The 72089-nt window shown below is 44.4% G+C and overlaps 2 protein-coding genes across 2 annotated transcripts; both read right to left on the bottom strand.

Annotated features, from left to right (window-relative positions):
- Positions 1-39397: 39397 nt before the first annotated feature.
- LOC121544951 (cytochrome P450 1B1-like) lies at positions 39398-41837 on the bottom strand. Its single transcript, XM_041855218.1, has one exon. It carries the CDS (start codon positions 41503-41505, stop codon positions 39937-39939), a length of 1569 nt encoding a protein of 522 aa, XP_041711152.1. The 5' UTR covers positions 41506-41837; the 3' UTR covers positions 39398-39936.
- A 2251-nt stretch (positions 41838-44088) lies between these two features.
- On the bottom strand, positions 44089-46806 carry LOC121544950 (cytochrome P450 1B1-like). The gene has a single exon (XM_041855217.1). It carries the CDS (start codon positions 46514-46516, stop codon positions 44936-44938), a length of 1581 nt encoding a protein of 526 aa, XP_041711151.1. The 5' UTR covers positions 46517-46806; the 3' UTR covers positions 44089-44935.
- Positions 46807-72089: the final 25283 nt, after the last annotated feature.

The following is a 72089-nucleotide window of genomic DNA, read 5'->3' as shown; positions in this document are numbered from 1 at the left end:
GTTTACTCCAATTAGGGAAAGGGTGGTGGGGTTGGAAAGTAATAAAGGGGAATATATATATTTTTTTAAAGGATATGTATGTGTATGTATGTATGTAAGTGTATGTATGTATATGTGTATGTATATACAGTGAGGGAAAAAAGTATTTGATCCCCTGCTGATTTTGTACGTTTGCCCACTGACAAAGAAATGATCAGTCTATAATTGTAATGGTAGGTTTATTTGAACAGTGAGAGACAGAATAACAACAGCAAAAATCCAGAAAAGCACGTCAAAAATTTTATAAATTGATTTGCATTTTAATGAGGGAAATAAGTAATTGACCCCCTCTCAATCAGAAAGATTTCTGGCTCCCAAGTGTCTTTTATACAGATAACGAGCTGAGATTAGGAGCACACTCTTAAAGGGAGTGCTCCTAATCTCAGTTTGTTACCTGTATAAAAGACACCTGTCCACAGAAGCAATCAATCAATCAGATTCCAAACTCTCCACCATGGCCTTGACCAAAGAGCTCTCCAAGGATGTCAGGGACAAGATTGTAGACCTGCACAAGGCTGGAATGGGCTACAAGACCATCACCAAGCAGCTTGGTGATAAGGTGACAACAGTTGGTGTGATTATTCGCAAATGGAAGAAACACAAAAGAACTGTCAATCTCCCTCGGCCTGGGGCTCCATGCAAGATCTCACCTCGTGGAGTTGCAATGATCATGAGAACAGTGAGGAATCAGCCCAGATCTACACGGGAGGATCTTGTCAATGATCTCAAGGCAGTTGGGACCATAGTCACCAAGAAAACAATTGGTAACACACTACGCCGTGAAGGACTGAAATTCTACATCGCCCACAAGGTCCCCCTGCCTTTAAGAGTGTGCTCCTAATCTCAGCTCGTTACCTGTATAAAAGACACTTGGGAGCCAGAAATCTTTCTGATTGAGAGGGGGTCAAATACTTATTTCCATCATTAAAATGCAAATCAATTTATACAATTTTTGACATGTGCTTTTCTGGATTTTTGCTGTTGCTATTCTGTCTCTCACTGTTCAAATAAACCTACCATTACAATTATAGACTGATCATTTCTTTGTCAGTGGGCAAACGTACAAAATCAGCAGGGGATCAAATACTTTTTTCCCTCACTGTATATACATACACATATACATACAGTTACATACATACATACACATACATATCCTTTAAAAAATATATATATTCCCCTTTATTACTTTCCAACCCCACCACCCTTTCCCTAATTGGAGTAAACTAGTGAACAGCAATGCTTAGGCCTCTACTTCCAGCTTATACTTACTATATACAGTGGGGGAAAAAAGTATTTAGTCAGCCACCAATTGTGCAAGTTCTCCCACTTAAAAAGATGAGAGAGGCCTGTAATTTTCATCATAGGTACACGTCAACTATGACAGACAAAATGAGAAAAAAAAAATCCAGAAAATCACATTGTAGGATTTTTAATGAATTTATTTGCAGATTATGGTGGAAAATAAGTATTTGGTCAATAACAAAAGTTTCTCAATACTTTGTTATATACCCTTTGTTGGCAATGACACAGGTCAAACGTTTTCTGTAAGTCTTCACAAGGTTTTCACACACTGTTGCTGGTATTTTCGCCCATTCCTCCATGCAGATCTCCTCTAGAGCAGTGATGTTTTGGGGCTGTCGCTGGGCAACACGGACTTTCAACTCCCTCCAAAGATTTTCTATGGGGTTGAGATCTGGAGATTGGCTAGGCCACTCCAGGACCTTGAAATGCTTCTTACGAAGCCACTCCTTCGTTGTCCGGGCGGTATGTTTGGGATCATTGTCATGCTGAAAGACCCAGCCACGTTTCATCTTCAATGCCCTTGCTGATGGAAGGAGGTTTTCACTCAAAATCTCACGATACATGACCCCATTCATTATTTCCTTTACACGGATCAGTCGTCCTGGTCCCTTTGCAGAAAAACAGCCCCAAAGCATGATGTTTCCACCCCCATGCTTCACAGTAGGTATCGTGTTCTTTGGATGCAACTCAGCATTCTTTGTCCTCCAAACACGACGAGTTGAGTTTTTATCAAAAAGTTCTATTTTGGTTTCATCTGACCATATGACATTCTCCCAATCCTCTTCTGGATCATCCAAATGCACTCTAGCACACTTCAGACGGGCCTGGACATGTACTGGCTTAAGCAGGGGGACACGTCTGGCACTGCAGGATTTGAGTCCCTGGCGGCGTAGTGTGTTACTGATGGTAGGCTTTGTTACTTTTGTCCCAGCTCTCTGCAGGTCATTCACTAGGTCCCCCCGTGTGGTTCTGGGATTTTTGCTCACCGTTCTTGTGATCATTTTGACCCCACGGGGTGAGATCTTGCGTGGAGCCCCAGATCGAGGGAGATTATCAGTGGTCTTGTATGTCTTCCATTTCCTAATAATTGCTCCCACAGTTGATTTCTTCAAACCAAGCTGCTTACCTATTGCAGATTCAGTCTTCCCAGCCTGGTACAGGTCTACAATTTCGTTTCTGGTGTCCTTTGACAGCTCTTTGGTCTTGGCCATAGTGGAGTTTGGAGTGTGACTGTTTGAGGTTGTGGACAGGTGTCTTTTATACTGATAACAAGTTCAAACAGGTGCCATTAATACAGGTAACAAGTGGAGGACAGAGGAGCCTCTTAAAGAAGAAGTTATAGGTCTGTGAGAGCCAGAAATCTTGCTTGTAGGTGACCAAATACTTATTTTCCACCATAATTTGCAAATAAATTCATTAAAAATCCTACAATGTGATTTTCTGGATATTCTTTTCTCAATTTGTCTGTCATAGTTGACGTGTACCTATGATGAAAATGACAGGCCTCTCTCATCTTTTTAAGTGGGAGAACTTGCACAATTGGTGGCTGACTAAATACTTTTTTTCCCCACTATATGTGTTATTTCATCGTTTTGAGGTTCTTCACTATTATTCTACAATAGAGAAAATAGTAAAAATAAAGAAAAACCCTGGAATGAGTAGGTGTGTCCAAACTTTTGACTGGTACTGTATGTCTCATCACAATTCTATCTTGGAGATCTAGGGACAGTTCCTTGGACTTCCTGGTATAGTTTATGCTCTGTCATGCACTGTCAGCTGTGGGACCTTATATAGACAGGTGTGTTTCTTTCTAAATTATGTCCTATTGTGTGTAGATGGGTGAGAAAAAAAATCAATTTAATCAATTTTGAATTCAGGCTGTAACACAAAATGTGGAATAAGTCAAGGGGTATGAATACCGATGGCACTGTGTCATCCAATGTTATATTACATACTTAAACACACCCTTAGAGTGTTGCAGAAGGAAGGTGTGATGTCAACTTAAGGCCATGCCAAACCAAAAAGTGCTGTGGGATATGAGCTATAGGGCTCCATCCATGTTTGGGAATGCTGCTCTTCTGCGTCGGAGAGCGTCGGGATGCGGAGCGGAGAGCCGGCAGTGTTTTCTGAGCTGGTTCAGTCAGGAGGGGGATGCAGCTAGAGCTCTCTGCACTCTGCGATCGGCATGTTCTCCTTTAATGGGTCAGGTTTTGCATGAAAGCCACCAAGCCTCTCTAAACTGACATTACTGCTGGCATGCACTTACACACACACACACACACACACACACACACACACACACACACACACACACACACACACACACACACACACACACACACACACACACACACACACACACACACATCCTTGAACATCCACACATTCACTAGCTTACATGCAAGCAAATCCTCTAAACCAGATCGTAGCATGCACACAATGTACAGTATGCTTTGTGTGCAAATACCCTATTCCAAGCATCCTCCTCATTTGCAGTGACCTGCAGGCACATAGAGACAGTGAAGTGGTGAACCATGGTTTTGAGAGACTAGGAGGTGAACTGTCTGTATACAACCAAACATCATGTCCAGAAGCTGTCAACTGCTCTAAGGTGGGGCCTTTTCCAAGGATACAACTTCAATTGCCAGATTTGTAAGTGGATTTTGCCCTTTTTAATAGGAAAGTTACTCAGTCGATATAAAAGTCTATAAAGTTTACAGCCTTTAAAAAGCCAAACATGATGTTGAAGTAATGATACAGCAGGATTTGTGGTTGAGCTCATGGTTAGAGTCTTGGTAGCCTGGTCGAGAACCAGGCTTCCCTAATCGGAAAGGAGGCATGGCAACAATGTGATTTCGAGGTATGGATGCGCGAGACTAGAGTCTTGGTAATGCTGATAAACTGCTCTGGTAGCAGGATGTCAGATACCAAACAGTGGCAGTCATTCCTTTGAAACCGCCATATGTTATTATGAAAGCATGCCACAAGGGTGTGTTGGTCTGTGTGTGTTTTTCAAGTTTTTATTGTCACATGCACAAGTACAGAGCTCCGGGCAGCTGAGCGGAAATGGAAGAAAACTAAACTCCCTGCCGACCTGGCATCTTTTCACTCCCTCCTCTCTACATTTTCTTCATCTGTTTCTGCTGCTAAGGCCACTTTCTACCACTCTAAATTCCAAGCATCTGCCTCTAACCCTAGGAAGCTCTTTGCCACATTCTCCTCACTGCTGAATCCCCCCCCCCCCTCCTCCCTCTCTGTGGATGACTTTGTCAACCACTTTGAAAAGAAGGTTGACGACATCCGATCCTCGTTTGTTAAGTCTAATGACACTGCTGGTCCTGCTCACACTGCCCTACCCTATGCTTTGACTTCTTTCTCCCCTCTCTCTCCAGATAAAATCTTGCGACTAGTGACTGCAGGCCGCCCAACAACCTGCCCGCTTGACCCCATCCCCTCCTCTCTTCTCCAGACCATCTCCGGTGACCTTCTCCCCTACCTCACCTCGCTGATCAACTCATCCTTGACCGCTGGCCATGTCCCTTCCGTCTTCAAGAGAGCGAGAGTTGCACCCCTTCTCAAAAAACCAACACTCGATCCCACTGATGTCAACAACTACAGACCAGTATCCCTTCTTTCTTTTCTTTCCAAAACTATTGAGCGTGCCGTCTTTAGCCAACTCTCTTGCTATCTCTCTCAGAATGACCTTCTTGATCCAAACCAGTCAGGTTTCAGGACTGGTCATTCAACTGAGACTGCTCTTCTCTGTGTCACGGAGGCTCTCCGCACTGCTAAAGCTAACTCTCTCTCCTCTGCTCTTGTCCTTCTAGACCTGTCTGCTGCCTTTGATACAGTGAACCATCAGATCCTCCTCTCCACCCTCTCCGAGCTGGGCATCTCCGGCGCGGCTCACTCCTGGATTGCGTCCTACCTGACCGGTCGCTCCTACCAAGTGGCGTGGCGAGAAGCTGTCTCCGCACCACGTGCTCTCACCACTGGTGTTCCCCAGGGCTCAGTTCTAGGCCCTCTCCTTTTCTCCCTATACACCAAGTCACTTGGCTCTGTCATATCCTCACATGGCCTCTCCTATCATTGCTACGCTGACGATACACAACTAATCTTCTCCTTTCCCCCTTCTGATAACCAGGTGGCGAATCGCATCTCTGCATGTCTGGCCGACATATCAGTATGGATGACGGATCACCACCTCAAGCTGAACCCTGGCAAGACGGAGCTGCTCTTCCTCCCGGGGAAGGACTGCCCGTTCCATGATCTCGCCATCACGGTTGACAACTCCGTTGTGTCCTCCTCCCAGAGTGCGAAGAGCCTTGGCGTGACCCTGGACAACACCCTGTCGTTCTCCGCTAACATCAAGGCGGTGACCCGATCCTGCAGGTTCATGCTCTACAACATTCGGAGAGTACGACCCTGCCTTACACAGGAAGCGGCACAGGTCCTAATCCAGGCACTTGTCATCTCCCGTCTGGATTACTGCAACTCGCTGTTGGCTGGGCTCCCTGCCTGTGCCATTAAACCCCTACAACTCATCCAGAATGCCGCAGCCCGTCTGGTGTTCAACCTTCCCAAGTTCTCTCACGTCACCCCCCTCCTCCGCACACTCCAATGGCTTCCAGTTGAAGCTCGCATCCGTTACAAGACCATGGTGCTTGCCTATGGAGCAGTGAGGGGAACGGCACCTCCGTACCTTCAGGCTCTGATCAGTCCCTACACCCAGGCGAGGGCATTGCGTTCATCCACCTCTGGCCTGCTGGCTCCCTTCCTCTGCGGAAGCATAGTTCCCGCTCAGCCCAGTCAAAGCTGTTCGCTGCTCTGGCACCCCAATGGTGGAACAAGCTCCCTCACGACGCCAGGACAGCGGAGTCACTCACCACCTTCCGGAGACATTTGAAACCCCACCTCTTTAAGGAACACCTGGGATAGGATAAAGTAATCCTTCTACCCCCCCCCAAAAAAAAAGAAGTATAATTGTAAAGTGGTTATCCCACTGGCTATAGGGTGAATGCACCAATTTGTAGTCGCTCTGGATAAGAGCGTCTGCTAAATGACGTAAATGTGCCCTTGAGCAAGGCACTTAACCCTAATTGCTCCTGTAAGTCGCTCTGGATAAGAGCGTCTGCTAAATGACTAAAATGTAAATGTAAAATGTACAGTGAAATGTGTGTGTGCGTGTGTGTGTGTGTGTGTTATGCTGGTAGATTTCAAGAGCTCTCGAACTGGTCCTCACTATTTTCAAACCTGTGGCTGAGCAAGGATACTCCAGAGCCCATGTAATTCCCAATTTCCAACAAAAGAACAGTAAATGCAACAAGTGGATTGCTCCAGTGTGTACATAGTAACCTATCTCGGTGTGTACACATTTCCTCTAAAACTGGCAGCCCACTATCCACATTTCCTTGGGTAAAGTAAATCTCTGCCTGAGAGAAAAAAAGGACAAAACAGAGTGTAGCTGTTGGCAGCAGCCCCTGGCAGCTCTCAGACCACTGTGATTCAGGCTGGCTTCAGTAGTGGAGGAGAGAGCGAGAGGGAGGGGGGCTGGCTGGGTTTATTTATACTGGCGTAGGGGAGAAGCGCTACCTTGGAGGTGGTGGGCTACGGAGGCCTATACATCTTACCTCCTGGCAGCCAGTTTAGCGGGGGATGGGGGGTGCAGCGCTGTGTAGGGGGAGACCGTGGAGGGGGGTGTGGTGGGGTGGCTGTGGGGTATGACGAGGGGAAAGGCGCCTACTCTGCTGGGGAGTCAGCCAAAGTGCAGGCCTCCCTTAATGGGTTCTCCACTGCTATGTGATCCCAGCTCGGAGAATTGGAGCAGACACCCTGACTCCTGTCTTCCCTGCTCTCTCTCTGTAGCAATGGGCTGGACTGTGTGTGTGAGAGGGGTGGTAGTCATCCTTGGCTTCTGGTGCCTCTGACGTGAGGAAAGGTGCTGGTGAAGAAAACAAAGCAACCTGTGGTTCTACAGTGTGATTGGAGTCACACACTTAGTGTAACATACACACAGTACAGTACAGGGAGGGACGGCTTCTTGATAACTGGAGCAGCATCTTCTCAGTGAGATTACAGGCCTGTGAGTCACTTTAGGCTGGATTTGCACCTGAGCCAGCAACATCCTGATAAAGGGCCAGCACAGTCAGTATTTGGTTAATGCTCAGTATCTCTCTCTTTAACTCGGTCAGAGGAAAGTACTGTAGTCTTTGTGCCATTGTGCTTGTCAGAGAAAGAACAGCGGCACAGACCCACATTGTTCATGCTATTTCTGGAAGCGGAAACATGGTAAAATAGTTTTGTCATAAATTCCCCTTAAATATGGTTTCCACTCCAGGCTGATAAGGTTCTGGACCCCTCCTCTGAATGGGCTGCTGGGTATTGGGTTTCCCGCTGTCATCAGATCCCTTAATTTGTTTTCCTAAACTATCCATTTTTTATTTTTTATTGAGCATCCAGTGGAGTAATGAAGGGAAAATCATAATTAATCCTCCATCACGTTATTGGGAGTCTAAATCAAGTCATTTTAGTGTAAAATGGTCAGGATCAAATATAGTTTTTTATGATTTGTATGGGGTTTCGTGGGGGAACTGGGTGTAATTTGCACGCACCAGTAATTGTATTTGAAGGATGTGCTGCAGCACCACATGAGAGGGGCCACAGTCAGTCAGGTTCAGACAGAGGTAGTTGTCACGGTTTCGGCCGAGGCGGCTCCTCCTCCTTGTTTGGGCAGGTTTCGCCGGTCGTCGTCTCCGGAGTACTAGCTGCCACCGCTCTATGTTTCTTGTTTGATTGGTTTTGTCTGTTAGTCACACCTGTTTTGTGTTATGTCTCATTTAGCACCCTATTTAGTTTCCTTGTTGTTAGTTTAGTGTTGTGTGTAATTGTTCGTGTCGTGTTGTTGCGCTACCCGTGTCGGTACGCTATTTTCATTGCTTCCTCCTTGTGTTTAGGAGAGTATTTTCGCACCTGTGTGTGCGCTCGCTTATTTACGCCTGTGTGCGTCCTTTTGCCTCCGGGCTGTTTGGATTATTTTTGTGTGCTCTAGTAAAGTCTTGAAGGACTTATCCTCTGCTTCCTGTGCCTGATTCTACACCACACCAATCCACAGCAACGTGACAGAATTACACACCCTTCATGGAATCAGCAGGAGCACCCGTCGACATCATGGAGGAGCGTCTCCTTGGTCAAGAGCACCGAATCAACCAGATCGGGCACGCCTTGGAGGGCGTCATGGACACCCTTCGTCGATGGGAAACCAGCGGGGTTCCCACAGCCCCACCTATCGCACCATCACCACCGGACAGCCAGCCCGTCCATCGACCGGAACCCAGTGGGATTCGGCTCTCGCTCCCGAGGGCGTACGACGGCACCGCTGCCGGGTGTCAGGGGTTCCTCTTACAAGTGGAGCTCTACCTTGCCACCATACACCCGGCGCCCTCGGGATACGAGAGCGTTTCCGCCCTCATCTCCTGTCTCACCGGCAAGGCGTTGGAGTGGGCCAACGCCGAATGGAGGGGAATAGACGCCGCCACAGTCACCTATGCGGAGTTCTCCCGCCGCTTCCGTGCAGTCTTCGACCATCCACCAGAGGGGAAGGCGGCGGGGGAGCGTCTATTCCACCTCCGACAGGGGATGAGGAGCGCTCAAGAGTTTGCGCTGGAGTTCCGGACTCTAGCGGCTGATGCTGGGTGGAATGAGAGGGCCCTCATAGACCACTTTAGATGTAGCCTTCGGGAGGACGTCCGCAGGGAGTTAGCATGCAGGGACACTACACTAACATTTGACCAGCTGGTGGACATGGCCATTCGACTGGACACCCTGCTTGCGACCCGCGGACGTCCCAGGTGGGGGCCTCCCATTCCACCCTCCAGCGCCTCCGAGCAGAGTCCGATGGAGCTTGGAGGTGCTGGCGCTAGAGGGAGAAGAGGTAGGAGCCCGAGGGGGGCAGTCTCCTGCACCAAGTGTGGCCGCGGAGGGCACACCGCGGCTAGGTGCTGGGGAGGGTCCCCTGGTGAGGGAGATGGCAGGTCATACAGTGGGGAGTCCTCCCAGGTGAGTAGGCGCCCTACTTACCCAGAGCTTTCTGTCGTACACATTACATTACCTGTTTGTTTCCCACAGGTTGCACCTCGTTCCCAGCATAAGGCGCTAGTCGATTCAGGCGCAGCTGGGAATTTTGTAGATCGGAAATTCTGTGTTAAGTTAGGGATTCCCCTCCTTCCAGTCGAAAAGCCCTTTCCTGTACATGCCTTAGATAGTCGTCCGTTAGGATCTGGGTTGATTGGGGAGGTCACAGCGCCACTTAGGATGATGACGCAGGGGGGTCATGAGGAGACGATTCAACTCTATCTGATCGACTCTCCTGCGTATCCGGTGGTACTGGGGCTTCCCTGGTTGATTACCCATGATCCTACTATTTCGTGGTGAGAGAAGGCTCTTAAAGGGTGGTCTGCTCAGTGTGAGGGGTTATGTCTGGGTGTTTCCGTAGGGGCGACCTCGGTGGAGAGTCCGAACCAGATGCCAGCACTGCACATTCCTCCTGAGTATGAGGATTTGGCGCTCGTGTTTAGTAAGACCAGAGCGGCACGGTTGCCACCTCATAGACAGGGGGATTGTGCGATAGACCTCCAGACAGGAGCCGCGCTTCCGCGGAGCCATGTGTATCCTTTGTCACAGGAGGAGAAAAGGGCAATGGAAACTTACATTGCAGAGTCTCTGAGACAGGGATACATACGGTCCTCCACTTCTCCCGCGTCCTCGAGCTTCTTTTTTGTGAAGAAAAAGGATGGAGGTTTGCGTCCGTGTATTGATTACCGCGGTCTCAATCAGGTAACTGTGAAATATAGTTATCCACTCCCGCTGATTGGGACCATGACGGAGTCATTACACGGGGCACGGTTCTTCACAAAATTGGACCTCAGGAGCGCATATAACTTGGTGCGCATTAGGGAGGGCGATGAGTGGAAGACAGCATTTAGTACTACCTCCGGCCATTACGAGTATCTCGTCATGCCATATGGGTTAATGAATGCTCCATCAGTCTTCCAATCGTTTGTAGATGAAATTTTCCGGGACATGCAGGCGCAGGGAGTAGTGGTGTACATAGATGATATTCTTGTGTACAGTTCTACTCGGGCCGAGCATGTAGCCCTGGTGCGCAGGGTATTGAGGAGACTGTTGGAGCATGACCTGTATGTCAAAGCTGAGAAATGTCTGTTCTTTCAGGAGTCAGTTTCCTTTTTGGGTTACCAGTTGTCTGCGTCAGGGGTGAGAATGGAGGTGGACCGAGTGGCAGCCGTGCGTAATTGGCAAACCCCAACTACGGTTAAAGAGGTGCAGCGGTTCTTGGGTTTTGCGAATTACTACCGGAGGTTTATCCGGGGTTTTGGACAGGTGGCAGCTCCCATAACGTCTCTTCTGAAGGGGGGTCCGGTGCGCTTGCAGTGGTCGGCTGAGGCGGACAGGGCCTTTGGGAGACTGAAGGACCTGTTTACCTCGGCTCCGGTGTTGGCGCACCCGGATCCCACTTTACCCTTCCAAGTTGAGGTGGACGCGTCTGAGGCCGGTATCGGGGCAGTTCTTTCTCAACGATCCGGTACACCACCTAAGCTCCGCCCCTGTGCTTTTTATTCTAAGAAGCTCAGTCCGGCGGAGCGGAATTATGACGTAGGGGACAGGGAGCTGTTAGCCGTAGTACAGGCCCTAAAGGTGTGGAGGCATTGGCTTGAGGGGGCTCAGCACCCTTTCCTCATTCTGACCGACCATCGTAACCTGGAATACATTCGGGCAGCTAGGAGACTGAATCCTCGCCAGGCTCGATGGACTATGTTTCTCGCCCGGTTTGTGTTCAAGATCACTTACATCCCTGGGTCCCAGAACGGGAAGGCAGATGCTCTGTCCCGTCGGTATGACACGGAGGAGAGGTGCGTGGAGTCCATTCCCATACTACCGGAGTCTTGTCTGGTGGCACCGGTGGTGTGGGAGGTTGATGCCGAGATCGAGCGGGCGTTACGCACCGACCCTAGTCCTCCACAGTGTCCGGTGGGTCGGGCGTACGTCCCGCTCGAGGTCCGGGATCGGCTGATTTATTGGGCTCACACGTCCCCCTCCTCTGGACATCCAGGTATTGGCCGGACAGTGCACTGCCTTAGTACGAAGTACTGGTGGCCAACGTTAGCCAGGGATGTGAGGGTTTATGTCTCCTCCTGCTCAGTGTGTGCCCAGTGTAAGGCGCCCAGACACTTGCCCAGGGGTAAATTACAGCCCCTGCCCGTTCCACAACGACCCTGGTCTCACCTCTCGGTGGATTTTGTTACCGATCTTCCCTCCTCACAGGGGAATACCACCATCCTGGTCGTTGTGGATCGGTTCTCGAAGGCCTGTCGTCTCCTTCCCATGCCGGGTCTTCCTACTGCCCTACAGACCGCTGAGGCTCTATTTACTCACGTCTTCCGGCATTACGGGGTGCCCGAGGATATAGTGTCCGATCGAGGCCCCCAGTTTACCTCCAGAGTCTGGAGAGCATTTATGGAACGTTTGGGGGTCTCGGTGAGCCTTACCTCGGGTTACCACCCGGAGAGTAATGGGCAGGTCGAACGAGTCAACCAGGATGTGGGTAGGTTTCTGAGGTCATATTGTCAGGGCCGGCCGGAGGAGTGGGCGAGATATGTGCCCTGGGCCGAGATGGCACAGAACTCTCTCCGCCACTCCTCCACGAGACTAACCCCTTTCCAGTGTGTGTTAGGGTACCAGCCGGTTCTGGCACCGTGGCATGAGAGCCAGATCGAGGCCCCCGCTGTGGATGAGTGGGTGCGGCGCTCGGAGGAGACGTGGAACGCTGCACACGTCCATCTGCAGCGTGCCATACGTCGACAGAAGACGAGCGCCGACCTACACCGCAGTGAGGGGCCAGTGTACGCACCTGGAGATCGAGTCTGGCTCTCAACCAGAAACCTGCCCCTCCGCCTGCCCTGCCGGAAGCTGGGTCGGCGGTTTGTGGGGCCTTTTAAAGTCCTGAGGAGATTGAACGAGGTGTGTTACAGGTTAGAACTACCTATTGATTACAAGAATATTAACCCCTGCGTTCCATGTGTCTCTCCTCAGGCCGGTGGTAGCTGGTCCACTCCAGGACTTTGAGATTGAGGAGACTCCTCCGCCCCCGTTGGACATCGAGGGGGCTCCGGCGTACACTGTTCGGACCATCCTGGATTCGAGACGCCGGATGGGGGGTCTCCAATATCTCGTGGAGTGGGAGGGGTACGGTCCGGAGGAGCGGTGCTGGGTGCCGAGGAGGGACATTCTGGATCCGTCCCTGATGACCGAATTCCATCGTGGTCATCCTACGCGCCCTGCTCCGCGTCCTCCTGGTCGTCCCCGAGGCCGGAGGCGGCGCGCGGCTGGGGCCTGTCACGGCGCGCGGCTGGGTACTGTCACGGTTTCGGCCGAGGCGGCTCCTCCTCCTTGTTCGGGCAGGTTTCGCCGGTCGTCGTCTCCGGAGTACTAGCTGCCACCGCTCTATGTTTCTTGTTTGATTGGTTTTGTCTGTTAGTCACACCTGTTTTGTGTTATGTCTCATTTAGCACCCTATTTAGTTTCCTTGTTGTTAGTTTAGTGTTGTGTGTAATTGTTCGTGTCGTGTTGTTGCGCTACCCGTGTCGGTACGCTATTTTCATAGCTTCCTCCTTGTGTTTAGGAGAGTATTTTCGCACCTGTGTGTGCGCTCGCTTATTTACGCCTGTGTGCGTCCTTTTGCCTCCGGGCTGTTTGGATTATTTTTGTGTGCTCTAGTAAAGTCTTGAAGGACTTATCCTCTGCTTCCTGCGCCTGATTCTACACCACACCAATCCACAGCAACGTGACAGTAGTAGACTGAACTGCAGAGATGTTGTTAACCCGTTCTCTGCCTGTCTGTCCTGAGTGATTATGTAATATAGTAAAAGTGCTGAAGATGAGTAATGTTGTTTCCATTAGATTTTCATGTTGTGATTTGAGATGTTGCTGCTCTTCAGCCATCAAAATGTTGATTTGATTTTGCGTCACACACACATGCACGCGCTCAAGTGCACAGGCATGCAAGCACGCACCTTATAGCAGGGAGGGCTGCGTGATCAGTTGCATCCACCTGTTTGTTGTCATCAGATGCATTGCATAGCTTTGCAGAATTGTTTTTGCTTTGAGTGTGCTTACAGTAACAAGGCTCACATGAGGGCCCTGCCAAAATATCCTGACATTTCCCCATCAGCAAACCTGAGTGCATGGCTTTATGTGAGTCTACCGTACACACTATGTTATGCAATAGATTCAATTATTCCCTGTAAAAAAGGCATTTTGCCAATGTATCACAGTATGACCAGTTACTGAGTCAGATCAGCGTTCACTTCCCACTCCTTCTCTGTATTACACAGTAACTCCTACAGTATTATCAGGGAGAGGAACTTCAGTCCAAGTCCCCTAATGCTGACAATCTGAGTAAACGGTGTCTCCGGAACCCTGTGTTGTTAGCCGGGGCCATTCCCGTAAGCACCCTTCATCCCCGGCTGTTATTCTTTACAATCTGCAACTCCGCAACGGCTCAGCCTACCTTCCAGTGCCCCCCTCTTTGTCCCCAGGTGGCTCCTGGATTCACTCAGAACCTTCACTCAGACACCACACGACGTTCGTCAGATGTAGGTTTACTTTACTTACTTACCTCACTACACTACACTACACTAGCCCACTAATGAAGCTCAGCCTCATAGAGAGATAGTATACAAGTACAATCAAACAGGCAAGCAAACTACACACTCATAATTATACAGACAGACAGACAGACAGCTTGCGTCGTTGCGTGTTGGTATTGACCCCACCTGTTCCGTGTCACCTGGTTGTCAGGCTAAGCGGGGGGCCCTGCTTGCACACAGTGTGCTGTCATGAAGCTAATGAGTGCTGAATAAAGCATGGGACACACTGTCCCTGAATGGGGACCTAGCTGCCTGAAAAGGAGCTCATCACCAGGTACTGTACGCTGCACTGACTCCTGCTGATGTGTTTATCTGATGCCGCCTGCCCACCCAAATTAACAGTGTTGACTTACTGACATTTTTATCAGACCTTTAGCCAATGTTCACCAGGGAGTTTGTGTTTGCAAAAAAAAACTAAGTCTGAACCTTAAAGAAGAAATTGGGTTTACAGCAGGGGTTCTACTGTGACGATGTGCACAACAACACAGGGAGGGAGTGACTATGGACCAAGTATAACTGTCTGTAAAAAAACATACATATTCAACACAATGTATATCACTCACTCAACACACTTAAATGTGCAGAACCCCAAAGAGAATGCCAAAGAGAGTATTTTAGTGTTTAGTGATTAATCAGTCCCCCCTCCAAATTGAGAATATAAAAAACAACTGAAAATGAATCCCTTCGAACACAAATAGCTTATTGCTAAATTGTTTAAGTCTGGCTATGAGCGTTACAAAGAAAATAAATGGGAGGGGAGGATGGGGAGTGTATGGTGCAGTGCAGGGGAGAGATGCAACCTTTGGCCTCTTGTCAGAATCATCCATTTGTGACAGGTCATTGTTACTGAGACAATGTCCTGCTATCCTGAGCAGAGGACTGACCACACACACAAGTACAGAAAGTCTATAGATGAATGTCTGGAAGGCAAATATGCATTCTATTCTATGTTTATGGTTATTCACCAAAACAAAATGTCTGTGATTGCCATTTACTACTGTTTACTGTGTTTTACTGTGTAGAAAAGCATGCAAATCACATCATTCCTACTTTCAGAAGACTGTGGTCATCAGCAGTCTTTCTGATGAATCTCCTAAGTTGTAGGTCTCAATCAATCAGCAGAGCTGTGGACCAGGGCTTTTTCAGACTGGTTTATTATGACACGCTCAGTTGGGAAAAGCGCATAATGCAAAGATTTTCCCTTTAATCCAGGAACATCCTTAATCTACCTGTGTTTATATTGTTGTTATGATTTTCCATGCAAGCCAAAGGAGTTAAGCCCAGGCTTCTCATAGATGCAGAGGCTTTACATTGCCATAGTAACAGACAACTTTGCTCAGTGGGCCCTAATGCTATGATTAGCTGCCTTGCATGTATCCATGCTAAACAGAGTGTGGCTCTTGCCAAGATCGCATGGCTGGGCAAGGTGGGCCACAGAGGCTTTACATTGCCATAGCATGGATACATGGTAGCTAATCATAGCATTAGGGCCCACTGAGCAAAGTTGTCTGTTACTATGGCAATGTAAAGCCTCTGTGGCCCACCTTGTGTCATCTCCTTTTCTGTTTTTCTCTCTACCCATAGCTCCAGGGGTTGGGCTCCAAGTTTAGTGAGGGTTCAATGTTATGGAGTAGGCTGAGGATAGTTATTTTCAATCTACACATAAGGGGTACATTAGGGTACAGCAGGAGTCGGCAACAGGCGGTCTGTGGGCCAAAACCATCCCGCAAGTGATTTTTTTTGGCCCCCCAATGTTTAAAAAAAAATATATATATGTGGTCAATTTGCAGTCTACAAATAATTATTATATTACCCTCCCCCCACCCCCCCGACAAATATCTAGTTGCCTACCCCTGGCGAACAGTATGTTATATTTTACGTCATATTATTCCCATGCAGCTGTGCTGAAGATGAATATCTTCCTTCATGTATTATGATTGAGGATTGCTGTTATACACTGAATATTTGTGACTGTCAGTGTCTTGTCAAGGGCAATGCAGTATTAACTATGGACGGATTGAGCTATAGCTACTAACATGTAAGCAATAGCCTTCTGTATTCCTTTTAGTTGTGTTTTTGTAATAAAAGCCCTTTTTTTGCCAGCCCTTTAATTCAATGTATAGATATATGCAGTTGATATCGGAGAAGCCATTGTTTTTCCCTCTGATAACTTACCCATACGTGGGATAGAGCAATCTGAAATACAGAAATATCTCATTTGCATACATGTTAGAATCACCTTTGGCAGTGATTACAGCTGTGAGTCTTTCTAGGTAAGTCTCTAAGTGCTTTCCACACCTGGATTGTGCATAATTTGCCCATTATTCTTTTCATAATTCTTCAAGCTCTGTCAAATTGGTTATAAATCATTGCTAGACAACCATTTTCAGGTCTTGCCATAGATTTTCAAGCAGATTCAAGTCAGGAATCAACTCAGGAACATTCACTGTCTTTTTGGTAAGCAACTCCAGTGTAGATTTGGCCTTGTGTTTTAGGTTATTGTCTGGCTGAAAGGTGAATTCATCTCCCAGTGTCTGGTGGAAAGCAGACTGATCCAGGTTTTCCTCTAGGATTCTGCCTGTGCTTAGCTACATTCCGTTTATATTTTATTTTGTAAAACTCCCCAGTCCTTAACGATTTCAAGCATACCCATAACATGATGCAGCCACCACTATGCTTGGAAATATGGAGCATGGTACTCAATAATGTGTTGTATTGGATTTGCCCCAAACATAACACTTTGTATTCAGTACAAAAAGCTAATTGCTTTGCCACATGTTTTGCAGTATTAATTTAGTGCCTTGTTGCAAACTGGATGCATGTTTTGGGGTATTTCTATTCTGTACAGTCTTCCTTCTTTTCACTCTGTCAATTGGGTTTGTATTATGGAGTAACTACAATGTTGTATCACAGCCATTAAACTGTTTTAAGTATTTTAAAGTCGCCATTGGCCTCATGGTGAAATCCCTGAGAGGTTTCCATCCTCTCTGGCAACTGAGTTAGGAAGGATGCCTATATCTTTGCAGTGACTGGGTGTATTGATACACCCTCCAAAGTGTAATTAATAACTTCACCATGCTCAAAGGGATATTCAATGTATGCTTTTAAAATGTTTACCCATCTACCAATAGGTGCCCTTCTTTGCGAGGCATTAGAAAATCTCCCTGGTCATTGTGTTTGAAATGTATCGCTTGACTGAGGGACCTTACAGATAATTGTTTGTGTTGGGTACAGCGATGAGGTAGTCATTCAAAAATCATGTTAAACACTATTATTGCACACAGAGTGAGCCCATACAATTTATAATGTGACTTGTTAAGCACATTTTTACTCCTGAACTTATTTAGGCTTGCCATAACAAAAGGGGTTGAATACTTATTGACTTAAGACATTTCAGCTTTTCATTTTGTATTAATTTGTAAACATTTAGAAAAACATAATTCCACTTTCACATTATTGGGTCTTGTGTGTAAGCCAGTGACAAACAATCTCAATCCATGTTGAATTCAGGCTGTAACACAACAAAATGTGGAAAAGGTTAAGGGGTGTGAATACTTTCTGAAGGCACTGTTTATCCATAGATTTCTTGGCTAATTCCTCCACCCACTATGCACTCTTTAAATAGCCTTCCTCTTTGTCAGTGAAGGGCTGTTAAGTTAAAACCAGGACTCGAATTGAGTGGTTATGAGAGGGATATGCCATAGGACTACCTTCTATGAAAGAAAATGCCAAAAAGCACAGGCATTGTTAGCTTAAGATTCTGAAGAAATAAAACAGATCCGATAATATAAAGTGATCTATAACAGCGCTTTGGTCCGCAATGCTTTATGCTAGAAACAAGCTGTAAAATACCCGGGACTCTGATGCATGTGCTCATATCATTGCTTAGTTTCTTTGACATTCAGAGGCTGAGCTGCAACCTTCTATAGCTGAGGAGACTAAAAATGTACTTTGCTTGGGAAGTAATCTAATTCTGTCACTATCAATTGATTAAGCTATTCACTTTCTGCACAATACAAGATGTTTAAACCCAGACAGCTTTTAGGGAAACACTTGTGACCTTCTCTCATTGGGTTAAGCCACGGAAGAAGAGTAGCCAGCAGTTAAAGTGTAAATTATTCTGCGTGGTTAGGCCTACACAGAGTAGGGGTAAGGTAGGCCTAACTTTTTTAAGTACTATGCTCAGATTCCTAATGACGTCTCAGATGGAATTATTTGCAAACAGGAACAGTTTCGTTGCAAACAAGACACACTGATTTGACATAGGAGCAATATGATAAGATTAACACATACAGTGCATTCAGAAAGTATTCACACCCCTTGACTTTTTCCACATTTTGTTACGTTATAGCTTTATTCTAAAATTGATTAAATAAAAAAAATTCCTCATGAATCTAAACACAATACCCCATAATGACAAAGCGAAAACAGGTTTTTAGAAATGTTTGCAAATTTATAACAAATAAAAAACAGAAATACCTTACTTACAACCAAGGCATGAGGGCGAACTCCGAGACAGGGTTGTGTCGAGGCACAGATCTGGGGAAGGGTACCAAAGCATTTCTGCAGCATTGAAGGTCCCCAAGAACACAGTGGCCAAGACTCTTCCTAGAGCTGGCCGCCCGGCCAAACCGAGCAATCAGGGGAGAAGGGCCTTGGTCAGGGAGGTGACCAAGAACCCAATGATTACTCTGACAGAGCTCCAGAGTTCCTCTGTGGAGATGAGAGAACATTCCAGAAGGACAACCATCTCCGCAGCACTCCACCAATCAGGCCTTTACTATAGAGTGGCCAGACAGAAGCCACTCCTCAGTAAAAGGCACATGACAGCCTGCTTGGAGTTTGCCAAAAGGCACCTAAAGGACTCTCAGACCATGACAAACAAGATTCTCTGGTCTGATGAAACCAAGATTGAGCTCTTTGACCTGAATGCCAAGCATTACGTCCCCTGTCAGTTGGTAGAGCATGGCGCTTGCAACGCCAGGGTTGTGGGTTTGTTTCCCACGGGGGGCCAGTATGAAAATGTATGCACTCACTAACTGTAAGTCGCTCTGGATAAGAGCGTCTGCTAAATTACATAAATGTAAATGTCTGGAGGAAACCAGGCACTGCTCATCACCTGGCCAATACCACCCCTAAGGTGAAGCATGGTGGTGGCAGCATCATGCTGGTGGGATGTTTTTCAGTGTCATGGACTGGGAGACTAGTCAGGATCGAGGGAAAGATGAACGGAGCAAAGTACAGAGAGATCCTTGATGAAAACCTGCTCCAGATTGCTCAGGACCTCAGACTGGGGAGATGGTTCACCTTCCAAGAGGACAACGACACTAAGCACACAGCCAAGACAACGTAGGAATGGCTTTGGGACAAGTCTCTGAATGTCCTTGAGCGGCCCAGCCAGAGCCCGGACTTGAACCCGATCGAATATCTTTGGAGAGACCCCATCCAACCTGACAGAGCTTGAGAGGATCTGCAGAGAAGAATGGGAGAAACTCCCCAAATACAGCTGTGCCACGCTTGTAGCGTCAAACCCAAGAAGACTTGAGGTTGTAATTGCTGCCAAAGGTGCTTCAACAAAGTACTGAGTAAAGGGTCTGAATACTTTTATTTCAGTTTTTTATTTTTAATAACTTAGCAAACATTTCTAAAAACCTGTTTTTGCTTTGTCATTAAGGGGTATTGTGTGTAGATTGATGAGGCGAAAAAACAATTTAATCAATTTTAGAATAAGGCTGTAACCTAACAAAATGTGGAAAAGGTCAAGGGGTCTGAATACTTTCCGAAGGCACTATATGTTGAGAATAAAGTATATAAATGCACAGTGTTAATAACAGTATGAAAGAAACTGGAAGTGTCCAGTGTTTGATGTCTCTATATATTGTACATGGGACAGCAGCATTGGCTATGTGTGTGTATGTGCGTGTGTTTATGAGTATGGGCGTATGTGTGTGGGTGTGAGTGTACAGTATGTGAGTGCAGGAGTCTGCATGTGTATGAGGTGTGTGTGTGAGCTTGTACAGTGGGGAAAAAAAGTATTTAGTCAGCCACCAATTGTGCAAGTTCTCCCACTTAAAAAGACGAGAGAGGCCTGTAATTTTCATCATAGGTACACGTCAACTATGACAGACAAATTTAGAATTTTTTTCCCAGAAAATCACATTGTAGGATTTTTTATGAATTTATTTGCAAATTATGGTGGAAAATAAGTATTTGGTCAATAACAAAAGTTTCTCAATACTTTATTATATACCCTTTGTTGGCAATGACACAGGTCAAACGTTTTCTGTAAGTCTTCACAAGGTTTTCACACACTGTTGCTGGTATTTTGGCCCATTCCTCCATGCAGATCTCCTCTAGAGCAGTGATGTTTTGGGGCTGTCGCTGGGCAACATGGACTTTCCACTCCAGGACCTTGAAATGCTTCTTACGAAGCCACTCCTTCGTTGCCCGGGCGGTGTGTTTGGGATCATTGTCATGCTGAAAGACCCAGCCACGTTTCATCTTCAATGCCCTTGCTGATAGAAGGAGGTTTTCACTCAAAATCTCACGATACATGGCCCCATTCATTCTTTCCTTTACACGGATCAGTTGTCCTGGTCCCTTTGCAGAAAAACAGCCCCAAAGCATGATGTTTCCACCCCCATGCTTCTCAGTAGGTATGGTGTTCTTTGGATGCAACTCAGCATTCTTTGTCCTCCAAACACGACGAGTTGAGTTTTTACCAAAAAGTTTCATCTGACCATATGACATTCTCCCAATCCTCTTCTGGATCATCTAAATGCACTCTAGCAAACTTCAGACAGGCCTGGACATGTACTGGCTTAAGCAGGGGGACACGCCTGGCACTGCAGGATTTGAGTCCCTGGCGGCGTAGTGTGTTACTGATGGTAGGCTTTGTTACTTTGGTCCCAGCTCTCTGCAGGTCATTCACTAGGTCCCCCCGTGTGGTTCTGGGATTTTTGCTCACTGTTCTTGTGATCATTTTGACCCCACGGGGTGAGATCTTGCGTGGAGCCCCAGATCGAGGGGAGATTATCAGTGGTCTTGTATGTCTTCCATTTCCTAATAATTGCTCCCACAGTTGATTTCTTCAAACCAAGCTGCTTACCTATTGCAGATTCAGTCTTCCCAGCCTGGTGCAGGTCTACAATTTTGTTTCTGGTGTCCTTTGACAGCTCTTTGGTCTTGGCCATAGTGGAGTTTGGAGTGTGACTGTTTGAGGTTGTGGACAGGTGTCTTTTATACTGATAACAAGTTCAAACAGGTGCCATTAATACAGGTAACGAGTGGAGGACAGAGGAGCCTCTTAAAGAAGAAGTTACAGGTCTGTGAGAGCCAGAAATCTTGCTTGTTTGTAGGTGACCAAATACTTATTTTCCACCATAATTTGCAAATAAATTCATTAAAAATCCTACAATGTGATTTTCTGGATTTTTTTCTTCTCAATTTGTCTGTCATAGTTGACGTGTACCTATGATGAAAATTACAGGCCTCTCTCGTCTTTTTAAGTGGGAGAACTTGCACAATTGGTGGCTGACTAAATCCTTTTTTTCCCCACTGTATGTGTGGTTTGTGTGAGTAAGTATGTGTGAAAAAAAGTCTCTAAGGTATCGGACAGAGTACCGGGCAAGTAGACTGCTAGTGATGGCTGTTCAGCAGTCTGATGGCCTGGTGATAGAAGGTGTTTCCAAACCTGTACTGTCTGCCAGACGGTAGCAGAGTGAACAGTCCGTGGCCTTCCTTCGACACCGAGTGCTGTAAATGTCCTGGAGAGCAGGCAGTGTGCCCCCGATGGTGCGTTGGGCTGACCGACAGTGCAGTTGCTATACCAGGCAGTGATGCAGCCCGACAGAACGCTCTCAAATGTGCATTTGTTGAAGTTCATGAGGGTCTTAGGGGCCATGCCGAAGTTCTTCAAGAAGAAGGCACTGTTGAAGGCGCTCTTGTGCCTTCTTCACCACGGTGTCGATGTGATGGGACCATATCAGGTCTTCAGTGATGTACATGCTGAGGAATTTAAAGCTTTTTACCCTCTCAACTGTGGCCCTGTCGATGTGTATGGGGGCTTTCTCTCCTGTAGTCCATGATCAGCTCCTTGGTTTTGTTGATGTTGAGGGAGAGGTTATTGTCCTGGCACCACACCACCAGGGCTCTAACCTCCTCCCTGTAGGCTGTCTCGTCGTTGTTGGTGATCAGGTCTAACACAATGCCGTGTCGTCAGCGAACTTGATGATTGAGTTGGAGTTGTGCGTGGCCATGCAGTTGTGGGTGAACAGGGAGTACAGGAGGGGGCTAAGCACACACTCCTAGGGGGCCTCCTTGTTGAGGGTCAGCAAGGCGGAGGTGATGTTGCCTACCCTCACTGCCTGGGGTCGGCCTGTCAGGAAGTCCAGGACCCAGTTGCACAGGGATGAGTTCAGACCCAGGGCCCTGAGCTTAGTGACGAACTTAGGGGGCACTATGGTGTTGAAAGCTGAGCTGTAGTCGATGAACAGCCTTCGAACATAGGTATTCCTCTTGTCCAGGTGGGACAGGGCGGTGTGTAGTGAAATGGCGATTACGTCGTCCGTGGATCTGTTGGGGCGGTATGCAAATTGTAGGGGGTCTAGGGTGTCGGGTAAGGTGATATGGTCCTTGACTACCCTCTCAACGCACTTCATGATGACAGAAGTGAGCGCTACAGGGCGATAGTCATTTAGTTCTGTTACCTTAGCTTGCTTGGGTACAGGAACAACGGTGGACATCTTGAAGCATGTGGGGACAACAGACTGGGATAGGGAGAGATTGAATGTCCAAAAACATTCCAGCCAGCTGGTCTGCTGATGCTCTGAGGACATGGCTAGGGATGCTGTCTGGGCCGGAAGCCTTGCGAAAGTGAACACGCTTGAAAGTCTTACATCAGCTACAGAGATTGAGAGCCCACAATCCTCCTGAGCAGTGGGGGCACGCATTGGCGGCGCAATTGTTTTTTTTCTCAAACGGGCAAAACATTTGTTTGGTTTGTTTACTGAACAAGGTCAGGTCAGACATCACTATGGACTTAATATGAGATGGAATCCAGGACCACAAAGTTAAGTTTCACTGATTGGTGAGATTTATTTAAAGCATTCATTTGTTTTTATTATATTCTGTCCATAGCAAGACATTAAAAGTATCATTGTAATGTCAACTAGAACAATATTGTAAGTCCTGCCACATGTTTATGGCTATGATATAATTACAATGTGGGTTTTCAAAAGAGGGGAAACATATTTTGGGGTTAACCAGAGGAACCAATGGAATATCACAGACCAACTCTGGAATACATTAGATTGAATTAGAATGCAAAGAAGGACTCTTTCCACTTTGGAGTGAAAACAATTAAGTTCTTTGTGTGCTGTGAAGTGTTCTGATGACAGACTGACATTCTCTAATAAATGGAGGATCTGTTAAAGGAAGGATCATGCTTATTAAACTGACAGGCAGAAGCTGATGATTTCTGCTTATGTGTCCAATAGCGACAGCCAGATAATCTTGGGGAAAGACAGTCCCTGTTTATTTGAATGGGATCAATACTTCCAGCAATATTCTAAGGCCATTGCACACGGTTGTGGAAACTTACTGTCACGCCCTGACCTCTAGAACTCTAGTTAGTTTGGTCAGGGTGTGCATGTTTAGTTCTATGTTGCTGTATATCTATGTTTAGAGTCCAGTTGTTATATTTCTATGTTTGGCCGGGTGTGGTTCCCAATCAGAGGTAGCTGTCGCTCGTTGTCTCTGATTGGGGATCATACTTAGGCAGCCAGTTTTCCTGCCTGGGTTGTGGGATCTTGTTTGTGTTTCGGTGTGTTTGGCTTGTTTGTGTATAGCCTTCCGACGTCACGTTTCGTTGCCTTTTGTTGTTTTGTACGTGTTTATCCAGTTTAATAAACATGTTCGCATACCACGCTGCACCTTGGTCTGACCCGTCTCTCAACGATCGTGACACTTACAGTGTATGTTTGGTATTTTCAACCTCACAACTACATTTGTTACAGTCATATGACTTTTTCAAATGTCACCTTTCATTCAATTTTTCTGACATTTCCTTCCATTCTAATGTTTGTCTCTAGTCTTTCTGACGGAGTATAACTTTGGTAATTTCTGATATTCAGGAGTGTCTCCATTGAAAATACTGAATGAAAACTTCCCAGACCTTCTGAAGCCAAAGCTCATACTCAATGTTCGACTGTATTTCTAGGGATGTCACTGGTCTGCTCAATCTCTCCGAAGGCTTCTGTGTACAGTCACCTCACTATGGTTACTACTTCATCTATTAAACAGTCTTTTTAACATGCCTGTCAGGACTCTTGCAGAGGGAGTGAGATTCTTTACAGCACAGAGCGGTAGCTGGTAGCAGCGGGAGGGAAGGCTGGTGTGGGATGTAATTCTGTGGATGTGTGTTCGTGCAAAATACAAGGAAATCGAGCTGAAAAAAGGTAGCTTGATACAAGGTTTGTTTTCCTGTCAGAAATCAAAGTCAGCAGGTCTTGGGCTAGGGGGAAGAGCGAGTGAATGGGGTGAAAGGGACTCTTTCAGTGGGAGATGTTTGGGGGGGGGGGGCAGTGGAGGGATCAGGCAACTAGCCGTGCTGAACCGGAGAAACATACTGCGGCTACTCTGTCTCCTCGCATGCGGCTCCCACCCACACCCCACCCCCCTCCAAGCTCCCCATGGTGTCAGAGCAGAGAGAGACTAAAGCGGTACAGAACATCTCCAGCCTGCTCTGCATTTCAAAACAAGCCTCCCTCAGAGTTAACCCACAGTGCTCATTCCTGCAGGCTCCAGACCGAAGCAGAGCGCAGCGTGGGGAGGCTACATGCACCACTGGCTGTGGGAAAGGGGGGATGAAGAGGAGAGGGGGAGCAGCGGAGAGGCATGTAGATGTACAGTATATATCAGTATTTTGTAGATGGAGGTGAGAAGTATCACTATGGCCTACAGCAGTGGTTCCCAAACTAAGGGTCCCGACCCCATGTGGGGTCGCCTGATATGAAAATAGGGTCGTGGGAGAATTTCCATAATCCTGAAGAAAAAAAATGTACTAAACAATATATATATATATATATACACTACCGTTCAAAAGGTTGGGGTCACTTAGAAATGTCCTTGTTTTCGAAATAATTTTTTTTTTTGTCCATTAAAATAACATCAAATTGATCAGAAATACAGTGTAGACATGTTAATGTTGTAAATGGCTATTGTAGCTCAAAACGGCTGATTTTTTATGGAATATCTACATAGGCGTACAAAGGCCCATTATCAGCAGCCATCAGTCCTGTGTTCCAAAGGCACGTTGTGTTTGCTAATCCAAGTTTATCATTTTAAAAGGCTAATTGATCATTAGAAAACCCTTTTGCAATTATGTTAGCACAGCTGAAAACTGTTGTGCTGATTAAAGAAGCAATAAAACTGGCCTTCTTGAGACTAGTTGAGTATCTGGAGCATCAGCAATTGTGGGTTTGATTACAGGCTCAAAATGGCCAGAAACAAATAACTTTCTTCTGAAACTCGTCAGTCTATTCTTGTTCTGAGAAATGAAGGCTATTCCATGCAAGAAATTGCCAAGAAACTGAAGATCTCATATAATGTTGTGTACTACTCCCTTCATAGAACAGCGCAAACTGGCTCTAACCAGAATAGAAAGAGGAGTGGGAGGCCCCGGTGCACAACTGTGCAAGAGGACAAATACATTAGAGTGTCTAGTTTGAGAAACAGACGCCTCACAGGTCCTCAACTGGCAGCTTCATTAAATAGTACCCGCAAAACACCAGTCTCAACGTCAACAGTGAAGAGGCGACTCCGGGATGCTGACCTTCTAGGCAGAGCTGCAAAGAAAAAGCCATATCTCAGACTGGCCAATAAAAATAAAACATTAAGATGGGCAAAAGAACACAGACACTGGACAGAGGAAGATTGGAAAAAAGTGTTATGGACAGACTAATCGAAGTTTGAGGTGTTCGGATCACAAAGAAGAACATTTGTGAGACACAGACCAAATGAAAAGATGCTGGAGGAGTGCTTGATGCCATCTGTCAAGTATGGTGGAGGCAATGTGATGGTCTGGGGGTGCTTTGGTGGTGGTAAAGTGGGAGATTTGTACAGGGTAAAAGGGATCTTGAAGAAGGAAGGCTATCACTCCCTTTTGCAACGCCATGCCATACCCTGTGGACGGCACTTGATTGGAGCCAATTTCCTCCTACAACAGGACAATGACCCAAAGCACATCTCCAAACTATGCAATAACTATTTAGGGAAGAAGCAGTCAGCTGGTATTCTGTCTATAATGGAGTGGCCAGCACAGTCACCTAATCTCAACCCTATTGAGCTGTTGTGGGAGCAGCTTGACCGTATGGTATGTAAGAAGTGCCCATCAAGCCAATCCAACTTCTGGGAGGTGCTTCAGGAAGCATGGGGTGAAATCTCTTCAGATTACCTCAACAAATTGACAACTAGAATGCCAAAGGTCTGCAAGGCTGTAATTGCTGTAAATGGAGGATTCTTTGACGAAAGCAAAGTTCGAAGGACACAATTATTATTTCAATTAAAAATCATAATTTCTAACCTTGTCAATGACTACATTTCCTATGCATTTTGCTATATTTCCTATTCAAACCCATTTCATGTATGTTTTCATGGAAGACAAGGACATTTCTAAGTGACCCCAAACTTTTGAACGGTAGTGTACAGTGAAGGAAAAAAGTATTTGATCCCCTGCTGATTTTGTACGTTTGCCCACTGACAACGACATGATCAGTATATAATTGTAATGTTAGGTTTATTTGAACAGTAAGAGACAGAATAACAACAAAAAAAATCCAGAAAAACGCATGTCAAAAATGTTATAAATTGATTTGCATTTTAATGAGGGAAATAAGTATTTGACCCCTCTGCAAAAGATGACTTAGTACTTGGTGGCAAAACCCTTGTTGGCAATCACAGAGGTCAGATGTTTCTTGTAGCTGGCCACCAGGTTTGCACACATCTCAGGAGGGATTTTGTCCCACTCCTCTTTGCAGATCTTCTCCAAGTCATTAAGGTTTCGAGGCTGACGTTTGGCAACTCGAACCTTCAGCTCCCTCCACAGATTTTCTATGGGATTAAGGTCTGGAGACTGGCTAGGCCACTCCAGGACCTTAATGTGCTTCTTCTTGAGCCACTCCTTTGTTGCCTTGGCCGTGTGTTTTGGGTCATTGTCATGCTGGAATACCCATCCATGACCCATTTTCAATGCCCTGGCTGAGGGAAGATTTGACGGTACATGGCCCCGTCCATCGTCCCTTTGATGCGTTGAAGTTGTCCTGTCCCCTTAGCAGAAAAACACCCCCAAAGCATAATGTTTCCACCTCCATGTTTGACGGTGGGGATGGTGTTCTTGGGGTCATAGGCAGCATTCCTCCTCCTCAAAACACGGCGAGTTGAGTTGATGCCAAAGAGCTCGATTTTGGTCTCATCTGACCACAACACTTTCACCTAGTTCTCCTCTGAATCATTCAGATGTTCATTGGAAAACTTCAGACGGCCCTGTATATGTGCTTTCTTGAGCAGGGGGACCTTGCGGGCGCTGCAGGATTTCAGTCCTTCACGGTGTAGTGTGTTACCAATTGTTTTCTTGGTGACTATGGTCACAGCTGCCTTGAGATCATTGTCAAGATCCTCCCGTATAGTTCTGGGCTGATTCCTCACCGTTCTCATGATCATTGCAACTCCACGAGGTGAGATCTTGCATGGAGCCCCAGGCCGAGGGAGATTGACAGGTCTTTTGTGTTTCTTCCATTTGCGAATAATCGCACCAACTGTTGTCACCTTCTCACCAAGCTGCTTGGCGATGGTCTGGTAGCCCATTCCACCCTTGTGTAGGTCTACAATCTTGTCCCTGACATCCTTGGAGAGCTCTTTGGTCTTGGCCATGGTGGAGAGTTTGGAATCTGATTGATTGATTGCTTCTGTGGACTGGTGTCTTTTTATACAGGTAACAAACTGAGATTAGGAGCACTCCCTTTAAGAGTGTGCTCCTAATCTCAGCTCGATACCTGTATAAAAGACACCTGGGAGCCAGAAATCTTTCTGATTGAGAGGGAGTCAAATACTTATTTCCCTCATTAAAATGCAAATCAATTTATAACATTTTTTACATGTGTTTTTCTGGATTTTGTTGTTGTTATTGTCTCTCACTGTTCAAATAAACCTACTGTAAGGGATCGGGGGTTGGCTGGGCCTAGACAGAGTCTGACACTTCCCCGATCTACAGAGAGGGGGAGTCATCAGACTCGATCTGGTTCACCTGAGTTCTGAGCACACCTGTCAGTAATTAGTGTAGGATTTAAGGTGTGCTCAGAAGTTCAGTCGGTGCGAGGTATTGTTCCATTGTGACTTGCTAAGCGTTTTGTTCCGAGAGAGAGAGAGTTTGTTGTTTTTGATTACCCGTGTATCCGACCTGTGCCTTGTTGTTTGACTCCCCGAATTGCTTAATCCTCTGCTTGTCTACCCCAGTGATTACCGTCCTCTGATCCTGTGTCTGTGACCTCGACTACGACTAAGCCCGCTCCCTTGGTACCTCTGCCTATCTCTGCCTGGCCCGGTTTTGACCACAGCCCGCCCGACCACGATTAAGCTATTCCCTTGTCTGTACTCTAATAAAGCATCGCTATTCTGCGATTGGATCTTACCACTCTGTCCGAGTATTCATTACAGAATACCTCGCCAATACCATGGATCCAGCGGAATTACAGAGGCGATGGGAGATACAGGAGAAACGGATGGATGAACTCCTGCAGCTACTCAACGCTGGTGCGGCTGAAGGCACCACCCCGAGCACGGTCAGTCCTCGTCATGCACCTCCGATTTCTCTACCGACAAGGTACGACGGGGAACCTGGCAAATGTCAGGGGTTTCTACTCCAGACGTCCCTGTATATGTCGTATAATCGTACTATGTTTCCCGATGACCGTAGCAGGGTGGATTTCATGATTTCTCTGCTAACGGGAAGAGCACTGGATTGGGCTACTGCGCTTTGGGCAGCTGAGGTCCCCGAGTTGAATGCGGAAGTTCAGTTCAAGAGACTGTTCCAAGAGGTGTTCGACCACCCAGTATCTGGGCGTAGTGTGGGAGACCAACTATGCGAACTTCAGCAGGGCCGTCGCACAGTAGCCGACTACGCTTTAGAGTTCCGTACTATAGCAGCCGATAGCGGATGGAGCGAGACTGCTTTGCTCACCGTTTTCCGAAGAGGGCTGCGCAAAGACGTACAGACTGAGTTGGCTTGTCGAGGAGATATCACTGCGCTACATGAGTTTATCAAAATAGCCATCTCTATTGATAATTTGTTAGTGCAACACAAGGTATCCACAGTCCGGGAGCCCTCGATCACTGGTCCTAAGCCATCGACAGAGCGGAGGAGAGAATCTGAGGAGGAACCTATGCAACTGGGACGGTCACCTCTACAAGGTTCGGTGAGACAACAACGTCGGCAAGACGGACTATGCCTGTATTGTGGTCAGTCGGGTCATTTCGTTCGTCAATGTCCGGTACGACCAAACCGTACCCCAGGATATCGCCTCGGAACTGCCAAACCGGTGAGTGAGACTCAAGTTTTGAACATTACATCTAAACAAATGTATGTGCCAGTTACCTTATCTGTCGGAGAGAAGGTGCGCAGGTTGGAAGGACTTATTGATTCCGGAGCGGCTGCCAGCTTTCTGGATATGGGTCTTGCTGAGGAGTTGGGAGTTCAACTTATCCCAATTCAACCTCCCCTGCGAGTCAACGCGCTAGACGGTGAGCCCATGGGCACTGGGTTCATTACGCACCGTACAGAGGTAATCAAGTTACAAGTGGGCTCCATACACCATGAGAACATAATTTTTTTCATCATCTCCGCTCCACGGGAGCCGCTAGTGCTCGGCCACCCCTGGCTCGTCACCCATGATCCGGTCATCTCCTGGAAATCTGGCGATATCACGGCTTGGAGTGAGGTATGTAGGGCAGAGTGCCTCAATTTACCGTGCAAAATGTCTACTGTGGAGGATGCGCAGGGTGCGGTGTCTACTGTTGTCCCTACAGAATACCAGGATTACGCGCAGGTGTTCTCCAAGGAGAGGGCTACCGTGTTACCACCTCATCGGGCCTGGGACTGCGGGATTGATCTGCTATCGGGGGCTACACCTCCTCGTGGAAGAATCTACCCGTTGTCACAGCCGGAACGAGAATCGATGAGCCAGTATATTGATGAGGCGCTACAGCAAGGGGCCATTCGCCCATCTACGTCTCCCGCCGCATCCAGTTTTTTCTTCGTGAAGAAAAAGGATGGCGGACTGCGTCCTTGTATAGACTATCGAGGGTTGAACGATATTACCATCAAAAATCGTTACCCTCTTCCTTTGATTCCAGCAGCCCTCGAACAGGTGGGACAGGCCTCCATGTACAGTAAACTGGACCTCAGGAGTGCGTACAATCTGGTGCGTATTAGAGAAGGGGATGAATGGAAGACCGCCTTCATCACACATCGAGGACACTACGAATATTGTGTCATGCCCTATGGACTTACCAACGTGCCCTCAGTATTCCAGGCGTTCATGAATGACATTTTCAGGGACATGATTGATCGCTTTGTTATAGTGTACATTGATGACATCCTAATATATTCTAACTCTCTGAGTGAACATGTGTCCCATGTACGACAGGTTCTGGATCGGCTCCTACAACATTCTCTGTTCGTGAAGGCAGAAAAGAGTGAATTCCATGTCACTACGATTTCCTTCCTTGGGGCCATACTCACTCCCGACGGGGTTAAACTGGATGAATCCAAGGTGCAAGCGGTACAAGACTGGCCTCAACCCCAGACGGTGAAAGAGCTCCAGAGATTCTTAGGGTTTGCCAATTACTATAGACGGTTCGTGCGTAATTTCAGCACAACCGCAGCGCCCCTGTCGGCGATGACCAGCTACAAGGGGCGCGGACTGAACTGGACGGAGGGGGCAGTGCGTGCGTTTGAAACGTTGAAACAACGCTTTACCACCGCTCCTATTCTATGTCAGCCGGACCCTACCTTACCGTTTATCGTGGAAGTGGACGCTTCGGAGGTTGGAGTTGGAGCCGTGTTATCCCAACGCCAAGGTGAGCCGCCTAAATCACGACCCTGTGCTTTCTTTTCAAGGAAACTGACTTCTGCTGAGCAGAACTATGACGTGGGTAATCGGGAATTACTGGCGGTGAAGTTAGCACTGGAGGAGTGGAGACATTGGTTGGAGGGAGCAGAGCATCCGTTCCAAGTGCTCACGGACCACCGCAACCTGGAGTATCTTATCAGTGCCAAACGACTGAACTCCCGACAGGCAAGGTGGTCTTTATTCTTCAACCGTTTCCGATTCACTGTCTCTTATATCCCCGGGTCCAAGAATGGTAAGGCGGACGCGCTTTCCCGACGGTTCGAGCGCGCGGAAAGACCCGTGGAGCCAGAACCTATTCTCCCCATGAGTTGCCGTGCTGGTCCTGTGAGGTGGGCTATTGATGACACTATTCAGGAGAGCTTACAAGCGGAACCAGCCCCTCCAGAAACCCCGGTGTCTAAGGTGTTTGTACCAGCTCCACTTCGACCTCAACTGATGGAATGGTGCCACACGTCGCTGGGATCTGGTCATCCCGGAATCACTCGAACTACACGACTCATCAGCCGAAAATACTGGTGGGATTCCCTCACAGATGACGTCAGAGACTATGTCTTATCCTGTCCAGTATGTGCTCAGTCCAAGGTACCTCGTGCACTACCGGAGGGTAAGCTGATGCCATTGCCAACTCCTCAACGACCCTGGTCGCACATTGCAATGGACTTTGTTACCGACCTACCAGAATCAGAGGGCCATACTGTAATTCTCGTGGTCATCGATCGTTTTCTCCAAGATGTGCCGGTTAGTACCCATGACCCGTTTGCCTAACGCCACTCAGATGGCTGAGACTATGTTTACCCAGGTGTTCCGGCAGTTTGGTGTCCCGGAGGATATTGTTTCCGACCGGGGACCCCAGTTTGTATCCCGGGTATGGAAGGCCTTCTGCGAACGCTTGGGCATCTCGGTTAGCCTAACCTCTGGATATCATCCCCAGGCCAATGGGCAGACAGAACGGCTCAACCAGGAAATTGGGAAATATCTATGGCAACAATGTTCGCGGCAGCCGCAAGAGTGGAGCCGATTCCTTCCTTGGGTAGAGTATGCTCAGAACTCACTCATTCACACCTCCCTACGCCTAACGCCCTTCCAGTGTGTTCTAGGGTATCAACCACCCCTGTTCCCGTGGGATACCGCATCAGAGATGGTACCGGCTGTGGACGAGTGGTTCCGTCGGAGTGCGCAGGTCTGGGAGACGGCCCATCAACATCTCAGTCAAGCCTCACAACAGCAAAAGACCTACGCCGACCGACGGCGGAGACCTACTCCCACTTATCAACCCGGGCAACGAGTGTGGCTGTCTACCCGAGACCTGCGGTTCCGACGGAGCTGCAAGAAGCTCCAACCCAGGTACATCGGTCCTTTCAAGGTACAGAGACGTATTAACCCTGTCACCTACCGTCTGTTACTCCCTCGACACTACAGGATAAACCCTACGTTCCACGTCTCCCTATTGAAACCTGTCCACTATAGCCCGATGTACCCCCCAATCGCCCAACAACCTACTACACCACCTTTGAAGGAGGAACAGGACACCACCTATACAGTCCACGAGATACTGGAGTCAAGACGGAGACGAGGGGGCATCGAATATCTCGTGGACTGGGAGGGATATGGACCTGAGGAACGGTCCTGGGTCCCTGCTAAGGACATACTGGATCCCACTCTCAAGGCCACTTTCCACGCTGAACACCCAGATCATCCAGGACCCCGACCCAGAGGAAGACCACCCGGTAGAGGTAGAAGGCCGTCAGGAGCCGGCCCTGGGGAGGGGGATACTGTAAGGGATCGGGGGTTGGCTGGGCCTAGACAGAGTCTGACACTTCCCCGATCTACAGAGAGGGGGAGTCATCAGACTCGATCTGGTTCACCTGAGTTCTGCGCACACCTGTCAGTAATTAGTGTAGGATTTAAGGTGTGCTCAGAAGTTCAGTCGGTGCGAGGTATTGTTCCATTGTGACTTGCTAAGCGTTTTGTTCCGAGAGAGAGAGAGAGTTTGTTGTTTTTGATTACCCGTGTATCCGACCTGTGCCTTGTTGTTTGACTCCCCGAATTGCTTAATCCTCTGCTTGTCTACCCCAGTGATTACCGTCCTCTGATCCTGTGTCTGTGACCTCGACTACGACTAAGCCCGCTCCCTTGGTACCTCTGCCTGTCTCTGCCTGGCCCGGTTTTGACCACAGCCCGCCCGACCACGATTAAGCTATTCCCTTGTCTGTACTCTAATAAAGCATCGCTATTCTGCGATTGGATCTTACCACTCTGTCCGAGTATTCATTACACCTACCATTAAAATTATAGACTGATCATTTCTTTGTCAGTGGGCAAACGTACAAAATCAGCAGGGGATCAAATACTTTTTTCCCTCACTGTATATTATAATATCATCTTTGTATCTCAAAACCATTGTAATGTGGTTAACCTTAAAAATCTAAATGAAAATTATTCAAATCTAAAACATATAATTCAACCAGAGAGCACCCTTAGATCATGGGAAAGCACTTGAATCATTCCCACGGTGAATGGCTAGGCCCGCTACGCTATGAAACCACACACTATTGCAGAGACTTTGATATTACCGGCCACAATTGATATGGTGAAAACAATGTGTGGGGAGGCAGAGACACAGAAACTCAAATCAATACCTTTGTCAGAGAACACTGTTAAACGAAGAATTTATGTTCTGACTGAACGACTCAAAAACACCCCAGCTTATGCTCTCCAATTGAAGGTTAGCTGTGAGGGCCTGAGATGCCCATGCATTAATTGACTTTTGTTTTCTATACATGTCGGGGGATGCTATTCACGAGGACATATTGTTCTGAAACGGCATAGGGGATGTTCAGTGTGCTGCGTGGCTATATTGACGAAAAACAGATTCCATTTTGGTTCGAATGGTGGACTTTTGCACAGATGGGGCTCCATCTAAGGCGGGACGGCGGACAGGCCTCTGCAATCTATACTGAACAAAAATCTAAACGCAACATTTGAGAGAAATACGCTTTTTGTGCATATGGAAAATGTCTGGGATCTTTTATTTCAGCTCATGAAACATGGGACTAACACTTTACATGTTGCGTTTATATTTTTGTTCAGTGTAGTTATGAGTGTCTCCCTCTGCCATATGGACACATTATATGATACACCGAGAGCAACTGGGGGCAAAAGAGCAGATCACAGAACTCTGAGATACACTGAGTGCATAAAACATTAAGGACACCTGCTCTTTCCATGACATAGACTGACCAGGTGAATCCAGGTGAAAGCTATGATCCCTTATTGATGTCACTTGTTAAATCCACCTCAATCAGTGTAGATGAAGGGGAGGAGACAGGTTAAAGAAGGATTTTTAAGCCTTGAGACAATTGAGACATGGATTGTGTGTATGCAATTCAGAGAGTGAATAGGCAAGACAAAATATTTAAGTGCCTTTAAATGGGGTATGGTAGTAGGTGCCAGGCGCACCCTTTTGTGTCAAGAACTGCAATGCTCAACAGCTTCCAGTGTGTATCAAGAATGGTCCACCACCCAAAGGACATCCAGCAAACTTGACCCAACTGTGGGATGCATTGGAGTCAACATGGGCCAGCATTCCTGTGGAACGCTTTCAACACCTTGTAGAATCAACTCAATATTAGGAATATGTTCTTAATGTTTTGTACACTCAGTGTATATCCTAATACATACGGTATAACCACCTCAGGATTATAATATCTCACACCAGTAAAACCAGTAACCAGACCCACATGAGACGTGTATGTGTGCCATTCAGAGGGTGAATGGGCAAGACAATATTTAAGTGCTTTTGAATAGGATATGGTAGGGGGGGTGCAACTCAATATTAGGAAGGTGTCTGTAGTGTCGGTTATTCGTAGTTGTTACCGTCAATCAAGGAGTCTGCTTAGGCTGCATCGTGTTCAAAGGCCTTTATTAAAACCACGAGGTTACAGCATAAGTCTACAGACCCGCGGAGATCCGGAGAAGCAGTCCCAAATAAATCTCAGTGCTATCTGCCCCTCCGTCGTTGTTCCCCCCTTATATATAACCTCCCAAGATGTGGGTGGCTCCCTCTTCTGGCCAATCACCAGTCTCCCCTGGGGAGTCACCCTCCAAACGCCACATTTGAACTAAGATCATAAAACAACATTCTTTGTTCCAAAACAGTCATAATGTTAATACACCACATGTCCTTAATGTTTTGTATACTCAGTGTATTCTGCAGCAGGTAACTTTGATTGTAAACTACATCAAACCACATCCACTGCGCACGCCTGTTCGCAAAACTATGTGGGAATACCTGGGATAGGATGAAGTAATCCTTCTACCCCCCCTTACCCCACCCCCCAAAAAAAAAAACATATTGTAAAGTGGTTATCCCACTGGCTATAAGGTGAATGCACCAATTTGTAAGTCGCTCTGGATAAGAGCGTCTGCTAAATGACGTAAATGTAAAATGAGATATGGGATTAGAGTATGACAATGTTCTATTTCATACCAAAGTTTGGTGGTTATTGAGGGGGAATGTTGGAAAGATGTTTCGCACTGAGAGAGGAACTGTTGTCATTCACAATGGATATAAAAAAACAGACTTGGTTGACTTTCTGTGTAATGAAAATAAAATAACAGAAAACAGAATCACTAAGTGTCCCACACTGCTCACCTCCAACGCGTGGAAGAGCACTTTGGGACCTACTTCCCAATCCGTTTGACTGTGATCCTGGGTCAATTGACATGCGGGTAAGTGAAATCTAACAGCTGATCGAGCTGTCATGTGACCGAATGTTGCAGACAACGCATTTACGGGTCACTACAGAGGAGTTTTGGTTCCTGACTCAAAGGGAATAATCTGCCGTCTCCCTCTGAGAATTAATGCCGCATTCACAACACCTCGGAACAGGGAACTCGACTTCAGCGCGTTGAAGACAACTGGGAACTTGGAAACAAACGAGCTCCGACTGGGAAAAATAGATTTCAACGGTCATCCAACTCGAAATTCCAACTAGGGAAATTCGGGCCTCTTTCTAGATATCCGACTTTCCGACCTAAAGATCACTGACGTCATGATATGACCTAGTATTTTTCAGTTCCTAGTTGTCTTGAAAGCACAATGAAACTCATGGTAGCCTACCCTTTGCCAGCTCATAACTGTGTGAAGCTGGATTCAGTGCTCTCGTCTGCAATAAAACCAAATATCGATTTAGGTTGGATGTGACAGCAGAGATGAGGTGCGCACTGTCGACCACGCCCTCTGACTTTGAGAACCTCGGACGCGACGTGCATCAAGTACACCCATCTCATTAGTAGTGGTGAGATAAGAGCCATTATGTCAGACTAATTTGCAATTGACTGTTATAGCCCCACATTGAAAGTATGTGATCGTGAGTTGTGAAGACAATTAGAAATACTGTTAGAATGTTTTTCAATTGACTGCCACAGCCCCAAATAAAATTGGCTGTTAATTACATCATTTTTTCACATGGTTGGGTTCGCGAGAATTTTCAGACATCAGAATGGGTTCGTGGGCCAAAAAAGTTTGGGAACCCCTGGCCTACAGAGTTGCAGAAGTACGGAGAAGAAATAGAAGACGTCCAAGGGTTGTCTAATTCTCATACACACTCTAAAAAATGTCTGTGAACGTGACACATCTGTCTCTTATATAAGAGCAAATGTACTGCTTTCCTATCCTAGTGTTCAAGGTCATTTTCAATATTTTACATATTTATATGTACAGTACATTTAATGTTGCAGAGTTATCTTTAGGATGTCAGTGAGATGGATGGTAGGTGCAGTAGATGGTACACTCCTGAATCAGAATGTGTGGGTCAAAAAGGATTACAGTCCAAGTACACACTCTTAGAAAAAAAAGTCCCCATAGGAGAGCCCCTTGAAGAACCCTTTTTGGTTCCAGATAAAGTCTTTCTACCTGGAACCAAAAAGGTACCTGGAACCCTTTTTTCTGAGAGTGCAGAGTGCCTTGGGTGAAATATTGATGAGTGGGGCCTGTGGCTGGGGCTGTGACTGCATGTGCCCTACCAGACCCAGGGTGTTGGGGGTCTGGAGGCAGAGCATGTGTGCTGCCTACACCCCAGGCCCGCATCAATATTTCATGGCAACACACAGACGCGACATCATGATCTATTATTATCTCTTTGACCTCCCTGCATTGTCTTGTTCCTGGCACTTGTGTTCTCCTCAGACTGACATAAGCCACAGACACGGCTGAGAAGGAGTACAGGATTTATTGCATGGAGCTCAGGCACTATAGATTGCATACAGTACATGTATAAGTCATCATAATACAATGGAGTTATGTAAGTGTACTGAATAATTGCTATTACAGTATGTACTTATGCAGATAAAAACACCATGAATACATATCAGAATGGGTCAGAGGATGTATAATTCTTCAGATATCTCTACAGGGGCAACACGATACCCGCCTAACACATGATTTCTCCACATCACTGCAACAACAAAGCACTTAAAGTAAAATAGATTCATTCCATTTTGGGGTGGCCAAACTAAATACCCTTGTATATATAACAATAGATACTTAAGATTTATTTTAAACTGTGGCCACATAGTCTGCATGCAATATATATATACAGTGGGGAAAAAAAGTATTTAGTCAGCCACCAATTGTGCAAGTTCTCCCACTTAAAAAGATGAGAGAGGCCTGTAATTTTCATCATAGGTACACGTCAACTATGACAGACAAAATGAGGAAAAAAAATCCAGAAAATCACATTGTAGGATTTTTAATTAATTTATTTGCAAATTATGGTGGAAAATAAGTATTTGGTCAATAACAAAAGTTTCTCAATACTTTGTTATATACCCTTTGTTGGCAATGACACAGGTCAAACGTTTTCTGTAAGTCTTCACAAGGTTTTCACACACTGTTACTGGTATTTTGGCCCATTCCTCCATGCAGATCTCCTCTAGAGCAGTGATGTTTTGGGGCTGTCGCTGGGCAACACGGACTTTCAACTCCCTCCAAAGATTTTCTATGGGGTTGAGATCTGGAGACTCCAGGACCTTGAAATGCTTCTTACGAAGCCACTCCTTCGTTGCCCGGGCGGTGTGTTTGGGATCATTGTCATGCTGAAAGACCCAGCCACGTTTCATCTTCAATGCCCTTGCTGATGGAAGGAGGTTTTCACTCAAAATCTCACGATACATGGCCCCATTCATTCTTTCCTTTACACGGATCAGCCGTCCTGGTCCCTTTGCAGAAAAACAGCCCCAAAGTATGATGTTTTCACTCCCATGCTTCACAGTAGGTATGGTGTTCTTTGGATGCAACTCAGCATTCTTTGTCCTCCAAACACGACGAGTTGAGTTTTTACCAAAAAGTTATATTTTGGTTTCATCTGACCATATGACATTCTCCCAATCCTCTTCTGGATGCACTCTAGCAAACTTCAGACGGGCCTGGACATGTACTGGCTTAAGCAGGGGGACACGTCTAGCACTGCAGGATTTGAGTCCCTGGTGGCGTAGTGTGTTACTGATGGTAGGCTTTGTTACTTTGGTCCCAGCTCTCTGCAGGTCATTCACTAGGTCCCCCCCGTGTGGTTCTGGGATTTTTGCTCACCGTTCTTGTGATCATTTTGACCCCACGGGGTGAGATCTTGCGTGGAGCCCCAGATCGAGGGAGATTATCAGTGGTCTTGTATGTCTTCCATTTCCTAATAATTGCTCCCACAGTTGATTTCTTCAAACCAAGCTGCTTACCTATTGCAGATTCAGTCTTCCCAGCATGGTGCAGGTCTACAATTTTGTTTCTGGTGTCCTTTGACAGCTCTTTGGTCTTGGCCATAGTGGAGTTTGGAGTGTGACTGTTTGAGGTTGTGGACAGGTGTCTTTTATACTGATAACAAGTTCAAACAGGTGCCATTAATACAGGTAACGAGTGGAGGACAGAGGAGCCTCTTAAAGAAGAAGTTACAGGTCTGTGAGAGCCAGAAATCTTGCTTGTTTGTAGGTGACCAAATACTTATTTTCCACCATAATTTGCAAATAAATTCATAAAAAATCCTACAATGTGATTTTCTGGATTTTCTTTTCTCAATTTGTCTGTCATAGTTGACGTGTACCTATGATCAAAATTACAGGCCTCTCTCATCTTTTTAAGTGGGAGAACATGCACAATTGGTGGCTGACTAAATACTTTTTTTCCCCACTGTATATATATATATTATTCTTACATAACAATTGTGTAGCAATCTGCACACATATCTCTAGGTTATTTTCTTATTCATTTATCTGATAGATTGAATTCTACTGTGACATAATACTTTGATGGAGTTTACACATACGTTTCTAATTTCTATGAGCATTTAGGAGGGATATTTGTAACATGAACTGCTACAATATATATTTTCCTAAATCTGGAGGGATAACATGTCTCAATTTCAAATGTATGAAATGTGCTATATATAGCCAGTACAATAAAATAATAGAAATAACAAATATGATTCAGTTATCTGTCACAAAAAGTGATTTATACAATCAACAATGATAACTAATGATAATAATAGTAAAGTATCAATATAAGTATCCATATAAATCTTATGGTTGGTACCTACCAAAGCATAAATATTCACTGTTGTGTGCATACCTTTTATAGTGCATTGGATTACTGCAGTCCATTAGTGGGTGCTCTGTTTGAAAACACAAATCACAAGATTTTATGCCCCATTAAGTAATTCACCTCTGAGCTTGGCAGAGATCTTGTAGTTCAGGGGCTTCAGTGTTAACCCATAGGAGCAGTCTAAGGAGAGGTCCTGATTATTCTCAAAACTGCACTGGTGAATCAAAATAGCAGAAAATAAAAAAACCTCCACTTTGGCGATTTGTTCACCGATACATCGCCTCTTCCCTGCTGAGAATATCAACACACTGTTGGTCAGGTCCTTGTCAAGGGCACCATTTTCATCTAGGAACCGTGAGGGGTCAAAAAGATGTGGGTCCTTCCACTTTAAAGGGTTGTGGTTGACGGACCACTGGTTAATGAAGACCACCGTGTCTTTGGGGATGTGGAAGCCTTCGATGGTGACATCTGAGGTGGTGGAGTGTGGGATGGTGAGGGGTACAAAGCTGGTATAGCGCATGGTTTCATAGATAACAGCATCTAGGTAAGCCAGGCTGGCTTTGTCCTCAATACAGGGCAGCCTGTCACGGCCTACCACTTTGTCAATCTGCTCCTGCACTCTGGTTTGGATTGTGGGGTATTTTGCCAATAAAAGAAGCATCCAATGAAGGCAAGTGGACACAGTATCCAGTCCTGCACCAATCAGATCGGACACTGTCCCTTCTGTGTGGGCCTCCGTCAACCCGGTATCACTGCCTGCTTTGTCAATTACCTCAATAATGGCGTCACTCATGTCCCGGGTCACTTCAGGGTCAAACGTCTCCCTGTGCTCCACCACCTTGTCTCTCACAAAGGTGAAAAACTCTTTATTGAGGTCTTTGAAGCTCTGGTAGACTCTGCGGACAGGATTTGGGAAATATTGAAGCCAGGGCATGACATCCACCAAGCTGCCAGCCCCCACCGTCTCTCCAAACTTGTCCACGCTGCCCAGAAGGGTTCTAAACTCCATGTCATCATGTCCATAACGCTTTCCAAAGCACAGGGCACAGATTACATTAGCAGCAGCTACTGTCAGTTCATGAGCAGGGTTGAAAAACTGTCCCTCAGCACTGAGTTTGAGGAAAGCTTCAATTAGCTCAGTGGCCTCTGCCACAATGTGCTGTTCAAATGCTTTTTTGGTCTGACTGTTGGCAGAGTAGAAAGCTCTAATGGTGGCCAGAGCGATCTTCCGGTGGGTCCTCCACTGTTTGCTGTAGTTAGAGAATGTCATGCTGTTACCACCTGACACAGACTGAAAAGACACAAAGTTGGGTCTGCCTGCAAACTCTGTGCTGTGTTGAACCAAGGCTTCTCGTATTGCTGTGTCTCCATTGAGCACCACTATGTTGTTGCAGCCCAGTCGTATCTGATACACATTGCCGTACTTCTTTGCCAGCTTGGAGAAGGTGATATGAGGCATCTTCCCCAGCTGCATGGCATTGCCCACCACCGGCCAGGCAAAGGGTCCTGGCAGCCTTCTCTTGAGTCTGAGATTCCTGACCCACAGACAGGCTTCTAGACAGAAGAGGAAAACAAAGGAGGCAACCAGAGCTGGCTGGACCTGTCCACTCCACTCCCTGATGATGCTGCTGCCCTTCACCCCAAACTCTGTGTCCAGCAGTGCCATGGTGCTGAGATGTTCTAATTCTGGTGCCCAATCCTTCAAATTCTGAGAGAGATCCCACTTTTCTTTGTTGAACGTTATTCCTGGTAACCGGATATTTAAAATGGGTCCTTCTCCCCACCTCAATTCCAAATAAACAGAATAAAAATGTTGTCTGTTTTTAAGTATGGTCAGTCCTACATTATCATCTGAAAATGTATAAAATGAATCAAGACATCGAAGAAGGTTTTCAGCGCCACTTACACACTACTGTGTCTGTCTCCTCCTCCTCCGTGCTGGTTTGTGAACAGGCTCGATCAGGTTGAGTGGTTAGCAGTAGTGCAGTCGGTGTCCGTCTTCAGATGACCACATTAGAGGAATGCAGATTTCAGCCTTGACACTCTCCCTTATATCTGCTCAGTGGGAGGGTTCAGGGACTTAAAACTCCTATTCATTTTTTTTTTTTGTGCCGAGGTGCTCATTCCAGCGGAGTCTTTCTTATACCTAACACTCAATGCCACGGTGAGACAAAGAGGAAAGCAGCAACCAGTCAGGCCTGCCAGCCAAGGACTAAAACAGAAGGAGTTTAGATTTAGCGGGCCAGAGGGTCTAAAAGACTGGGCTGCACTACCTTTAAACACAATACAGGTACCCCAGGGGAGAATTTTAGAACATGGTGTAGTAGTTAGGGTTCAACATTTCAGTCACACAGACCACCATAGCTAAACTCACCATAGCTAATCTCAGGGGACACTGATTGGTCCGGTTATATTCTAGATTATGAAAATCGCTTGATTGCCTCTTTATAGGAGCGATTCCAGACTGAAATACAGCGTATATAAAGCAAAAGTCTCAGTGAAGTACCCAGGCTAAGGCAGGACTACTTGTAACTTCGGAAGGAGCTTTCTTCTGTCGATTGTAAACTAATGTATGCATTTTTTATGACATTATTTTATTTTTGTTAATCTGTTATTTTCAGCCTATGCTCTGTTAACTCTAAACACCACTAGGAATAGAATCCAAGATATGACCACGAAAGCTCTGGGTTTTGGATCTGGACACAGACAGATACACACTGTACAATACACTTTTATATGTTCTATAAAAGTATATACAGTATTTACCAGAGTTTTTCTTAGCATAATGGTCATTTTATAAATAGTAAATGAGATAATGTAGCTCTTAGGCTGGTGGCTATATCAAAATAGTTTAAAAATGAATTCAAAACAGGGACCTCTGGCAATAACACTAGTAATAAGGCTGTTCAGAGAAACAAATAACCTTTAAAAAGTAGACCTACTTGGGTTTCAATGCTATTCAGCAGCAATTTAACTACTATGGAATTCTGTACTCTAATGGACCAGTGATAGTTATGCTGCAAGGAGAGATTCTTCACTTGTATCATGTATTGTTGCTAAACCAGATCACAATTCAAATACATTTTATAATAATAAATAAATATTTAAATAAATAAATAAATAGTTAAATAGTTAGGTGGGTGCTTATATTTGTCAGACTTCACACGTGTACAAGTTTGTATTATACACATGTTGTACATTGTATTGTATTTGCATATCCCAACACTCCGTTATCAATGGCGACCCTGGAGCAATTAGGGTTAAGTGCCTTGCTCAAGGGCACATAGACAGATTTTTCACCTTGTCGGCTCGGCAATTCAAACAAACAACCTTTCAGGTTACTGGCCCAACGCTCTAAACGCTAGGTTACCTGCCACCTGATGTGTTTCTGACAGTTTTGATTAGAGAAAACATGCAGGACTGGTGTAGATTAGCTGTAAAACATGATGAATGTTAACAGTGTTAAAGACTTGTTTACAGTTTTATTATATGTTATCACATGTTTATTGTATTTTAAAATGTACCCTAGAGTGTGTATTTCCATAACGATCTTTATTTTGTCATATGTTATGCACCAGCTCATATTCATTGCACTGTACATGGAGTGTGTTACTACAAAGAACAACACATTGCAATGGACAGGAGATTGCACTCCTTCCAATTATGAGATGCTTAATGGGTTAACCAATGACAAACAAGAGAGAAGCAGAATCAGTCACTATCAACCCCTGACTGTTTTAAACGTTGCTTTATTCATTCCAGATATAGCTTATTTTTCAATCGTATATATATATATATATATATATATATATATATATATATTTTTTTTAAATAACAACACAGTATTTTCTATGATGAATCCTTGCCTGGACATTCAACACATGCTGTAGTTGAGTTTCTTGGTTTGAGAGAGGCAGAGATTCTGAACACTATTTCATAAATTCCTGAATACGTGCTCTTTGACAAAGGTGAAATGACATCCATATAGATTTCAGACCCTTGAGGTGTAAACAGACATGCGTTTGTTTAAATACATAAAGACTTGAAAACTCCATTGATTTGTGTAGTAGTATTGTATTTAGTGACAGTTGGTTTGGATAGAAAGGGATGGGTTGTGTAGCTGGAGTGCCTGTTCAGTAGATTTCTAAGGAGATCATTGCAGTCAGTGTCTGGAGTTGGTCATCTCTCATGTGTTCATCAGCATTATCAATCCCACACTTCTAGACTGCAGTAGAAACCCACCTCTCCATTGAAACACCTCCAAACTTTATTGGGGACACTGAGCTTGAAGTTACACAGAGGCGACAATGCTGTTATCTCTGAATTGTCTTCACACTGTAGGCTATGGCAAATACATAACTTGATTTTCCCTTTAGCAGTTCATCAGCATCTGTTATCTTCTGACAGTATTTCAATGTGTTCATATGCATGGTGTACAGTAGATAGTGGTTTGGATTATAATACAAATATTGTTCATACCTGAAATATATCTATACAAATATTTTGTGACTGCTTTATGTGAAAAGGTTAACTACATTGATACATCACCATCTTGATGAGAGGAATCCAAAAAGTCCTCAAGGCAACAAACTATGGTCCCTCAGGTGTGACTACAACATTCACAAACACTCACAAGCATATTATACTGTGATATGACTTTCCATTGACTGTTGAGTGATATTCAAGTTTCATGCACATATTTTCATACGTTAACATGCTGAATACTGTATATGAAGTACGCTCAAAACTCAAAATCTATATAAAACAAAAGTATACTGCCTTAAAGAATATGATCAACTACATAGTTTGAGAACTTGTTCAACTTCATTGACCCCATGACCCGACCCCTGGCCCCCAACACAGGAGATTCATCTCTGCCTAGCAAACTTTCCATTACTGTAATCATACTTTCAATTCTGTATCAACAACATTGCAAACATATTAAATTGTGTTCAGATATTAAATATTAAATATTAAATATTACAGTCCTCAACAACAGCATTCAGTGCAGGTTTGCTTATACTCACTGTAAAATGTAATTGATTGGCAAAGTTGTCGTTTTGCTGGCCTTGAGTCACAATATTGGGATGAGATTTTTATGCAGGTGATACCAGACCGAGCAGCTTCCCCCTGAGCTTGGTTGTGATGGTGTAGTGTAGGGGCTTCAGTGTGAGCCCATAGGAACAGTCAAGGGTCAGGGCCTCTGATGGGTTGCTCTCAAAGGTACACTGGTGAAACAAGATGGCTGTAAATAAAAATATTTCCACCTTGGCAATCTGGTTGCCAATACATCGCCTCTTACCAGTGGAGAAGATCATGACGCTGTTAGTTAGGTCCTTGTCAAGGGCACCATTTTCATAGAGGAACCGTGAGGGGTCAAAGAGATGTGGGTCCTTCCACTTTAAAGGGTTGTGGTTGACGGACCACTGGTTGATGAAGACCACTGTGTCTTTGGGGATGTGGAAGCCTTCGATGGTGACATCTGAGGTGGTGGAGTGTGGGATGGTGAGGGGTACAAAGCTGGTATAGCGCATGGTCTCATATATAACGGCATCTAGGTAAGCCAGGCTGGCTTTGTCCTCAATACAGGGCAGCCTGTCACGGCCTACCACTTTGTCAATCTGCTCCTGCAGCTTGGTTTGAATGTTGGGGTATTTGATCAAAAGCAGCAGAATCCATTGTAAAACGGTTGACATTGTGTCTTGGCCGGCTCCAATGAGGTCTGTGACTGTTCCTTCAACAAAGTCTTCAGCCAGTCCACTGTCCTTTCTGTGCTCAATCGCGTTAATGATAGCATCACTCATGTCACGCGTCACGTCAGGGTTGAAGGTTTCTCTGTGCTGCATCACTTTATCTTTCACAAAGGCAAAAAACTCTTCATTTATATGTTTGAAATCCTGGTAGACGCTGCGGACAGGATTTGGGAAATTCTGAAGCCAGGGCATGACATCCACTAAGCTGCCAGCCCCCACCGTCTCTCCAAACTTGTCCATTCTGCCTAGGAGAGTTCTAAACTCAATGTCATCATGGCCATAACGTTTTCCAAAGCACAGTGCACATATTACATTTGCAGCAGCTACTGTAAATTCATGAGAGGGATTAAAATATTGTTCATCTGCACTCATTCTCAGAAATACCTGCACAAGATCCATACATTCTCCCAAAACGTGCTGCTCAAATGCTTTCTTGGTCTGGCTGTTGGCAGAGGAAAAAGCTCTAATGGTAGATTGTGCAATTCTCCTGTGCATTTTCCACTGTTTGCTGTAGTTAGTGAATGTCAAGCTCCTGCCTCCTGAAATCATCCGAAAAGACACAAAGTTTGGTCTGCCTGCAAACTCTGTGCTGTGTTGAACCAAGGCTTCTCGTATTGCTGTGTCTCCATTGAGCACCACTATGTTGTTGCAGCCCAGTCGTATCTGATACACGTTGCCGTACTTCTTTGCCAGCTTGGAGAAGGTGATATGAGGCATCTGCCCCAGCTGCATGGCATTGCCCACCACCGGCCAGGCAAAGGGTCCTGGCAGCCTTCTCTTGAGTCTGAGATTCCTGACCCACAGACAGGCTTCTAGACAGAAGAGGAAAACAAAGGAGGCAACCAGAGCTGGCTGGACCTGTCCACTCCACTCCCTGATGATGCTGCTACCCTTCACCCCAAACTCTGTGTCCAGCAGTGCCATGGCTATGGATTATCGGAACACCTATTCCTGGAGACAGATATTGTGAATGGAAAAAAACACTACAAAAAAGTTCACAGCTTTAGTCCAGCACTCACTTTTTTTGTAAAAATCAAAAATAGAATAATAATGTTCAAAAGGGATTTTGTGATGTACAATGAAATGAATTAATCAATTAAACAAGTTCAGTTAGTTTAAAGTCCCAAGTATCCTTCTGAGACCATGGTGACAGTCTCAGTACATTTTGGGAAGCTTGGTGAGTTATGGTGAAGTTTTTTTTCTCTAGTCACTTGTTTCAGCAAGATTTAAGACTTTAGTGACTAGTTTTGCTTCAGCACGGTGTCTTATATGTTTGCAGTCGGTGGGTAGGGCTGAGCATTATTTTCATACTCCTCCCATTGTGGTAGCCCTATATATATTATCGTTCTGCTGTTGGACCTCGACGCGCGCTACGCACTGGAAACAAAACCGCGCAGAGACCTCTGTAAGTTTAGGAGGAAAGTGACAATTACTTTACAAACTCGAATAGTAACAGTGCTATCCCATGTTAAATGGTTATACTTTCTTAAATTGGTTGTTATAATTTGAAGATTCAAGAAAAGCGTATAGCATATGGTTTGTTTCTCTTTCTGATTTTAGTTTTGCCTTGTAGCTGTGTAAAATGTAAAACTGTTTACGATAAGTTTTAATTTTACGTTTATTAATAAGTAAATGGAATATTTAGTTGCAATAGTCGATAAGGTATGGGTGGCTTTTGTGCGCGTCTGCATGGACATTCTATTCTCTTCATAAATTACCTTATGTAAACTCTGTTTAGTGTCTCTATAAAATAACAAAATTGCTTTATGTAAACTCTGTTTAGTGTCTCAATAAAATAACAAAGTGAATGTAATCATGATGCCATGTAGCCCAATAAATATGTGTTTAAAAATCATGGGTTTATAGTGAGTTTTACAACTTTTCAGGTACTGTGCGCGCGCTGCATATGGACTGTTTTATTACCAATGTGATAGTCTTTTTCTTAATTTATAATTTGAAACATAATGTAATTACATGTAATCGGTTCAAGGTAGTCAACAGCACATATTTAATTGACTAAATCACTCAACTATGTCGCGCTTCAAATCGAATGCTCATGTCGAACTCTGAGGTCCAGTGAAAGTTGTGCAGTAGCCTAGCCGAGTCCGAGTGCTTTCCATAATATTGCGCAAAGATGAAACAAATAATATTTGTAATAATAATAATAATGTAATAATTATGTTAGATCTTTATCACTATGAATATCACTGTCATTTGAAAATGACCCACAGTGAATGACTGTACATGGATGCAACTCAGATAATGATCTGTGTGGATTGAAATATTGTTTAGAGGCTATTTATAGACTGTTTATTTTGCCATTATGAAGAACTACCACTCTGCCACTCATGTAAAGCTCTCAAGTTATTTAAAAATTTGAAATCCAATGTTGCATTTTGCAATGCAGGTAAATAGACGAATTTGCCTTACATAAATATGCTTATACAACATCTTAGCATAGAAAAATCCATGAAAAATTCATGTTCACATTTTCAGTAGGTCTCATGCTACAGCATTTTGTCAAGCATTTACAGTACAAAGCATAAGTGGCTGTAGTTTTGCACATAAGACCCATGTTTCAGTTGTACGCTATCCAATGGCAGCTTCCTTTTATCACAGTACACCTCAGGTGCCCTATGAAGTGGCTTTCCACAAAACAAGGCTGTTGAGCTCCAAATAGTTAGCAGGAAACCTTTCAGGAGATCAGAAGGTTAGAATGACATTCTGGCCCCTCAAAAGGTGCAGGAGAAATGGTGACACTCTAAATATGTAGGTTTTGGTATCTGAGATGTATCATGCTTTCATGCCTGGTTGCCCACACACATCACGGTCAACCTGAGTCCTGTCCTTGGCATTCATTACAAAGTACAGTTTATTCCTTATGGAAATCACTGGTCCATTGATTCTATTAACCTTTCAGCTCAAAGACTAATTTTAGTTTCTGAGGCAAAACTTTTTTCCCCCTCAGTGCCAAAGAATACATTTGCGTTTCTAGTTTCCCCACCAACTGTGAAGTTTATTTTGCCAGGGAGGTAATGACGCTAATTGAAGGCACTAAAACATTTCATAAGTTAGAGGGACAGAGACTTCAGTAATGCTCCAGCACAGTCACTCATTATTGGTGCATGAGGAAATGGGAAATGGGGGAGTGGGAATTCTCACTATGGGTGTTGAAGAAAGAGTGTTAAAGTGATAAACTTTTTCTATGTTTTGGTCTAGCTTATTGAACATGTATATCACATACCATATTTTCACAGCTGAGGTTAAAAAAATTGTATTTAAGGGATCAATCTGATCTGACTAAGCCTTTCTTAAGTTGATTAAAGTATGATTTCAGCTGAGATGTTATTAAAAATTAGACTTACAAAGAGAAAGTGGTAGCAAGTCTAACAGGCCCTGTGGTCCCTGTAGAGTCCACATTACATGTCACATACTGAGGGATAATTAGCTATGTTAACCTAATGTTTCTCCATAAGGAGCAATATATACATAAAAAATTTACATAAGCCAACATTTTTATTCTTATTCTAAGGTATGACTGAGGTACAGTAATGTTGAAGGTGGGAATAAAGGATGGGAAAAGGTCTATAGGAATACTTTTAACTCCAAAAATAACAAGAGAAAGGGCTGTAAGGGTGAAAAAAACATCATGTTTATTTTTTAAGTTTCTTGTTCCTCTGAGACTTGAAATGGAATTCAATGTAAATTCACGCAATGTGGAGCATAGCTTAAATGTCAAATGGAACATTAAACAGGCTTTGTATGTTTTACTACTAGGTTTAATTGGTTGTTGCTTCTAATTGGTTGAGTGAAATACATCTAGGAAGTTCCCACAGCTCTTAGAGCAAATGTGAAAAGGCATCTCTATTCCACAGTTTGGCCACAATTAAAGCCACAATCTTTAATTCTGCAGATTGCACCTTCAAGGAGTCAAGTTTTGTCTGACCCTCTATACTTAAAAATGAAATTGGTCTCTCTTTTCTGTTAAAAGAGTTACATAACTTCGTACTCTGTCTAGAAGCTGTTCACTTCCCTCTCCATGTTTTTTTCTGAAGAAATGTGGTGTTCCTAAAAACACAAAAACATCCAGCATGATTCCTCGGTTAACCAGAGACAGCAATGTCTCAGAACAGAAGACACTTCTTCACTGGGATGACTATTTCTCGTTGTCTCGTTCTCTTGCTATAGAGGAATCATTTTGTGTGTGCAAAACTATACCTTAACTGCCCTCCTCCTCCTCCTCCTCCTCCTGCTCTCCTCTTCACATGTGGCCACTCACATCCCCATCACCTCTAATTAAAACCAGGTTTGCGGCGGGCGGGGGCTCATGTGTGTGCTTTTTGCGTGTGGCTGCCGTGTTTGCCTATGATTATCTCCTGTAATCTGGCTGTGAAAGGTTGGCCCTGACCCCGAGCTGACTGCTGGCGGGAGGGGGAGGGGCTTGGAGGGCTTCATGTTGCATGTAATACGCTGGTGGCGGGCACATGGAGACAGGACCCACGGTGGACCAGGCTGCCCCAGCTCTGGAGCTAATCATCGTTTACTAGTCTCATTTCCACTTCTCAGTGAGCTACTGTCACGCACAGCACCGACAGGGAGGAAGGAAGGGGGAAGGAGGGGAAGGAGAAGAGAGGAAAGCCAAGGGTCCAACAGGCAGTTGGGGAGCTGGTGGGACTTGAGAAAGAGCAGAGGGGAATGCAGGAATTTCAGTGTAGATTTAGAAAGAACAGGGGTGAGACAATATTGAAAATGAGACTGCTAAAAACAACCCAGACAAACCACTAAACAGACCAACCAAAACATCCCTGGGCCTTGGCCATCTCAGCCAGCCAAGGATGTAACCACCGGACATTGCTAGTTTGAGATGCTGATGTTTGAGATTAGTAAATTTTTTCAGGGCTGACCATGCACGATATGAGGACACACAGACAGACACTGCTCAAACATGTTCACTGTCTTGATTGCAGTATAAAAGGAGGACTTAAAAAGGAACGAGGAACGATTGGGCAACATTCACTTCAGTGGAATGATAACATCTTCACACAGTGGTTGGGAAAAAGCAGAGTTGTCACATAATGTGCACAAAGATGAACAACACTTGCTGTAAATTTTGAAGTGTATAAGTAGCCTAGCTCTTGGCCTCTGCAATGACGCCCCTTTTCACACGAGAGCCCTGGCCTGATGGCCAATGTGGGGCCAAAATCTGTTGAACCTTTTTGTAAGTATGAAAATTGCGTTGAACTAAAGTGTCATGGGATTACTGGAACCTTTTAACATGTTGAGGACATTTTCCCTGCATTCAAGTCCACTGTATATATCATCATAGCACGCATGCCATAAAATAGTGTTGCAATCTATTCATAATTCAAGACAAAGTGTGACATAAATTAATCATGATTAACACAGAGAATTATATCCATAAAAATGTATGTGACCATGAATATGGTATAAGTACACCATGAAATTGCTTGTCATGCAGAATGTTCACCCCGTGCCCAGTAATGCAACATCTGAGCACCATGACCATAACAGCCAGGATGTGCTACAAAGATCCAGTCAGCTCCGCCACAGACAGGTCCCTCCTGATAGAGGTCCAGTCAGCGGCCCAGCGGCCTAACTGGAGAGGAGGCATAAATGATTGACTCACATCAATTCCTTGTTTGTGTACTCGCCAAAAAGCCCTCTGCCAAGCCTCCATGGCTTCACTCACTCTGAACTTTGTCTGACACCACACATTTAATGGGCTGAGTGACTAACATGATCCCCGCAACAAGCCAACTCCAATCAATCAATGAAACAGAAAAGCCTGGTGGCGCCCTCTATCTGATCCCCTCAGTCCTGCGTGACTGGCTATAACCTGACATTTACAGTGCCTTCAGAAAGTATTCATACCCCTTTACTTTTTTCCACATTTTGTTGTGTTACAGCCTGAATTTAAAATTGATTAAATTGAGATTTATTTTGTCACTGGCCTACACACATTACCCCATAAGGTCAAAGTGGAATTATGTTTTTCAACATTTTTACAAATTAATTAAAATAGAAAAGCTGAAATATCTTAAGTCAATAAGTATTCAACCCCTTTGTTATGGCAAGCCTAAATAAGTTCAGGAGTAAAAATGTGCTTAACAAGTCACATAATAAGTTGCATGGACTCACTCTGTGTGCAATAATAGTGTTGATCATGATTTTTGAATGACTACCTCATTTCTGCAGCCCACACATACAATTATCTGTGAAGTCCCTCAGTTGAGCAGCGAATTTCAAACATAGATTCAAACACAAAGACCAGGGAGGTTTTCCAATGCCTCGCAAAGAAGGGCACCTATTGGTAGATGGGTAAAAATAAAAAGAATTACCCTTTGAGCATGGTGAAGTTATTAATTACACTTTGGATGGTGTATCAATATATCCAGTCACTACAAAGATACAGACGTCCTTCCTAACTCAGTTGCCGTAGAGGAAGGAAACCGTTTAGAGATTTCACCATGAGGCCAATAGTGACTTTAAAACAGTTACTGAGTTTAATGGCTGTGATAGGAGAAAACTGAGGATGGATCAAAACCATTGTAGTTATTACACAATACTAACCTACTTGACAGAGTGAAAAGAAGGAAGCCTGTACAGAATAAAATATTGCAAAACATGCATCCTGTTTGCAACAAGGCACTAAAGTAATAATGCAAAAAATGTGGCAAAGCAATGAACTTTTTGTCCTGAATACAAAGTGTTATGTTTGGGGCAAATCCAATACAACACATTACTGAGTACCACTCTCCATAATTTCAAGCATAGTGGTGACTGCATCATGTTATGGGTATGCTTGTAATCGTTAAGGACTGAGGAGTTTTTCATCATAAAAAATAAATGGAATGGAGCTAAGCACAGGCAGAACCCTAGAGGAAAACCTGGTTCAGTCTCCCTTCCACCAGACACTGGGAGATGAATTCACCTTTCAGGAGGACAATAACTTAAAACACATCTATGCTGGAGTTGCTTACCAAGAAGACAGTGACCGTTCCGGAGTGGCCGAGTTCCAGTTTTGACTTAAATTGACTTGAAAATCTATGGCAAGACCGTTTTTAATTTAAAAAATAATAATAACGGGTAAATGCTGCACAATCCATATGTGGAAAGCTCTTAGAGACTTACCCAGATAGACTCACAGCCAGTGGTGGAAAAAGTACTCAATTGTCATACTTGAGTAAAAGTAAAGATACCTTAATAGAAAATCACTCAAGTAAAAGTGAAAGTCACCCAGTAAAATACTACTTGAGTAAAAGTCTAAAAGTATTTGGTTTTAAATATACTTAAGTATCAAAAGTAAATGGAATTGCTAAAATGTACTTAAGTATCAAAAGTAAAAGTATAAACCATTTCAAATTCCTTATATTAAGCAAACCAGACGGCACACTTTCTTTGGGGCCGGATAGCCAGGGGCATACTCCAACACTCAGACATAATTAATAAACAAAACATTTGTGTTTAGTGGGTCCGCCAGATCAGAGGCAGTAGGGATGACCAGGGATGTTCTCTTGATAAGTGTGTGAATTGGACCAGTTTCCTGTCAAAATGTAACGAGTACTTTTGGGTGTCAGGGAAAATGTATGCCCTCAAAGCTCATCACTAAGCTAAGGACCTTGGGACTAAACACCTCCCTCTGCAACTGGACTTCCTGACGGGCCGCCCCCAGGTGGTAAGGGTAGGTTGCATAGTCCTGTGTAGCTCAGTTGGTAGAGCATGGCTCTTGCAACACCAGGGTTGTGGGTTCGATTCCCACGGGGGGCCAGTATGAAAAATGTAAGTTGCTCTGGATAAGAGCGTCTGCTAAATGACAAAAATGTCAAATGTAATTATGTTCTTTAGGAATGTAGTGAAGTAAAAGTTGGCAAAAAAGACTTAAGTAGTACTTTAAAGTATTTTTACTTAGTACTTTACACCACTGCTCACAGCTATAATCACTGCCAAAGGTGCTTCTACAAAGTACTGACTCACAGGTGTGAATAATTATGTAAATTAGACATTTCTGTATTTAATTTTCAATAAATTGCAAACATTTATAAAAACATGTTTTCGTTTTGTCATTATGGGGCATTGTGTTATAGATGGGTGAGAAAAACAACAACATTTAATCCATTTTGAATTCAGGCTGTAACACAACAAAATATGGAATAAGTCAAGGGGTATGAATACTTTCTGAAGGCACTGTAGATTGGGTCAGCACTATAACATGTTATGTCCTATGTCCAATGATGACCCCTTGAACTGAGGTGAGGTAGGGACATACTGTTCTGGGGAGTCTAATTTATGCTTTCTAAGGGGATATTAAAACAAGCAAGCTTTAACTACTGGACACTATCAGGATGTGTTCTACTGGACTCCTTGTTCAAAGATAGCCATTGAAAAACATAATATTTAAAACTTATTTGAAGAACAGTTTTTTCATGATACACATAGGTCTTTGAAATTCAGAATAAAAAGAGACTGTTTACAAGCTAACTGCTTGTCTTGGTTTGGAATGGACAAAAAAGTGGGTAAATATAGTCTACATTTATAAAACTGCATCATGTAGGATTATTTACTTTAACCTAAACACAAGGAGGTTGTTATTTTTTATGTTTCATGAACCTCAATTATACAAAGGACTAAAAAGTGTATTTTTCATCATCAGAGTAGGCAAGCATATTGTTATCATCCTCTTGGAACTCTTGTTATGTCTAGATCCTGATTAGCTCCTCCTCCTGATCCCCTCCCGTGCACGCGGTTATTGCATGGGCCAAATTACCTGTAGTTACTTTGCCCACCAAATTACAGCAGATCCCTTTTTAGTGTGCTCTGTATGCCTACTTGCCTCTCTCAGCCTCTGTTTGCATAACGTGTTGAACTAGAGACAAGTCTAAATAGGAGGAAATCTAAACTGGAATCATTGTCCCTGTCTGAGGGCAAGAAAAGGCAAATACCCCAAATCACATAAAACAATATCGCTGAGTTTGAAACATTGCACTACCCACGACAGAATCCACTTACTGGTTTCGCTGTCATTCTCTGGCAGTTTTTCTGCAGACTTCAAGAAGGCGACGCAAATCGGTGGTCGTATTCAGGGATTTTGCCAGTTTGATGACTTTAGGCTTCAATACAGTGTCCCACTTTTCAAGGAGCTTAGAGGATGTTTCATTGTCGAACACCATCAAAAAGTCCTGATTCACCTAAAACAAAGTGGATCAACTCAACTTCATGACCAACACAAAATCATGTTCTCAATCAGACAAATAGCCTGTAGTTCTGATTCCAAGACATACTACATCACTCACCAATCATTTGACGTCCAGAAACCTGGGAAAGACAGTGAGGACATCTGTGCTTCTGTCTGGACTATAAACTAGCTCCTGGCAATACTGGAACACCTCCATCTTCTGATAGATTTGTTTTTCATCGGCCGAGTGGACAAGGAATGATATGGCCTCCTTGTTTGCATCACCAACAAGCTGGTGGTCCAGGTCAGTCTTCCTCCTATGGGTTGGGCCTCCCGACTGGGGTGAAATACTCTTCTTGATGGGCCAACGTGAGGTCTTCCTTGACACCGTCTTCAGGCGATAATTCAAATATCCTTTGCCCGTGTCAGGATCATAGAAGTGTTCCTTAGATGTGGGAAAAGGTGACCAACATGGTAGTCAAATGGTTATTATTTTTAGACTTGATTCTATGACTGTTTGATGCCCCTTGCAGTCCACAGAACAAGTGTCAAATTACTAAAGTAAGCATGCACTACCAGCACTTACATAGCCTTTGGCGGAAAAAGGATCTCTTAACGAAGGAAAGAGGGTCACAATTCCAAGAGCATAACATTCTCTCTGTCGACAAGTGGGAAGCCTCCTGCTCAAAAACAGTAAAGCATACACGCCAAATATGTTTAACCAAAGTTTTGTTGATGAAGGTACTGTATCTTTTTACAGTCTCGTAATGATCAAATCAAATCAAATATTATTTGCCACATGTGCCGAATACAACAGGTGTAGACATTACAGTGAAATGCTTACATACAAGCCCTTAACCAACAATGCAGTTTTTAAAAGAAAATGTAAAATAAAAAAAGTGTTAAGTAAAAAAAATTTAAGCAAATAACTAAAGAGCAGCAGTAAAATAAAATAACAGTAGGGAGGCTATATACAGGGGGGTACCGGTACAGCGTCAAAATGCGGGAGCACCGGCTAGTCGAGGTAATTGAGGTAATATGTACATGTGGGTAGAGTTAAAGTGACTATGCATAAATAATAAACAGAGGAGCAGCAGCGTAAAAGAGGGGGATGGGGTGGGGGGGAAGTGCATATAGTCCGGGTAGCCATGATTAGCTGTTCAGGAGTCTTATGGCTTGGGGGTAGAAGCTCTTGAGAAGCCTTTTGGACCTAGACTTGGCGCTCCGGTACCACTTGCCGTGCGGTAGCAGAGAGAACAGTCTATGACTAGGGTGGCTGGAGTCTTTGACAATTTTTAGGGCCTTCCTCTGACACCGCCTGGTATAGAGGTTCTGGATGGCAGGAAGCTTGGCTCCAGTGATGTACTGGGCCGTAAGCACTACCCTCTGTAGTGCCTTGTGGTCAGAGGCCGAGCAGTTGCCATACCAGGCGGTGATGCAACCAGTCAGGATGCTCTCGATGGTGCAGCTGTATAACTTTTTGAGGATCTGAGGACCCATGCCAAATCTTTTCAGTCTCCTGAGGGGGAATAGGCTTTGTCGTGCCCTCTTCACCACTGTCTTGGTCTGTTTGGACCATGATAGTTTGTTGGTGATGTGGACACCAAGGAACTTGAAGCTCTCAACCTGTTCCACTACAGCCCCGTAGTCCACAATCATCTCCTTTGTCTTGATCACGTTGAGGGAGAGGTTGTTATCCTGGCACCACACGGTCAGGTCTCTGACCTCCTCCCTATAGGCTGTCTCATCGTTGTCGGTGATCAGGCCTACCACTGTTGTATCGTTGGCAAACTCAATGATGGTGTTGGAGTCGTGCCTGGCCATGCAGTCATGGGTGAACAGGGAGTACATGAGGCGACTGAGCACGCACCCCTGGGGGGCCCCCGTGTTGAGGATCAGCGTGGCAGATGTGTTGTTACATTTACATTTTAGTCATTTAGCAGATGCTCTTATCCAGAGCGACTTACAGTTAGTGAGTGCATACATTCTTTCATACTGGTCCCCCGTGGGAATCAAACCCACAACCCTGGCGTTGCAAGCACCATGCTCTACCAACTGAGCTACACAGGACTATGCAACCTACCCTTACCACCTGGGGGTTGGCCCGTCAGGAAGTCCAGGATCCAGTTGCAGAGGGAGGTGTTTAGTCCCAAGGTCCTTAGCTTAGTGATGAGCTTTGAGGGCACAATGGTGTTGAACGCTGAGCTGTAGTCAATGAAGAGCATTCTCACGTAGGTGTTCCTCTTGTCCAGGTGGGAAAGGGCAGTGTGGAGTGCAATAGAGATTGCATCATCTGTGGATCTGTTGGGGCGGTATGCAAATTAGAGTGGGTCTAGGGTTTCTGGGATAATGGTGTTGATGTGAGCCATGACCAGGCTTTCAAAGCTCTTCATGGCCACAGACGTGAGTGCTACGGGTCGGTAGTCATTTAGGCAGGTTATCTTAGTGTCCTTGGGCACAGGGACTATGGTGGTCTGCTTGAAACATGTTGGTATTACAGACTCAGTCAGGGACATGTTGAAAATGTCAGTGAAGACACTTGCCAGTTGGTCAGCGCATGCTCGGAGTACACGTCCTGGTAATACATCTGGCCCTGTGGCCTTGTGAATGTTGACCTGCTTAAAAGTCTTACTCACATCGGCTACGGAGAGCGTGATCACATAGTCATCCGGAACAGCTGATGCTCTCATGCATGCTTCGGTGTTGCATGCCTCGAAGCGAGCATAGAAGTGATTTAGCTCGTCTGGTAGGCTAAGAGATGAAAATGAGACGGAGAAGGGAAAAAGTACAAGTACAAATGGCTTCCAGATGACCCCGGTTTCGTTTTAGTTAATTTATCTGTGACTGGCTGACGGACGTATTAGGGCACAGTTTAATTACGCATTCCTCACCGTGGGTGCCTGATGTTCGTAAGGATGACTCGAGTGATGCTCCAGATAACGAATGTTCATTGTCAGTTTTTTTTGTTGAATTTCCCCGACTGTGCAACTCACTGGTCTCATCCCGTTTTCAGGGACCTGAATGAGACAATGTGTGGAGTTTATACAGACACTATATTTGGGACAATATTTAGTTATTCAAATTGCTTCCTGTACCTTAGTGACTAGTCATTCTCTTCTCAGGAACATGATCCTAAAGCAATAGAACATAGGTTAACCTTCTTCCCAAATGACTTCCTAAAAACCAGACTTTATAGCTTACTGGATCACTCTCATCAATTATTTGGAATGAGCAGCCAACAATTTATGTTATGTATCATTTAAAAAAAATCTAATTCAGCATCGCCACAGTTTATACTTGTCCATTACATTTGTCTAATTACAAAATGTTACCAAAAACTGGAGATCAAATGTGGCTTTGCAGCACATTGTCTATTGTGTAATTAAGGGTTCCTTTGGATGAATTAAGAGGAAATTAGCTGGAGCCAAGGCACAGTTCTTGTATTTACAAAGTCTGGGGAAAGCCACAACACTCCCTTCATCATCTGGTATTATTATGTCTATCTTGTCATTCAAGGAGCCTTCAGCATTCTATAAACTATATCACTCTAAAGTTAGCTCTGTCCATTTTACCAGGAGCTATATGGAAAAGTTTAAATGTTTCTGATACCTTTATGAATGTTAGTAAGTGGTGTTTTGTTATGTTTCTTTTCTGCTTTCAGGGCCATACACGTTTGTACAGGGCCAAATATTCAGTAAAGGACAACATCATTTTTGACCATCAGATGACAAGATACTGTATCAACTGAACACAGGCTACAGTATAAGGTGGTCTATTCCATTGACCATTTGCCAATGCCTTTCTTAACAAGACATGGCAAAACAGATTGTGTACAACTTCTCCTCCAAAAACCCTTGTGAAATTAGGTTACCCTTTTCTCCTGTCTCCTGGTGCCCAAAATCAGATCATCTGCACAGCATCTGTGCTATTCTCTGTAATAGGACATGAAGCAGGTCACATCTCTTTTTTCTCTAGTTCTCTTCTCTTTTTTTGAGGGAAAATGCACAAATGTATGATCTGTTTTGTCTCTGCTCCAGTCCCCCTTTCTGTGGCAGGCTGTCCCAGGCTGGACTCCCTGCAGGTGGTCTCCGACACAGACACACTGAACATTATGTGTAGTGTGGATGCTGCCAGCGGGTCACTCTTCTCATTGTGTAATTGGGCGGATAATGTTCCGTGATTCCCTCTCTTTTGCACCTCCATATGTTCTGCTTGAGCAGCTCGGTGCCTTTTAGTATCCTGAAAACAAAGCCGGGTCAGTGAACGGTCGGGTCACCCCCTTTGGTGCTCCGATTCGTAAGATGAGCGGTCCCCCTCACTAGAGAAACCAGGGCAGAGTTCATTCACTGCGTTATTGGCCCTGAGGCCTGGCTTAGTCTCAGGCTCCCTGGTGGCACTGTTGTTGTTTACACAGGGACAATTTTTGCATTTTTTATTATTAAGTTCATCAACGTTATAGCCTGGACTGTAGAATCGATACTGTTAGAAAGAAAGAGCGAACAGTTTTTTAAATTATATGAGAAAGAAATATTCAATTTTATTTGGAACGGCAAGCCAGACAAAATTAAAAGGGCATATTTATATAATGAATATGAATTCGGAGGACAGAAATTATTAAATATTAAAGCATTAGACCTATCACTAAAAGCTTCAGTCATACAAAAGTTATACTTAAACCCGAACTGGTTCTCAAGCGAATTAGTAAGATTGTCTCACCCAATGTTCAAGAAAGGCCTTTTTCCCTTTATTCAGATTACAACAACTCATTTGCAGTTATTTGAAAAGGAAATAATCTTCCAAATATCACTATTTCTAAAACAAGCCATAGAAAGTTGGTTGCAATTTCAATTTAATCCTCCAGAAACGACAGAAAAAATAATGCAACAAATATTGTGGTTAAATTCAAATATACTAATTGACAAAAACCTTTATTTTTTGACAGAATGTTTAAAAAGGTATAATCTTCGTAAATGATATCATCGGGTAGGACTGGTGGAGTTATGTCGCACATGCAGCTAACAAAAACATATGGAAATGTCTGCTCTACCCAAAATTACAACCAAATAATTGCAGCCTTACCGCAAAAGTGGAAGAGGAAAATGGAAGGGGGAGAAAGTAAGGAACTTGTCTGTTGGCCTTGCATTAAAGAACATAATTGGTTAAGGAAAACTGTGATAAATAAAAAAGTATATCAGTTTCACTTAAGGACCAAAGGATTGACAGCGGTCCCATATAGATTGCAAAATAGTTGGGAAGAGATCTTTGACGTACCGATCCCATGGCATAGTGTTTATGAACTGACACGCAAAACGACACCGGATTCAACAATTTGAATCTTTCAATTTAAATTATTATATAAAATTCTTGCTACCAATAGAATGTTATTTATATGGGGGATACAATCTTCCCAGCTCTGCAGATTTTGCTGTGAAGAGACAGAATCATTAGATCATTTGTTTTGGTTCTGTCCATTTGTAGCTTGTTTTTGGACACAGGTCCAGGAATGGCTAAAGGATTGCAATATTTACCTGGAGCTAACCTTGCAGATAGCATTACTGGGTGATCTGAAAAGTCATAGTCAATCAATCAATAATATAATAATACTTTTAGCAAAATCTGTAGAAGCAATGAGAATAGAAAGGTTCAGAACTCTTGTAAAACATCACAGTACGGTTGAAATATATATGGCAAATAGAAATCCTATATGGATGGTGTTAAGAGATAGATGGGAGGTATTGAATAGAGTTGAAGGATGGGACTAATAACAAATAACAACAAATAATAACAAAGATAGCTAATAATGTAAGCATACTGTGTCCATAATAAGTATATAGGTTGTATGTTGGGAGCTTTTGGGAAAGAGCACAGTTAGAAAGATATGGCATATAGAAGAAAACCGGATGGACATCATGAAAATGATCGGAGAGGTTGAGAGTAGAAGAAGTTCAGGAGCAAAAAATAAAATAAAAAATTATATATATATATATATATATATATATATAATAGAATTATTGTAAAATTAACTCTGTCCATAAGGTGTAGATAGTAAGTATAGATCGGAAGTAGAGGCCTGGGCATTGTTGTTCACTAATTTACTCCAAGTAGGGAAAGGATGGCGGGGTTGAAAAGTAATAAAGGGGAGTATATATATAAAAAACATGGGGGATTGGAAGTGATGCAGACAATTACATTGATAGAAGATACAATCTATCTGCAATATTAAGCTGATCCATCCCCCCAAAGAAAAAAAAGAAAAAAGAAAAGAAAAAGAAAGAAACACATGCTTTGGCAGACACAAAGAGTGAACTAAATATTTTCTTCATAAATCACTAAATTACATATATATTTCAGTGTACCGGCCAAGAACCTGGAAAGCTGGTAAAGTCATTGCAAGCCATAGTGGGAACATACAGTTCTGTGTGAGGAGGAGAATGTGAAGTGTGGGTGGCCCTACAATAGGCCTGGGTGCGTTTTCTGCAGCATACCACTGTTGAACACCGCAGCCACGTGCAAGTGGGGCTGTACATTTGGAGAAGTAATTACTGTATAACAGAAAGACCCACAGTGCTGTGTAGAGCTGTCTTATTAAATGGCACAACTCAAATGTTCCAAAGCAAAAACTTAAATCGTCCAAAGCAGTGTGTCCATCCTATGGTTTGTGTTTTGTAAAGCAGTTTATGCAGTAAAGCAGGTGGAGAGGAGAGACCTAACAGTGGGGTTCTGACAGACTAATGTGGATTCAATGTGTTTATATGGACTTGTTTTGGGAATGACACTCCCGAGAGGCACAGGTTTTGAGTGATGTCATGAAACTTCAGAACAGCAGGGGACCTCCGGCTCAGGTCTCTGTCTAACTATTTGTCTTCTTAGGTGTTAGACTGAGTCCAGACATGGAAATAGAGGAGGATAATTTATATTGGAGAGTGTCAAATCCTTGAAGACATACAACTGTCCTGAATGTCTGGAATTCTCTGAATAGCGTTTGATTTGATTAACTGGTTGATTGAGTCATAGATTCTAGTGGATGATATACTGTATTGTCTGCACACTATGGGGAGATATTAAAAGGAAAGCAGAAAGTGTAGATAGTAGGTCCTGGTGTGGTAAAACAGTCATGAATTGATTAATGACCATTTACATAAGTTGAGCCTGACAGTGTCTATACCTCCCTTGGTCTGTGGTAAGGAGTGCATCCATAGCAAATTCTTGATAGTCTGGCACTCAATGTAGTTTCTACACACTTTTGTAAAAGTTGCCCAACTCAAGTCTGACACCAACAGGCTCTTGAACAGCTTCTATCCCCAAGCAATACGACTGATAAATAGCTAACAAAATAGCTACACGGACTGAGTTTACGTTGTATCTTTATTGACGTTTTATTTCAGTATTTTGCACTGTCTCTATGCACACTCACAGGGCCATACACACTCACACACACTGTCACTCCAACACACACACAAACACTCACTCCATCACTTTCTCACTCACACATAACATGCACATACATTTATACTGACTCTACACACCCGCACACCCACTCACATATTTTATATCCTGTCGCGTAGTCACCTTACCCCTATTCATATCTACCTCCATCACTCTAGTATCCCTGTACATGTAAGTATGGTATTGGAACTGACTTTTTAAATATTTCCTGTATATAGTATGCTTACTTACTTACTTTATTGTGTATTTCATATTTCTTATTCTTATTTCTCATGTGCTTTTTTCTAATAATACATTGTTATTGATTATTGCATTGTTGGGTTTTAAGTTGGCAAGAAAGGCATTTCATTGTACTTGTGCATGTGACATTAAAACTTGAAACTTGAAACAACTCGGTCCTCATCCATGCAGTGCTTTCTTCCTGTCTGTACATAACGCCCCCAGGATACTAGAGAATACCGGAGGAGACCACAGCTGGATGAGGAATCTGACAGATCATTTAAAACATCGGTCTACATTATGTTCTAATCAGCATCCTCCCAACAACCCTTTCTTTAACGACTAGCATCTGTGGGCGAGGTCTCTGTTTCCTGACTTGCCTAAGTATCTCCCAGTATCCCAGCATTGTCGCTATCATTAGCTAGTCTCTCCCTTTATGTCTCAGTCTTTAAGGTTGTAACACTCGTTAACTATTGATTTAACGTGAGGTAGCTGTCTTAATTACGTTCCCTGTGTTGTTTATGACTATTGGACACAAGTAGTCCTCCTCCTTCTGTCAAGAAGGGAAATGGGAACAGCAAGCTGTTGAGAGTATTAACGTCTGTCCTAAACAACAAAGTACATGGATTAGGGTGTTCAAAGAACGGACGTGAAACAGCACAACAATCCATGAGGCCCATTTTCTTCCCAAGCTCGTCCTCAAACGCTTACATTGTTGAATTAGCCCTTAGTGAGGGATGACCGTGACCACTCATCGTTCCAAGGGTCAGTGCTGGGCCGTGGACGCACCAGAGACAGGCTCTGTTGATGGGATGATTGTGTGAAGATGTTCAGAGTTGACCTCTCTATGTTTTGTTTTGTTGTGTTTTCTAGGTAACGCTTTCATTTGATGACTGCGAATGTCAAACATGTTGCTCTTGACCTACAGACAACAACCAGCTCCCAGATCAGCTCTGTTTGAAGGAGAGGCCAGCAAAGCACAGGTGCGTTTTGCGCAAGTGTGACGAGTACTGAGGATACGAAGAGGCAGACGCAGGAATCAACAAGGAAAAGGTTTACTTAACAATGAGAACGAGAATAACAAAGAGCGCGTAAACGACACAAAGCTAACAATTACACACAACAATGACTGAACAGTCCAGGGCTATATAGTGGTGGTGATGAGATGATGAGTTGCAGGTGCGCTGGAGGTGATTAGGATGCATTGGGTTTCCATTCCTGTGTTGCCGAGGTGGTGCGCTCAGACCTGTGGCTCAGTAGACCGGCGAATCAGAGCACCGGAGGGGAGCAACGGGAGGAGACGTGACAGCAAGAGACAGAGACTATAAGTTATTAGCTTATTATGCATAACCCGTCACTCATTAGATAAATAAGGTTAATACTGCATTGAATTTATTACCTGAAAGAGGTAGTCTAGTATATATTGTATATATATCAATCTTGAACAGGATTTTCTATTTCGATGCAATTTGAATGGAATTGATGGATAGAGAGAAAGACTGCGAGAGAGTACATTTACATTTTACATTTACGTCATTTAGCAGACGCTCTTATCCAGAGCGACTTACAAATAGGTGCATTCACCTTATAGCCAGTGGGATAACCACTTTACCATAATTATTATTATTATAAATTTTTTTTTTCAAAATTTTTTTTTTGGGGGGTTGGAGTAAGGGGGGTGGGGGGGGTAGAAGGATTACTTTATCCTATCCCAGGTATTCCTTAAAGAGGTGGGGTTTCAAATGTCTCCGGAAGGTGGTGAGTGACTCCGCTGTCCTGGCGTCGTGAGGGAGCTTGTTCCACCATTGGGGTGCCAGAGCAGCGAACAGTTTTGACTGGGCTGAGCGGGAACTATGCTTCCGCAGAGGTAGGGGAGCCAGCAGGCCAGAGGTGGATGAACGCAGTGCCATCGTTTGGGTGTAGGGACTGATCAGAGCCTGAAGGTACGGAGGTGCCGTTCCCCTCACAGCTCCGTAGGCAAGCACCATAGTCTTGTAGCAGATGCGAGCTTCAACTGGAAGCCAGTGGAGTGTGCGGAGGAGAGGGGTGACATGAGAGAACTTGGGAAGGTTGAACACCAGACGGGCTGCGGCATTCTGGATGAGTTGTAGGGGTTTAATGGCACAGGCAGGGAGCCCAGCCAACAGCGAGTTGCAGTAATCCAGACGGGAGATGACAAGTGCCTGGATTAGGACCTGTGCCGCTTCCTGTGTAAGGCAGGGTCGTACTCTCCGAATGTTGTAGAGCATGAACCTACAGGATCGGGTCACCGCCTTGATGTTAGCGGAGAACGACAGGGTGTTGTCCAGGGTCTTGCCAAGGCTCTTCGCACTCTGGGAGGAGGACACAACGGAGTTGTCAACCGTGATGGCGAGATCATGGAACAGGCAGTCCTTCCCCGGGAGGAAGAGCAGCTCCGTCTTGCCAAGGTTCAGCTTGAGGTGGTGATCCGTCATCCATACTGATATGTCTGCCAGACATGCAGAGATGCGATTCGCCACCTGGTTATCAGAAGGGGGAAAGGAGAAAATTAGTTGTGTGTCGTCAGCGTAGCAATGATAGGAGAGGCCATGTGAGGATATGACAGAGCCAAGTGACTTGGTGTATAGCGAGAATAGGAGAGGGCCTAGAACTGAGCCCTGGGGGACACCAGTGGTGAGAGCACGTGGTGCGGAGACAGCTTCTCGCCACGCCACTTGGTAGGAGCGACCGGTCAGGTAGGACGCAATCCAAGAGTGATCCGCGCCGGAGATGCCCAGCTCGGAGAGGGTGGAGAGGAGGATCTGATGGTTCACAGTATCAAAGGCAGCAGACATGTCTAGAAGGACAAGAGCAGAGGAGAGAGAATTAGCTTTAGCAGTGCGGAGAGCCTCCGTGACACAGAGAAGAGCAGTCTCAGTTGAATGACCAGTCTTGAAACCTGACTGGTTTGGATCAAGAAGGTCATTCTGAGAGAGATAGCAAGAGAGTTGGCTAAAGACGGCACGCTCAATAGTTTTGGAGAGAAAAGAAAGAAGGGATACTGGTCTGTAGTTGTTGACATCAGAGGGATCGAGTGTTGGTTTTTTGAGAAGGGATGCAACTCTCGCTCTCTTGAAGACGGAAGGGACATAGCCAGCGGTCAAGGATGAGTTGATCAGCGAGGTGAGGTAAGGGAGAAGGTTACCGGAGATGGTCTGGAGAAGAGAGGAGGGGATAGGGTCAAGCGGGCAGGTTGTTGGGCGGCCTGCCATCACAAGTCGCAAGATTTTATCTGGAGAGAGAGGGGAGAAAGAAGTCAAAGCATAGGGTAGGGCAGTGTGTGCAGGACCAGCAGTGTCATTTGACTTAACAAACGAGGATCGGATGTCGTCAACCTTCTTTTCAAAATGGTTGACGAAGTCATCCACAGAGAGGGAGGAGGGGGGATTCAGCAGGGAGGAGAATGTGGCAAAGAGCTTCCTAGGGTTAGAGGCAGATGCTTGGAATTTAGAATGGTAGAAAGTGGCCTTAGCAGCAGAAACAGATGAAGAAAATGTAGAGAGGAGGGAGTGAAAAGATGCCAGGTCCGCAGGGAGTCTAGTTTTCTTCCATTTCCGCTCAGCTGCCCGGAGCTCTGTTCTGTGAGCTCGCAATGAGTCATCAAGCCACGGAGCTGGAGGGGAGGACCGAGCCGGCCGGGAGGATAGGGGACATAGAGAGTCAAAGGATGCAGAAAGGGAGGAGAGGAGGGTTGAGGAGGCAGAATCAGGAGATTGGAGGGAGAAGGATTGAGCAGAGGGAAGAGATGGTAGGATGGAAGAGGAGAGAGTAGCGGGAGAGAGAGAGCGAAGGTTGCGACGGCGCATTACCATCTGTGTAGGGGCAGAGTGAGTAGTGTTGGAGGAGAGGGAGAGAGAAAATGATACAAAGTAGTGGTCGGAGACTTGGAGGGGAGTTGCAGTGAGATTAGTAGAACAACAGCATCTAGTAAAGATGAGGTCAAGCGTATTGCCTGCCTTGTGAGTAGGGGGGGACAGTGAGAGGGTGAGGTCAAAAGAGGAGAGGAGTGGAAAGAAGGAGGCAGAGAGAAATGAGTCAAATGTAGACGTAGGGAGGTTGAAATCCCCCAGAACTGTGAGGGGTGAGCCATCCTCAGGAAAGGAACTTATCAAGGCGTCAAGCTCATTGATGAACTCTCCAAGGGAACCTGGAGGGCGATAGATGACAAGGATATTAAGCTTAAATGGGCTAGTGACTGTGACAGCATGGAATTCAAATGAGGAGATAGACAGATGGGTCAGGGGAAAAATTGAGAATGTCCACTTGGGAGAGATGAGGATTCCTGTGCCACCACCCCGCTGACCAGATGCTCTCGGGGTATGCGAGAACACATGGTCAGACGAGGAGAGAGCAGCAGGAGTAGCAGTGTTTTCAGTGGTAATCCATGTTTCCGTCAGCGCCAAGAAGTCGAGGGACTGGAGGGTAGCATAGGCTGAGATGAACTCTGCCTTGTTGGCAGCAGAACGGCAGTTCCAGAGGCTGCCTGAGACCTGGAACTCCACGTGGGTCGTGCGTGCAGGGACCACCAGGTTAGAGAGGCAGCAGCCACGCAGTGTGAGGTGTTTGTGTAGCCTGTGCGGAGAGGAGAGAACAGGGATAGGCAGAGGCATAGTTGACAGGCTGCAGCAGATGGCTACAATAATGCAGAGTAGATCGGAATGAAATGAACTAAATATCTGGGAAAGGAGAGAGCGGGGCCTCCCTCACCACAACTCCCAAATATAACTCTCCCAACTTCCACCTCAGAAACTATAATTGTTGTAAACTACAGCGGTTCAATGTTTTCTAGGAATAGACTAACTTAGTTTATTCAGCTAGCTAACTAGGTGCAGTATTATTCCGTGAAAAACGTCCGGGCACCTCGTCATAAGACGCCACAGCCAGCTAGCATGCCGGTCTCCAACAACACGGTTTAGCGCCAATACTCGGCCATAACAAACCACCAGTGTATCAACACGCAAGCAGATCGTTCGTGTCCGTGTCTAACGTTGTGAATAGTTAGCAAACTAGCTAGCCATTGCTTTCAGACAAAGAAGAACCCCTCCTTTCACGGCATGAATACACAGAGAGAGCCAAACTAACGTTAACTAGTCACCCATGTCCCGAATTCCTTGAACGACTCGGGCTATCAATATGTAAAAAAAACAAAACACAATTGTAGGTTATGACTTACCCCTAGCAGCTACTGTTAGCTAGCCAAGTGCAAAGCTAGCCACTGAATTGACTCAGCCAGTTCGCGTCTGTTCGCTCGGTCGTTCCAGCTATTGTTTACTAGTAGCTATCCAGGTAGTAACAAGCTAGCTAAATTTCAAGCACAGTAGCCACTTGCTACCTAACGTTAACGGTTCAGACAATGAGGTTAGAAAACAGCTGAATGGTAGGCAATTATTGTATGTAATTATTGTAGGCAGACAGCTGGCGTAATTACAGGCACTCTCAGGCGTGAAACAACTATACCGTTGATAATAGCTACTCGCCAGCTTTTCCAGGTGGTGAGTTAGCTAGCTAGCTAGCTTCGTGCTACACCCGGCACAGCCGAATACAATACTAACCTACAATAATTACATACAACAACCCACGATACCTACCTACAATACCTAACTACAATCTAAATACATAGTTTAAGCCTTACTCGACAAAGCCCAAGCTATGTATGAAGCCAAGCTTACCCGACGCCAAGCTTACCCGACGACCTCCTCCTTCGACGCTGGACCAAGATGCACTGATTTAAAGCAATGATATTCGAGTGCTGTTTTAAAACTCTGCAGCTGCAATAAAAAAATAAAATCTTTACAATAAAAAAATAAGGTGACCCCCAAAAGCCAGATGGAGATGTGTAAATGAGATGTGCATTCAGTCCTTATATTATTGTAGCATAGGCTATGCTGCAGCAAATGTAGGCCTACCTGTCACAAGAAAAAAATGTACTATGATGAGATGATATGTCTACATGCATTGTGAATGGTGCTCCATACTGAGATGCGCTGTCTGTCCCCACCCTGAGCGTTGATGATTGATCATGCAGATAGCAGAGAGAAGGCCGTAGAGAAGTCAGATTTAGACATCACATATAATTTAACAGTTCCATTTACCTTCATGCTGTTCATATAAATAATGTATTATAATTTACAGTTTTCTCACAGTTATTTATTCCTGGAAAAGGGAGTGGGTTTGGGCAGTAAATCTTGGTAAATCTTGGTAACCTGGTTCCCGCTATTCAACCCTAGTCACCATGCTCTCCTTAAATATCTCAGTGTCAGTGAAGAGCTTGGTGTGTTAAGTTAAAACCAGGGCTCGAATTGAGGGGGTATGTGAGAGTATTGTGGCTTTTGTTAAATAAAATGGCTAAAAGCATAGGCCTGCCCCTTGTTAGCTTAATTAATTAAAATACATTGACCTGATTATATAAAGTGATCTATAACAACGCTTTATGCTAGAAACAAGCTGTAAAATGCCATGGAAAGACGTGACCAATGCATATGGGATATCTTTGGTTTGTCTCTATGATATTCAGAGGCTGCACTACAACCTTCTATAAGAGACAAAACATTTACTTTGCTTGGGAAGTAGCCTAATGTGTGATTCTGTCACTATCAATTCCAGGTCTCTCTTGAAAAATAGATTTTATCTCAATGAGAAAAACCTGTATAAATAAAGGTTAAATAAAAAAATAAAAAAATAAAATTGACGTTAGACATTTCAACAGGCTATTAAACAACATACTAACTCTAAATCAGTCAGGAGCAAGCCAGGTAGCCAAGAAGGAATGAAAAATTATTTAGGCTTTTTATTATTATTTCAAGACTATAGCCTGCCATTTAAGAACGCAATTGTGAAGCATTTGTTACACACTACAGGAACACTCAACATTTCAACAACAGCATGCCTAGAAATTTAGCATTTTTTAATTGTACCTTTATTTAACTAGGCAAGTCAGTTAAGAACAAATTCTTATTTACAATGACGGCCTACACCGGCCAAACCCGGACGCCGCTGGGCCAATTGTGCGCCGCCCTATGGGACTCCCAATCATGGCCGGTTGTGATGTCTGTAGTGATGCCTCAAGCACTGAGACGCAGTGCCTTAGACCGCTGCGCCACTCGGGAGCTGTATAAAATGAAACTGACTTCGAATTAAATAATTATGAAACAAAAAAATCCCTTATTAGGCTATACAGGCCTTTGAATTCACTTTTAGCCTTTGGTTTGAGGATCATGTGGTGAGATATCAATGCCTAGTTTGTTAATTTAGCCTAGCAGATGCTCTTATATTCCCATGCCCTAATCACAGTCAACACAAATATATTTTGTAACAACAATATCATGGAAAGAAATTTAAGAAATTGGAAAATGATAGTTTCCCAAATGAGAAAAAAGTGCATATAGGCCTACCTGATGATATGCGGCTGCTGTGTTGAACAATTAATGGCTTTTTCTCAAATTCATTGATGGTCAGATACTTCAGTTGTAACTGGTTCTGTTGCACTCCATTTTTACGTTTGATAGGCAACTTTAGTACTGTTCCAAACTTAGACTATCCTCTTTTTTAACAATAGCCTGTATAGAAATCAAAACGTCTCCGGTGCTGCAGCATGTGCTCATTCGTTGTCATGCTTTTTCTCAGACCGCAAATAAGATTACAGATTCATGCAGTGATTTTATTATAATGGATATCTTTTCACCCCTACACTTGTCCACGGTGGTCTGTGAATCCAAATCTTCTGACTACTTTGTACTGCTTACAAAACGAAGAACGGCTTCTAAACTGCATCAGTCGCTGGTCTGTCCTAGGAGTGAGGGTAAACGGTAGGCATGTTCTCTGCTATGCACTTTATGTTTTTATTATTATTTTGGGTATAAGCGTTCAGGTAGGATCGGGTCAAAATATTTTACTGAAGGGAGGGCCATCCATTTTCATTTCAGAGAGATACGATTTTCTCCAGGTATCCCTCATTATAAACTAAGTAATGATCAAATTATAGCATTCATATGAAGTAATACTAAAATCTATTTTAACAAATGAGAAAACAATCATATCAAAAGGAATGTGAGCATTGTATTGTGAAAAGCAATTACTTTATTTGAACATGTGCTTTGAATAACTCCCAGAGGTTGTAAGGCTCTAGTTAATAATGAATTAAACAAAGACCAATTTCTGCAATTAATCAGTTTCTTTATTCATGAGAGCTCTGCCCCTCTCAAGACGGGTCAATCCTTTTATACACACACACACACACACACACACACACACACACACACACACACACACACACACACGTTTTGAGTCTAGGCTATGCCTGCTCAGGCAGGCTGTATTTTCCCACTATACTCCTACACGGTTATCGCGTTTCACAACATTCTGCAAGCCTCTCACTCCCCCTCCCTGTGGGGGGGACGTCTTGTCTCAAAACCTCTTTCTTTGTTCTTGTTCTCGAAGTTGCACACAGCTGGGACAACTACACAATAACACAATGTCCTAGTTCTAACTCTAACTGAGCTACACTCCTCATCAGATTACAGTCTTATGATTCTAACACATTTCTACAGTTTCGGGGTGGAATATTTTAGTCATTTACCTTAAACATACAAATCTTCTATCAATCCACCCTTTGACTAAATATTACACACACACTCAAAATACATTGTTATAAAATGAAACACACACCCCAAAGCATACAACTTGTTTTGCATATAAAATGAATCACTAGTACAAAACACACTATGAAAAATACAATTTGCCTGGCATACTATCACATTTTACTTCCAATCATAACACTTCTTGTTAGAATTTTTGTTATGATCTTCATTGAAAAGATAGTATACTAAAGATTAAAAATTGTCTCATCCAATTCAGGTTCATCAGGATTTAAATATTCTTCATCATCCACCAGAGCGGGAGGCATGTAGCATTCATTCCATTGGTCTGAGTCTGGAATGGGTCCATACCTCACCATCTGTTGGGTCACCGCAGTCTCCAGAGACCTAAACTCACCAACCCTCGGACACAGGGAACAAGACAACAACCACACAATACAAGCATACCCATACAAGCGATGGCAGCCCCCAAGATGGTGGCTGCTATGGTTTTCCATTTACCAAACATTTCATCAAACCACCCTATCAAAGATGTATTAACTCCTGAGTTCTCAGCCCATTCTTCACTTAGAGCTGTTAACCCCATCAGATCTATTGTCATAGTACCGTCTGGTGCTGTGTTGTTGGGGATACATGTGCAACAATGGCCCCCCACCATTCTACAGACACCGCCCTTCTCTGCCAGCAACATATCGAGAGCCAACCTATTTTGCCAAGTCATGAGTGAGGTGGCGGATAATTGATCTGAGATCCCCTTTACTGCATCTCTAGTCTGGTTCACAAATCATTGTTGGTTGTATTATATATAATTAATCCAATCAACATTTTTATTAATCGTAAGTTACAAAAATAATGTTGTAGTAAATCCTTCCCCTACTTGATTCATAGCTTTGTATTCATCCGGTACCCCCCTTGGTATCCCAATCGCATCCATCCAAATAGGGCTATTCTCCTTCTGGTCAAAACTCTTCCTACGTCTGTTTAACCCTTTCCTTGATTTCTGGTGACTAATTCTAACTGGCTG

This window comes from Coregonus clupeaformis, chromosome 29, assembly GCF_020615455.1.
Source record: "Coregonus clupeaformis isolate EN_2021a chromosome 29, ASM2061545v1, whole genome shotgun sequence".
Taxonomy (NCBI): domain Eukaryota; kingdom Metazoa; phylum Chordata; class Actinopteri; order Salmoniformes; family Salmonidae; genus Coregonus; species Coregonus clupeaformis.
This window is presented reverse-complemented; position numbering and strand designations above follow the sequence as displayed.

Excerpts from the sequence above, each read along its gene's own strand:
- LOC121544951 (XM_041855218.1), bottom strand. The coding sequence starts at position 41,505 with ATGGCACTGCTGGACACAGAGTTTGGGGTGAAGGGCAGCAGCATCATC.
- LOC121544950 (XM_041855217.1), bottom strand. The coding sequence starts at position 46,516 with ATGGCACTGCTGGACACAGAGTTTGGGGTGAAGGGTAGCAGCATCATC.